The 72,089-nt window shown below is 40.7% G+C and overlaps 1 long non-coding RNA gene across 2 annotated transcripts; it reads right to left on the bottom strand.

Moving 5' to 3' along the window:
* Window positions 1–28,716: 28,716 nt before the first annotated feature.
* On the bottom strand, window positions 28,717–57,862 carry LOC128734913 (uncharacterized). Of its 2 annotated transcripts, XR_008411993.1 has the most exons (5): window positions 57,537–57,862; window positions 30,135–30,513; window positions 29,958–30,054; window positions 29,085–29,863; window positions 28,717–28,861 (listed from the first exon to the last, which is right to left on the bottom strand). It is a non-coding gene; the product is annotated as an uncharacterized LOC128734913 (long non-coding RNA). The 2 variants fall into 2 exon arrangements; XR_008411992.1 differs by having other exon boundaries at window positions 29,085–30,054.
* Window positions 57,863–72,089: the final 14,227 nt, after the last annotated feature.

The following is a 72,089-nucleotide window of genomic DNA, read 5'->3' as shown; positions in this document are numbered from 1 at the left end:
GGTTAGTTGTCACGGAGCGACCAGGAACAAATCCATGCTGATCAGAGGAAATGTAATTCCTCGTCCTACTTAGCATAACAGTGCTCACAATCGTTTCGAACAACTTAGATGCAGCCGATAAACTGGTAATCCCACGGTAGTTTCGTACATTTCGACGGTCACCACTCTTATAAACCGGGAACATATACGAATATTTCCAAACATCAGGGAATTTTCCTTGAGATAACGATTCGTTGAAAATGCAGCAAAGTGGCGCAGCCAGAATTTCCATGCAACGGCTCAAAAGAACAGCCGGAATTCCATCCGGACCAGCAGAATACGAGCACTTCAACTTTTTCGCAGCAGTTATTATCATATCGTTAGTAATTTCAAAAACATCGAGATCGATTAAATCGGCAGGAATGCTTTCTGCGGCACGCAAAACATCCTCTTCAGGAGAAACTTCAGAAGCAAATACCGTGGAGAAAAATTTAGCAAATAGCTCGCATGAACTAGACGCATCGTAATACACATCCGTAATAGTCGAGCGGCATTTACGTTTTGTGTTTACAAAAGTCCAAAACTTTTTTGGATTTCGGCGCAGATCAGTTTGAACTCTCAGAACATACGATTTGTAAAGACCAGCATTTAACCTACGGTAGTCATCGCTTGAACGCTTGAAATTATACTTGGTTTCAGTTGATCTCAACCGGCGAAGGTTGCGCAAACATGTGTTTCGTTTCCGTTTCAATTCCCTCAGACGACGGTTACTCCACGCCGGGGAGAATGGCTGTCTAACAAAAGGCAAATTTTCGTTGAGCCATGAACGGATTATTGTACAAAAATTTTCTGCCATCGCATTTACATCATTACTGTCCAGTAGAACATGCCAATCAACGCACGATAAATACTCGGAAAAAGCGGCATAATCAATTCTGCGATAATTCAGCTCACGCATCGCCGATGTGGCTTCGGAACGAACAGCGCATTGGTTTATATTGGCAGGAATCGAAATCGCTAGCGGGGGATGGTGCAAGTCAACCGGCAGCAAAGGAGCATCACACACATCTATCTTAACTTCACACTCAGCAGAGTGAAATACCAAATCAAGCACGCGTCCGAGATGATTACGATGTAAATTTGCTTGGTTCAAATTTAAAAAATCCATACCATCAACCAGTGCAGCACTAGCAGGTGTGAGATGCGTAGTCCCGTTATGTGTTATAATGCCATCACAATAGTTCCAAGCTATGCGGGGTTGGTTATAATCACCGCAAACTAACACAGTACTATCCGCAGCGCTGCTCTCATAGAAATCTCGGACGGAAGCGACGTGCGAATCAATGATAGATAAGTCACTTCGTTTGTCTGGGGCAATATATATGGCACACAAAAGTAGCTTCATTCCGTTGATTGTCGCCCTCACACATATCTGTTCCAGACAGCTGCCATGTGCAGTCTCAAAGATCGCACTTGGGTGTTGCCGTGCGACGCCAATCAGAACACCACCGAATGAACGTTTGTTGCTGTTTAGTGGACTGCGATCACATCGGAAAACGTTGAAAGCATTGCCGAATAATTGAAGAGATAGAATACTATCGTCGAGCCCAGTTTCAGTGAATATGATGACATCGAAGTTGCAGTCGTTGGTCGCCAAAAAAACATCATCGATCTTGGTTCTTAATCCGCGCACGTTCTGATGGTATATCCAAATATTTGTGGTATCACGAACGGAATGCTGAAAAGATGAGCGGTACAGCAAAGGGAGCGCAAAAACATTATTGCAATACTCGCCTCTGGTGGGAGCCCCAAGGCACCCACCGTCATTGAATGAACACAGTGATAACGATTCTGGAACAGCAGCTGAAGCAGTAAATGGAGAGCTGCTAGACGCTACTAGTTTTTTGGACGGTCGATGAATTCTCTGAATAACAATCCAGCTGGCCAGGAAGCAGGGTCCAATGCAGTGGATTTCATGCCGGGATCCAAACCAATTTTATATGACACGTACGAGAAATTAGAAGTATCAGCTCCTCTTTGAACAAGCCGAATAACAGCAGCGGGCTCGACCAAATCCAGGCAGCGTGAAACGATTTTTTGCACATCGCAATCGGTAATTTTTGGATTTAAACCGGATAAATAAAGCCAGAAGTAATTTACGGGTCTAGCAGAAGCTACCGAAGGCACAGAAAGGTCAGAAAAGTCAACGTTGTTAATGCCACGATCATATGTTATTTCTATCGGCAAACGGTCTGCACGACGGCGCTTAGCATTTCTTACAGGCCACACTGGTGTAGCCGATAAATTTGTAGGGGTACCGGCCACACATTCAACATTCGTTGGCTTATTCGCTATGCCGTCAAACTTTCTACTCAATCCCTCAACTATCTCGGTCAGTTTTTGCACTTGAGCCGGCAAGTTAACAGGCAGTGGCGGATGAGAAGATTCATTCTCTTGCAATTCCTTTACATACGAAGCAATCGATCGGCCGTTCAGTATATCACGGCAGTTGGGACAAATAAAGAGTATTTTGCCCTGCGCAAACAGTTCTTTGCAAACCCGGCTGTTGAATCCACAGCATTGTTGATTTATGTGGAAGCCTGATTTGCAAAAACCACAACGGATCGGTTCAAGATCATTAATCTCGATTTTGCATTCGCCGCATAATTCTTTCGCCATAGTGTTAGCGCCTTTGGGTAGGCAAAGCAAGCGATGTATGTAAAGCGTTGAGTCGATTCACAGACAATATCAAAAATCAGACAATGCAAAGTCCGCACAAAGCACGATCCACTTAGATATCGAGAACGGTCGATTGGAGCAAAATTATTTGGTGAACTTCACTTTCCACGTATACACTACAAACTCAATATCCAGATCGATAATCCAAAATAGTACGAAATTGCCGTTGCACAGTGAATAATTAAAATTAACATACAGGTGAAAACTGATTGTAAACATACACAAGCAGAGTTGCCAGTATTTAATAATACTATTACTAGTTTGTTACAGATGAATCAGTGTACTGAGTCTAAAATGTTAAAGGTTATTTATATCCTTTAACCTTTAGGTTATTTATATCAAATTCTGTGGTTGCGTGGGATATGGAATGCAAATTATGGCCATTTTCATTAGGCGTTTGATATTTCACATTGGGGCAACGCGTTGATGAGAGATTCCCGAAGATACATAATACTGACAATGATTTTTCATGTACTGAGCGAACCGAAAATAAAAATACCGCTTTTAGATGATCATGTACCCAATCTACATTTGAATCAATTTCATCCCTTTCTTTAAAGCACTCAACCGTTTCAAACTTAGTATAATGTGTTTTAAGATATCTTCACAAACAGGCTTGTTATTTCTTCACTCATTGTTCAAGAAGTGCAACTTTTTTTGTTCAACACAATGCTTTCAGAAATGAGAAATAATTCCACACAATGAGAAACAGACGGAACATAATGAGAAAACCCGAATTAATCCACCTAGCGGCGTGACCTAGCCTTTCTACTGCCACAATAATCATTATTTAATTTCTCAGGAACATCTATAATTAACTTGACTGTATTTTTAAATATCCGTTCCGTATTCCTCAAAATCCTTATTTGCCAGTAAAATTCAAAACGTATTGCGTAGAATAATTATATTTTCTTTCCTTGGGTGCGTAAATACTTGTAAGCGTCCTTTATGTTATTTGATGAACACCTTATTTAGTTTTATAATCGGTCGGCCTTAACTTTCGGGTTTCAGAGCCTCAAACGAAACTTGTTTTGAACTGACAATATGAAATATGTGTTCATAGCAGATTTTTTGATATATTTTTTTTTTGAGTGGTTTTAAACCAAAGAGTAGATTTTTTTGATATCTTGATATTAATACCATGCGTTCAAAAGTTAGCATCTTTGAAAAACAAGAGTTCAGAAAAATTATTATTATACTTCGCTTTTGAAGAAAAAGGATATCTACAACAAAATGATTAATCTCAAAATTTTACTATTAGTTTGCTTGGCTTCAATTTTGCAATATATCTAAATTAGAAAAAATAACTCAATAGAGCATTAGATATGAAAAAGAGAAATTGAACTTTTTCTTAGCTGGCGCTCCTTCAGATAATCATTTTTGCATAGAAATCAAAACTTAAGCTTCTTTTGAATGTACTTTCATGAAAAGATAATCATTAGCTTGATCGCATCGTTTTCACAATGTTAGAGGGTTAGGAAAACAAAATGATGTCGAAAAATAGTGCAAAAACTGCGCCATAAATATGCTTGAGAATGAGAAATATGATCGATATCATTTCCAGTGCCTGTCATTTTTGATTTATTTATTAAAACATGATACATGACATAAGATATCTGTCCTTTAAAATGTCACTAACGAAAACAAATCTTACAAAGTTACTACCGTGCAACGTTTACTTCCTATTTTTCATATAACATTTCTAAGCTGTAGTATCTATGGATTGAAAAGAGCATCTATTAATGCGCAAAATTTGTATGAAATTTGTATAAATTTATTTGGAAAAATCAACTCACTAGTATTTCGATCCTATACACCACTATATGTACTTATAGAGTAAAGAGGGGTAAAAGTGCGATGTGGGTAGAAGTGCGATGTGGGTAAAAGTGCGATTCAATGATTTATCGGTGCAGAATCCGAGTAAATTTTCTACATTGGCATGGATGGGTGACTACTTTGACAGCTTGAATCTAACGTAAACTTTGGTTGCTTACGAAGCATAGTTGCTGAGTTATGTGCAAATGTTATTTTAGGGCGATTTTGATGTAATTTTTCGTTATACGGCAAATACGATATCAACAGGAGGATATTACTTGTTGAAAATTTGTAGCAGCGTTTTACATCATTCACTTATCTGTTCTGAAAATACGACGAAAATAATTTACAAAATATATTTCGCTTTTCCGTAATTTAATCTAACCCCGTCAAGCGCCTAGCGGGGTAAAAGTTCGATTCACGAACGGGGCAAAAGTTCGATTCATGGACGAGGCAAAAATATATAGCTAATTATATAAAGCTTTAGACACTATATTACAGATACTAGAAATGAAAGATCTGCAGAAAACTGTGTGCTCTACAGATGTTGGCCGAAGAAAAACAATGTGTTTCCGCTGATGAAACAAAAAACAAACGTTTGGAAAAGTCTCGATCCAACAGAGGCTGCAATACATAATATGGTTTTGTTAGCTACTGTTGGGCTAATTTCATGGATTCTAGCTTCGAACTTTTGCCCCGCGGTTTTCGCACTTTTGCCCCGCTAGTGGGGTAAAAGTGCGAATATGCACATGATCAGAAGAAAGAAGAATTTATTTTGCAAAACACTATTACCGCAGATGATTTATAGTTGAATGTGAAGACATTGAGTTACTGCATCACTATAAAATATATTATGTTGTTGTCCTTCTTTATATCTCACGTAAATTGATGACAACTTCAACTCCGCTTTTTGCTTTTCTTGTACAATTGTGAGTAACAGTAAGTGAAGAAAATGACAATTTAAATCTAAAATCAAAGAAAAGAAAAAACTTTTCGATTGAATCCCACTAGGGTACTTGATCCAATAGTTGTGGTAGTACCAGTAGTTGCGCTACTATTCATTATTAATGCATATTTTCGTTACCGTAGCATTTTAGATAAAACAATTACATTCATTATATAAAACAGGTTTTTAGAAGTATTGGTAGATAGACTACACCATTTAAAATTAAAGCATTATTTGCTAAAACGCCAATTTTCCAAAATCCAACGCGCAGTTGGAGCGCACAACTATAGGCGCTCATCTATAGTTTTGCTACGATGTTTTTTCACTTAGCAACCTAGCAATGTATATGGAATACCACAATTAAAGGAACATCAAACTTAATTAAGGAAACATTAGCGCAACTGTTGGTACAATATAATTGAATCGGAAAATTCATTTTTTCTTTATAAAGCTTCTCTTACAACGAAAGCAATTGTCTTGCCTTGTGACAAATACCTTGTATTTGATAAATTTATATCCCACAAGCATTAATTGAAGCATATACCTCAATAAACAAGCAAAATGCAGTTATATTGTGCTTAGTAGCGCAACTAATGGATCATCTACCCTATTTAATATTTATTTGCGACGTGCAGGCTTCATCAGTGTCTTATTTCAAAGCGTATACCTATCTGTCGCGAATAAATATTAAATAGTGGAATTTAGTCGGTAAAAGTTTTTTTCTTTTCTTTAATTTCAGAGTTCGTATTCCACTAAGAGGCTTCAAAAACTTCAGACTTTTGACATTTTTCTCACTTTTCTTGAATTTCATTGCAAATTGTCATGTCATGTGTACGTGATACATACATACATACATACATACATACATACATACATACATACATACATACATACATACATACATACATACATACATACATACATACATACATACATACATACATACATACATACATACATACATGCATACATACATGCATACATACATACATACATACATACATACATACATACATACATACATACACACATATATCACACACATTGAATACAATCAACATTTGATTGATATGTTTTGATTTTACACGGTTTAATATACGGTGCTTAAGTGTTAAAGTTTGAATAACTTTTGAATGAACCGTCCGATTTTCAATAACTCGGTTTCGTTTGATAGATCTCAGCAGTAATTTTCAAATAATAATAGAATGTGTGATGTTTTTCATTGAATTGATGCTTATATGTTACAAAAATAAGTTTTTAATACTATTTTTTCACATTTCATGTAACTTTCAAACTACAAGTCCAATTGTCATGAAATTTATAAGTTAAGGGTTTGCAAGACTCCTCTTTCATATGCAATCAATTTTGTTCAAATCGGTTAAGGGATCTATAAGATAATGAAATCCCATATTTTCGTATTTTTATACATAACTTTTGAACTAAAAGTCCGATCAGGATGAAATTCAATAGCGACCAATATGACACCTAGACCTTTCATGTGACATTAAGAACATTAAAATCGGTCCAGCCATCTCCGAGAAAAGTGAGTGAGATTGAAAGCGTTACACACACACACACACACACACACACACACACACACACACACACACACACACACACACACACACACACACACACACACACACACACACACACACACACACACACACACACACACACACACACACACACACACACACACACACACACACACACACACACACACACACACACACACACACACACACACACACACACACACACACACACACACACACACACACACACACACACACACACACACACACACACACACACACACACACACACACACACACACACACACACACACACACACACACACACACACACACACACACACACACACACACACACACACACACACACACACACACACACACACACACACACACACACACACAAAGGGGTAGAAGAATGGGACCCTTCATCCCCCGCTTCGGCGCTAACCGGTATAGCCACCCACGTTCTTGGTGAGGACGATACGCAAACATCACCACGGACCCCGAATCCAAGATGTGACGCGACCCGTGTCGAGGGATGCATGGTGAGGGGGGTCAAAATCAAAATTACCTCACCGCGAACGGAGCCTGGCGGACACCGGGGCGCATCCGACCAGTTCGAAGCCCTTACTGCGTTAAGGCAGGGCACTGGCGCAGCGGATTACATATTTCCCTAGCTACTCGTGGGATCCAAAATTAGTTTTCAAGAATTAAATACAAAATCAAATACAGGAGAAGATAGCGATTGCGCGATGGACACGCAGATCAGCGATGCCAACGTGTTCGATAGGAAGGAGAAGCTGTGTAGATCGCCAATATTGAAGGAGGTAGTCGCACAAATGTTTAGCGGCAACACACAGCAGCAGATAACCCCAAAAGGGCAAGGCTCGATGCTAAACTTCACTACGTCCATCCCGAAGTCAAAGGAGGACAGCCAACAGACGAACAAGCTGCGAGCTGCCAAAGAAAAGCTCCTGAAGCTGATTGAGTTCATGAAGGAGAGAAGTAACATTCATGGTGAGATCAAGAAGCAAGCAGCACGGACCTTAACGGCGGTGATAGAGGCAGAAATGGAGCAGGAGGCCTTGATTAAGAAGGTTGTAGTCGCCGAGGAGGCCCTGGCAGAGAAGGAAGTGGTGCATGCGGCGTTAATAAGGAGGGCTGTAATTGCGGAGGAGGCCCTGGCAGCGACGACCCTGGATCAGGCGGTGTCGAGAGCCCCGCGCACAGAAAAGCGGGATCGGGAATCGCCAGGAGATAAGGTAAGCTCAAAAAAGCGGAAGGATGAGCTGAACGGCGAGCACGAAGAGCAAAATGAAAACAGCGCGGAGGAACAGTGCGACACGGAGCAGGGTGAGGCTAGCGGCTGGCGAACCATTCATAAGCAGAAGGAGGAGAGTGAGAACAAGAAAAAAATGAAAGAAGATCGGCAGAAGCAGTTGCAGAGGGACATGCCGGCAGAACGCGAAGAAGCGGAAAAAAGGCGAAGAATAGGGCGAGACCCCAGCCTCGCCGGATCCGGAGCAGAGGCGGAGGCGATGCTCTGATTGTTGGAGTGAAGGGCGAGAAGACGACGTATGCCGATCTCCTCAAGAGAATGAGGGACGACCCGAAGCTGAAAGAGTTAGGGGAAAAGGTCGTGAAAACCCGGAGAACCCAGAGCGGCGAGTTGCTTTTCGAGCTCAAGAGAGACCCGGAGGTGAAGAGCGCGGCTTTCAAGGCGCTAGTCGAGACAGCGCTCGGTAGCGAAGCTCAAGTAAAAGCTTTGTCTCAGGAGACGATCGTTGAAGCGAAAAACCTGGACGAGGTCACAACAGAGAGTGAGGTGAAAGCCGTGCTAACAAGAGCGGAATACCTGGGCGACGTTCCAATGTCTATTCGGCTGCGGAAGGCATACGGCAGTACGCAGACGGCGTCGATTCGTCTATCTATCGAGGCGGCAAACCGGCTTCTGAAGGTGGACAGAGTCAAAATTGGATGGGCGGTGGTTAGCTTTAGAGCCATCCCACGTGAACCCAAAGAAATGGCGAGATGCTTTAAATGCATGGACTTTGGTCACCAGGCGAGGAATTGTCCGGGACCTGACAGATCGAAGCTGTGCCGGAAATGCGGCAATGAGGGACACGTTGCGAAGGACTGCAATAAGCAACCGAGGTGTATGTTGTGCAAGGAAGACAACGACCACGTGACGGGAGGCTTTAAATGCCCGGTGTACCAGAAGGCAAAGGCAGCCCTACAATAATGGAGGTGATTCAAATCAACCTCAATCACTGCGACACTGCATAGCAACTGTTGTGGCAGTCGACAACAGAAACGAAGTGCGACGTTGCAATCATAGCGGAGCCGTATCGAATTTCCTCCGATAACGGTAACTGGATAGCAGACAGAGCAGGAATGGCCGCGATATTGGTGACGGGCAGATATCCCATCCAGGAGGTGGTTACAAACCGATACGAGGGTTTCTTGGTCGCCAAAATTAACGGAGTCTTCGTATGCAGCTGCTATGCTCTCCCAAGGTGGACGCTGGAACAGTTCTGCCGCATGCTGGACGAACTAACTGGTGAGCTCATTGGACGGAGACCGAATGTCATAGGAGGTGACTTCAACGCCTGAGCAACCGAATGGGGAAGTAGATGTACGAACGCCAGAGGAGCCAGCCTACTTGAAACACTGGCAACGCTCGAAGTAGAGCTGAGCAACGTTGGAACCACCAGCACTTTCCGCAGAGATGGCCGAGAATCGATCATCGACGTCACCTTCTGCAGCCCGTCGCTGAGAACCGACATTAACTGGAGAGTGTGCGAAGAGTTCACGTACAGTGATCACCAAGCTATACGGTACACTATTGGCCAACGGAACCCCGTGGCAGCACAAACAGGAAGAATTCGAGAGCGGCAGTGGAAAATGGAGGCATTTGACAAGGACCTCTTTGTTGAGGCACTACGACCACACAGCGAAGCCCAGAATGGTGATGCTGACGAGCTGACCGAGGCGCTAACCAGAGCATGCGACACAACCATGCCAAGGAAGGTGGAGCCTAGAAACCGACGGCGTCCGGTCTACTGGTGGAACGAGTCACTCAATGCATTACGAGCTAACTGCAACAGAGCTAGAAGGTGCTTCCAGAGAGCAAGAAGTACCGAGACTAGAGAGGAAAGAAGAAGTGACCTCCGCGTTGCCAAGGCCGCACTGAAATACGCGATTAAGCAGAGCAAAACAAACGCCTTTAAGGAGCTTTGTAGAGCAGTCGATTCCAACCCTTGGGGCGATGCATACCGAATAGTGATGGCAAGGATCAGGGGCCCAGCAATGCCAGCCGAAGGATGCCCAGATAAGCTAAAAATAATAGTTAAAGGACTCTTCCCGGAACACGAGCCAACGTCCTGGCCCCCTACCCCTTACCGGGTGCTAGAGGATGAGAACGCTGACGAGAGAAGAGTCTCCAATGACGAACTTGTTTCAATCGCGAAAGACCTGCAGATGAAGAAGGCGCCGGGCCCGGATGGGATCGCCAATGCAGCTCTTAAGGAGGCAATCCATGCATTTCCAGACATGTTCCGCACGGTGATGCAAAACTGCCTAAACGAGTGACACTTTCCAGACAAGTGGGAAATTCAGAAGTTGGTACTGTTGCCAAAACCAGGAAAACCGCCGGGAGATCCAGCATCATATCGACCAATTTGCCTGCTGGACACACTGGGAAAGCTGCTAGAAAGGATTATCCTGAACAGGCTATCCATATATACGGAGGGCGACTACGGACTGACACAAAGGCAGTTTAGGTTCCGGAAGGGAAGGTCCACACTAGATGCGATCCGGACTGTCGTCGAGACAGCACAGAAGGCGTTCAAGCAGAAACGTAGAGGAAACCGCTACTGCGCAGTGGTCACTATCGACGTTAAGAATGCATTCAACAGCGCCAGCTGGGAAGCCATCGCAGCAACGCTCCATAGAATGAGAGTCCCCGACTATCTGTGTCGCGTTTTGAAGAGCTACTTCACGAATCGGGTGCTAGTATACCGGACGAACCTCGGAAAGGAAACGACCGTGATCACGGCGGGCGTTCCACAAGGGTCAATACTCGGCCCATCTCTCTGGAACAGTATGTACGACGGCGTGCTAACCCTAGAGCTACCAACGGGAGTGGAAATCGTCGGCTTCGCGGACGAAATCGTGATGATGGTTACATGCGAATCGCTAGAGGAAGTGGAGGCGTTGGCGACTGAGTCAATCTGCAGGGTGGAGAGTTGGGTGCAGAACGCGAAACTGCAAATAGCGCACCATAAAACGGAGATACTACTGGTGAGTAGTCGGAGAGCAGTCCAACACGTGGAGATTACCGTCGGAGAATATACCATAACCTCAAAACGTGAGGTGAAGCACCTGGGTGTGATGATCGACAATCGGCTAAAATTCAACGGTCACGTTGACTACGCATGCGAAAAGGCAGCGAAAGCCATCAGTGCACTGTCTAGGATCATGCCGAATAACTTTGGACCAAGCAGTAGCAAGTGGCGCCTCTTAGCCAGTGTATCATCGTCGATATTGCGGTATGGTGGACCAGCCTGGATTACAGCGCTCCAAACCCAGCGCAACAGAGCGAAGCTGAGAAGTACGGCCCGACTAATGGCTATTCGAGTTGCGAGCGCGTACAGGACTATCTCATCAGAAGCTGCGTGCGTAATCGCTGGGATGATTCCCATCGACATCACCCTGATGGAGGACTACGAGTGCTATAGGCAAAAGGAGGTCAGAGGAATCAGAAAGCTGATGAGAGCAGAATCATTGGCTAAGTGGGAACAGGAGTGGAATACGGCACAGAAAGGTAGATGGACCCACAGGCTCATATCGACTCTCTCGGTTTGGGTGAATAGGAAGCACGGGGAGGTAAACTTTTACCTAACGCAATTCCTGTCTGGTCATGGTTGCTTCAGGCAATACCTTTACCGGTTCGGGCACGCCAGGTCACCCTTATGCCCGGAATGTGGGAACGTGGAAGAAACAGCAGAGCACGTGGTTTTTGACTGCCCCAGATTTGCAGCATGGAGGGATGATCTGTCTTCCGGTCTTAACGTCGAAAATATGGTGGAGGAAATGTGTCGAAACGAGAGCATCTGGAATGCTGTCAATAGCGCAATCGCATGCATCATGTCTGATCTGCAGCGTAAGTGGAGAGCGGAGCAGCGAGCTAGCATCGTCAGTTAAGTTATTTTGGATGAAAGGTGGCCTAGGGAACAAACCTCTCTGAGCCGCATATGACGCCCCAAAGTAACGCGATTCGGGGCGCGGTAAAACCCTAGACTGGATTCATATGTGTGGGGATGGGATTTATCCCGAAATAGTCCCAATACTCAGATCGGTGCTTGTTGAAATAGGCATAGCAAAGAAACCCTGCGAGGGTGGCTGTGACGGAGTGCGCGTCATGTTGGAGGGCACTTTCTAATCGGTACACGTCTCGTCAGGTCAAGAAATCCCGCGAGGGTGGCTGTGACGGGGTGCACGTTATGACTGTCGGCACCTTCTAATCGGTACACGTCTCGATGGGTACTGCGAGCTAGCTGCGCAAATGACCAGCAACGTTAGCCTGCGTTGATAACTGCAAAGTGCATGAGCACGGCATCCCCTTGATATGCCTGTAGGAGAATCGCTAGAAAGCGTGATAATTGGAAAAGTGCAAGAGCACAGCCTCCCCCTGATGTAATACTTCATTGTGGTACCGGGGGGATGTAGGCAGAGGGCAAGGATGAGGTTTTGGTGGGTGAGAGTCCCACACAACGTTCGGGTTGGCTCCGGATAAGAACATTAGTTTTCCGAAACCTTGTAAAAAAAAAAAACACACACACACACACACACACACACACATATACACACACACACACACACACACACACACACACACACACACACACACACACACACACACACACACACACACACACACACACACACATACACATACACACACAGAAAATGCTCAGTTGTCGAAACTGAGTCGAATGGTATATAACATTCGGCCTGCAGGACCTTCTTTCCATTTCCGGTTTTCCGAGTGATTTCTATACCTTTATACTATATATTTATATAGAAGAAAGGCAAAACTGACGCGCAGAAAAACTTCTTAATGCGCTCTTTAAATGAGCAACTTTCGGTTCTGCTCCCGGTCCTCTCAGTAGCTACAGCAGTAAACGTGAAAACAAAACAACCGGTGCGCGTACAGCAACTATAGACTCAGAGGCGTTAAGACAATCAAAAGTCGTTAAATTTTGAATATTAGCGGAGAATTACCTTTGTTTATAATGGGACTTTCCTGTTGGTGCGCGTCAAGAAGCAAATGCATGGGAATTCCAATGTTGTCACATCTAAATAACATTTTGAAGTAGGACTACTTCTTTGATTTCTATATTGGGGTGCACTTTAGAAAAACGAAAAGGGAACATGTAACGAAAAGTGGTTATGGTTTGCACGCTTATAACTCAGTCATCCGTCAACAGATTCTAGAGATATTGGTATCAATCGATTGGAATTTTGACGTTGGACTACGTCTTACGGCAAGTTTTGAGATAGGGTGTCATTCCAAAAAATCGAAAAATGCGAGCGTCACGAAAAATGAAAGATTTTGAGCACTAATAGCTCAGCGGTTTTCTGATCGATTTGCAATATTTTTACACCAATCGATCGGAAAATCTTCTAAGAATTGACCTAAATGAAGAAAAGTATGGATTCTTGATGATGAACTATTGAAAAATTGAAAATAATAAACCTATGTTTTACCAGAATTCTCGCTTCGTGATTGGTTGGAAGATTCTTTGAGATGATCTAAACGTATACCAATTTGATATCTGTGCTTGGGAAGTAAGCCAAAACAAGTGACAAAGTTTCCGCATTTCAACAAGATTTTTTAACACCGCGGTTAAACCTGGACCATTTTGATGTCCTTGCTTGGGAAGTACACCAAAAAGAGTGACAAAGCCCCCTGGCACAGATTTCTTACGAACGCGATTAAACCTAGTCCTATTTGATGTCTGTGTTAGGGAAGTGTGCCAGAAAAAATGACAGAAGTTCGTTGTCCCAACAGATCGCAAATTGTTAACTGCGAGACGATTAACCTAGGCGAATTTGATATCTGTGTTGGAAAAATGTGCTACAGCTGTAGTGTTCGGTTATAATACGGCTCTGTATGAATACGCATGCTTGCCGTTTCATTAGAAGTGTAGTGAAAAGATGTGCTGTTGATAAATAGGATTGAATTGGTAAAATCCCTTCAACGTGGGGAACCAAGGGTAATAAAAACAATCTTTAATTTCAGTAAGGTAGCAGGAAAGCAATAGTTTGTGTTCTTGATTTTGTTAAATTGTTTTCAAATGCACAATCTTTTGAGAATTGAACGTATGCAATGTTACTACTTTGATAACTGTTACATACAACGCATGTAGCATGTATATATGTTGCTACTATCACTACAAAGAGACTTACGTAGTCCTGCGTCACCTATATATGCGGTCGTGTCTTGTACACAACCCCTCTGATTTTTTTCAAAAAATCCATTACAACACAGTAGATTACATGTTTCCCTAACAGACGTTTATTGATTGAGAAAATATGAGTCGAATATTTAATATTTCATTATTTGCATTTTTTTGCTTTCCCACGTCAGTGCTTCCCTAGCACGGATGACAGAAATATATACGTTTAACTCATAGCTTAAACTTCCTTTCCTTACCTTCTTCGGTCCCCGGCTTTCGTTGGCGAAACATCAGCCAGCAGCAGCCAGCTTGCGACGCATCGGACAGTCAGTTTTCGAGATACATCGGTGGCAGATTGGCAATTTTAAAGGTTGTATTTGAAACATTGTTTGCCTTTGCCTCGGTGTGCGTCATCAGTCGGTCGCCGACTTTCGTTGGCGAAACATCAGCCAGCAGCAGCTAGGTTGCGACGCATCGGACAGCTACACATCGGTGGCAATTTTAAAGGTTGTATTTGAAACATTGTTTGCCTTTGCCTCAGTGTGCGTGATCAGTCTGTCGCCGGCTTTCGTTGGCGAAACATCAGCCAGCAGCAGCTAGCTTGCGACGCATCGGACAGCCAGTTTTCGAGACACATCGGTGGCAAATTGGCAATTGTAAAGGTTGTATTTGAAACATTGTTTGCCTTTGCCTCGGTGTGCGTCATCAGTCGGTCGCCGACTTTCGTTGGCGAAACATCAGCCAGCAGCAGCTAGCTTGCGACGTATCGGACAGCTACACATCGGTGGCAATTTTAAAGGTTGTATTTGAAACATTGTTTGCCTTTGCCTCGGTGTGCGTGATCAGTCTGTCGCCGGCTTTCGTTGGCGAAACATCAGCCAGCAGCAGCTATAGCTTGCGACGCATCGGACAGCCAGTTTTCGAGACACATCGGTGGCAAATTGGCAATTTTAAAGGTTGCATTTGAAACTTTGTTTGCCTTTGCCTCTATGTGCGTCATCAGTTGGTTGCCGGCTTTCGTTGGCGAAACACCAATCAGCAGCTAGCTTGCGACGCATCGGACAGCCAGTTTTCGAGACACATCGGTGGCAAATTGGCAATTTTAAAGGTTGTATTTGAAACTTTGAAACTTTGCTAGCTTGCAACGCATCGGACAGCCAGTTTTCGAGACACATCGGTGGCAAATTGGCAATTTTAAAGGTTGTATTTGAAACTTTGTTTGCCTTTGCCTCGGTGTGCGTCATCAGTTGGTCGCCGACTTTCGTTGGCGAAACATCAGCCAGCAGCAGCTAGCCTGCGACGCATCGGACAGCCAGTTTTCGAGACACATCGGTGGCAAATTGGCAATTTTAAAGGTTGTATTTGAAACTTTGTTTGCCTTTGCCTCGGTGTGCGTCATCAGTTGGTTGCCGGCTTTCGTTGGCGAAACACCAATCAGCAGCTAGCTTGCGACGCATCGGACAGCCAGTTTTCGAGACACATCGGTGGCAAATTGGCAATTTTAAAGGTTGTATTTGAAACTTTGTTTGCCTTTGCCTCGGTGTGCGTTATCAGTCAGTCGCCGACTTTCGTTGGCGAAACATCAGCCAGCAGCAGCTAGCCTGCGACGCATCGGACAGCCAGTTTTCGAGACACATCGGTGGCAAATTGGCAATTTTAAAGGTTGTATTTGAAACTTTGTTTGCCTTTGCCTCGGTGTGCGTCATCAGTTGGTTGCCGGCTTTCGTTGGCGAAACACCAATCAGCAGCTAGCTTGCGACGCATCGGACAGCCAGTTTTCGAGACACATCGGTGGCAAATTGGCAATTTTAAAGGTTGTATTTGAAACTTTGTTTGCCTTTGCCTCGGTGGGCGTCATCAATCGGTCGCCGACTTTCGTTGGCGAAACATCAGCCAGCAGCAGCTAGCTTGCGACGCATCGGACAACCAGTTTTTTTCGAGACACATCGGTGGCAATTTTAAAGGTTGTATTTGAAACATTGTTTGCTTTGTCTCGGTGTGCGTGATCAGCCGGTCGCCGGCTTTCGTTGGAGACACGTCGGCAGGCAGCTAGCTTGCGACTCATGCCATCATAAACATAAAAGTCTATCTTGATTACAGATCCTACCAGTAGCGTTAGTCTCATAAACAGTATTCCCACTATTAATCCACACACCAATAACCTATCTGATGGTCGAAAATAGACAATGGACATTACGAGTCAGAAATTTGAGAATTCGAGAATAACAAACGGACCTTTGCAGGTCCACTATTTAAATTAGCTGAAGAGTTGAAATTATGAATTTCTCACATGTAAGAACACAATCCTTTACCTTTCGTTACTCGCGTCAACTCCGTTTTATAGGTATGCTAAAACGTAACAGAATTCTCTCGAATATTAATGCCACTTGGTGAAAAACTTATGGAACTTTTTCCACCATTTGTCTGCGGATCAACCTTACTGAAAACAGTAATTTTATTTATTGCTAGATTCCCGAGATATACCGAGATAAAGTCAACGGTTCACAGGGGTTGTACAAAATACAACAGCGCAAGTAAACCTTCCGTTACTGCGCAACTGGGGAATCTATTATATGAAATTCGTACAAAAATCGCCGGTTTTGGTATTGGGAGACGAATTGCTCTACATTCGTAATCCTACTTCAAGCCTGCGCCCGTGCCACTAGGCATGGACCCTAATACTTTTTCGCACTGTTGCCGTTGTGACATGCCTTAACATATGATGCAGTTGCGTTCACGGGCAGCCAAACTCAACTGAATATACTAAATGTAAGAATTATGATTCAACTGCGGTTGAATTAATGGATTAATATTTTTCTGATGGCAATGACCGCTACTGACAATCGTCGTTTATTCTCAACGCACTACCCATGTTAAAACTACCCGTAGTTGTCATACGTAGCGCATCGCATCAACGTATTCAAAGTGTATTAACATTCTCCTCAATGAGTAGCACAGTGTGCGGTTGCTCATACAACTGCGTTCAGCAAGAAAGAGAAAAGTTGAAATGAAACGGAGCAGAATAAATCGCGTTGAAGACTGAGCACAGTTTGAATTTTTCTCTTCTCTTTTTTTCTTCTAAGGAGGAACCATCCCTGTTCACAAATAATAAATTATAACAATGAACTTGAGCCATTGATACTAAATAATATGTCAAACTAGATAATCTGTCTTATATAATTATTAATAACTGCTTGATAGAAGCTCAGCCAGGTGTATCTGGGACTGGACAATAAAATCTGTGCAGTTCTTTGATATTCGAAAAATATTTTGTATTGGTGAGGATACAAGTAGTTCACTTCCCTACTATTCCCTAGCAATTTAGCAGTAAATAGAGTAAACTGAGCAGAGATAGTTTGAATATTGTTTTACGATACATTATCTAAGTATTCACCAGATTTTCACAACTAATTTAAGTTGAAATTTTAGATTCAATTTTAGATCCACGAATAAACAAACATTTGATGCGATCAGTGCACTGAGTTGTAGTGTATTTTTGTAATTTCGCTACGAAATTTATTATAAACTTCTTTCTAAACTGCTCAAGCTGAGCTCAAATAGCATGCGATAATTTTCTATAAATATGCTTACCTGTCATTTCATGTGACGGAATTATAACGGTATGCGATGGATTTATAGCGGCATGCGATGGATTGATATCTGCGGGCGATGCTTCTTCGTGCGACAAACTTGCAACTTCACCTGCCGAACTAGAAGCTCTCACGCTTTCGTTTGCGTGATAATCTAGTACGCTCTGCTCCTGTTAAGGATACCCTTGGTTCAGTTACTACACCAGCAACTTGTTCACGAATACGTTTACGGTGGTTACGTAAATATAACGCCTGCAACCATTTAGACATAGCGAATTCTTTAATAAATCACTACTGTATAAAAGGAGAGCGAAAAAATTTACGGAGTTCGAACGATTGATTTCGATTTGGCGAAAATGAACATATTGCAGACCTAATTTTACTGGAAGTGCATGAACTTTGGCACAATCTTACCCCTTCTAGGGGGTGTCATTGTGCCAAAAACATAAAGCTAAGCTAAAAAATCAGAGGGGTTGTGTACAAGACACGACCGCATATATAGGTGACGCAGGACTACGTAAGTGTCTTTGTAGTGATAGTAGCATGTATTCATGCTTGTAATCATTCGATTCTCTATGTATACATGCTATATGCAACATATATACATGCTACATGCGTTGTATGTAACATTTATCAAAGTAGTAACATTGCATACGTTCAATTCTCAAAAGATTGTACATTTGAAAACAATTTAACAAAATCAAGAACACAAACTATTGCTTTCCTGCTACCTTACTGAAATTAAAGATTGTTTTTATTACCCATGGTTCCCCACGTTGAAGGGATTTTACCAATTCAATCCTATTTTATCAATAGCATATCTTTTCACTACACTTCTAATGGAACGGCAAGCATGCGTATTCATACAGAGTCGTATTATAACCGAACACTACAGCTGTAGTACATTTTTCCAACACAGATATCAAATTCGCCGAGGTTTAATCGTCTCGCAGTAAAAAATTTGCGATCTGTTGGGACAATGAACTTGTGTCATTTTTTCTGGCACACTTCCCTAACACAGACATCAAATTGGACTAGGTTTAATCGCGTTCGTAAGAAATTTGTTGGTACGAGGGGGCCTTGTCACTCTTTCTGGCATACTTCCCAAGCAAGGACATCAAAACGGTCTAGGTTTAACCGCGGTGTTAAGAAATCTTGTTGAAATGAGGAAACTTTGTCACTTGTTTTGGCTTATTGCGGCGGTTATGAAAAATCCGCATGCAGCGGCGGTGATAACGCGCTCAGGAGATAACCGCGAGATAAACGCAATATTAAAATTTAGGTTTTATGGTTTGCAGTTCTACAAAATAACAGTTTTGTAGCATGGTTTTGATGAAAAACTATTGATTTAGTAAATTTTCATGTATTATAATTGCAGAAATCTGCTCTGCGGTGATCTTTTGATGGTTTGGTTCAACAGTCAAGATAACCGCGATGTGAGGATGTTTCTTGCAATCTGCAATACTTCCCAAGCACAGATATCAAATTTGTATAGGTTTAGATCATCGTAAAGAATCTTCCAACCAATCACAAAGCGAGAATTCTGGTAAAACATAGGTTCATTATTTTCAATTTTTCAATAGTTCAACATCAAGAATCCATGCTTTTCTTCATTTGGGTCAATTCTTAGAAGATTTTCCGATAGATTGGTGTAAGAATGTTGAAAATCGATCGGAAAACCGCTGAGCTATTAGTACTCAAAACCTTTCATTTTTCGTGACGCTCGCATTTTTCGATTTTTTGGAATGACACCCTGTCTCAAAACTTGCCGTAAGACGTAGTCTTACGTCAAAACATGAACAGTGAACATTAGCATGTTTATAAACAATACACATAAATATCAGTATAAAGTAGTTCATATGGGGCCGTCATTGAACTAAGTGGACTATTAGGGGCAGGGGGTCGGCCAAAAACAACGCATCATACAAAAATCAGAGGGGTTGTGCATAAGACACGACCGCATATTCAACGTAGGACTACGCAAAGTTAATGTAAAGGTGCGTTTAGAATGGGCAATTTTGGCTACGTTGGGAATTCGATATGTTGCTAGTTTTTGCTCAATGTTGCTTCTGTCGCCACCTGCACATTTGTGGTACGTCGCCATAGTTACTTGGAAACATTAGCAACCGAATATTTCCACTGGATTGTTTAAAGGGTTCAAGGGAAGAAATCACATTGTCTCTGGTTAAGATAGTGGTGAATTAACACTACAGAGTAACAATTATTAAAAAAATTGATTTGGCTAATCAGAAACTTACTAGCCGTTAAAATCAGGTACATGGTGTGATCTCCTTACCGGTTGGTAAGGAAAAGCTCCTGGCACTAATAGCGATATGGAAATAACTTCATTACTGTCCATCCATGTTTCGCTGAGCGCAAGGATATCTGCCTGTCTGAGAACCGCATCGTTTGAAATATCTGCTGAATGTGCGTGCGTTTAGACTCTGTACATTCAGGCTCAGCACCCAGCTAGCACCAACTCGTATATCAATATACGAAAACTATCGTAAATATCTCCTAACAAACTCGAAATCGTAACTAAAGCTGGATAAAGTGGGATCAAGTTGATTTTTTGTCGCATATAATGATAATGACTGACATACATACGATTTTCAGCACAAAATCGTAGAGTAGTACGGAGCGACTCGCGCTTAATCGGATATTATCGTATATAAATACTTATATAGTCGTAACGCTCAAAATTATTCGTAATCACGTATATTGCCTCCAAACTAGTACGAATATGCCAATTTTGCGCATGATATTTAGCATGTACATCTGTACGTAATGCTGATTTTTACCTTTTTTATACGTATGAAAATGCTAGCTGGGCAGTACAGCAAAATGGCTTACGTTAGATATAAATTCTAGAAGTTCAGTACCTAAGGTAACCAATTTGTGGTTTTCCAGGCGCCTAAGTTCCGTCCGTAATTCCTAGATTCTCGGTGATGCATTGACATTCCCACGTACACCAACTGCTGTTCCTGTCCCTTGCCATACTCGTACGCGATTTCAGAAAATGTGCCGCCTTGACTCTTGTGTACAGTAAGAGCATTCGCACCTTACTTACTTATGTGTCCATGTCCGCCGGTCCGGCAGAACAAAGGGATGAAATCAGAGATCTCCACTGCTGACGGTTACCCGCCATGGCGTTTACCTGTCGCCAGGACAGGTTCTCGTCTACAGCCCGGATGTCGTTGGCTAAGTTCCGTCTCCATGAGCCTCTGGGTCTGCCTCTTCTACGCTGTCCTTGCGGATTCCAGTCGAGTGCTGCTCTGCAAACCTCGTTCGCTCCTTTCCTCAAGGTGTGTCCGATCCACTTCCACCTACGCTCACGAATTTCTGTGGCTATCGGCCGTTGATGACACCGACGATGGATATATCGCAGGCACCGGTTAATGAATACCTGCAGTTTTTGCGTTGTCTCCACTGAGACGCACCACGTTTCGCAGGCATACAGCAGTACGGATTTAACGTTTGAATTAAAGATTCGGGTTTTCGTACGTAGAGTGATCTGGTTTGAGCGCCAAATGTGTCGCAGACCTGCAAAGGCACCCCTGGCCTTCCTGATCCGTGTGGCTATATCAGTCTTGGTACCACCATCGGGCGTTGTTTGGCTACCAAGATATTGAAAGACGGCTACCTGCTCAACTTGTTGTCCCGCTACTGTAAAGTTGGTGGAATTGTCAGTGTTCACTACCATAGACTTAGTTTTCGCTACGTTGACTGTGAGACCTGCTGCCTGGGAGCTCTCGGAGAGGTCGTCTAACTTGCTCTGCATATCGTTTCGGCGTTGTGCGAGCAAGACAATGTCGTCGGCTAGGTCGAGGTCATTTAGCTGCTCCATCGTTAGAGGATTCCAAGGCAATCCTCGATTTGGTCTACTGTCAATTGCTCCAACTAATATCTCATCCATAACGATGAGAAACAGAAGCGGTGATAAAATGCAGCCCTGTCTCACGCCAGCAGTAACCCTTATGGGGTCGGACAAGACGCCGTCGTGCAAAACCTTGCACGAGAACGCCTCGTACTGAGCCTCGATGAGATGGACTAGCTTATCTGGAACTCCTCTACGCCTAAGTGCGCCCCAGATGTTTTCGTGATTGAGTCGGTCGAACGCCTTTTCGAAGTCAACGAACACCAGCAGAAGAGAGTCCTGGAATTCGTTGATCTGCTCCAATATAATGCGGAGCGTTGTGATATAGTCTACACATGATCGGCCAGCACAGAATCCAGCTTGCTGCCGCCGGAGAGTAGCGTCGATCTTCTCCTGGATCCGGTTGAGGATTACCTTACAGAGTACTTTGAGAGTAACACAGAGCAACGTGATGCCACGCCAGTTACCGCATTCCGTTAGGTCTCCTTTCTTAGGGACTTTGACCAATATGCCCTGCATCCAGTCCACCGGAAAAGTTGCGGTTTCCCAAATATTGCTGAAAAGCTGATGCATCATCTGGGCTGACAAAGATGGGTCAGCTTTGAGCATTTCGGCTGAAATACGATCTATCCCTGGCGCTCTATTGGATTTCATACTCTTGATGGTTGCTACAATTTCATCCAGCGATGGCGCCTCCGAGTTCACGCGATTTATTCGACGAACTGTAGGCGTCGTACGCTGCTGGTTTTGTTGGTCTCTGACATTTGAAACTCGGAAGAGTTGTTCAAAATGTTCAGTCCATCGCTTAAGCTGTTCTGTACGGTCAGTCAATAGCTGACCAGCTCTGTCCTTTAGCGGCATCTTTGTATTCATCCTGGCACCACTAAGGCGGCGAGAAATATCGTACAACAACTTGACTTAGGTGGCTTGCCGTCCTAAGACAAAGCCTGTTGAACAAAATTTCTCCATGTAACTCGGTTGAGGGCTACCGCTCTCCAACCTCGGACACCGAGTACTCTCCGCCAGATCTCGCTCCACCTGGTCTAACCATCTTGCTCGCTGCGCTCCTGGTCGTCTTGTTCCTACCGGATTTGAGGCGAACACCATCTTTGCAGGGCAGTTGTCCGGCATTCTTGCAACATGCCCTGCCCATCGCATCCGTCCAGCTTTAGCCACCTTCTGGATACTGGGTTCGCCATAGAGCTGTGCGAGTTCATGGTTCATCCTCCGCCTCCATACTCCGTTCTCCTGTACGCCGCCGAAGATCGTTCTTAGCACTCGTCGTTCGAAAACTCCGAGCACTCGCAGGTCCTCCTCGAGCATTGTCCATGTTTCATGCCCGTAGAGAACAACCGGTCTAATAAGCGTCTTGTACAGGGTGCACTTTGTACGGGGACTTAGTCTGCTCGACCGCAATTGCTTGTGGAGCCCATAGTAAGCACGACTTCCGCTGATAATACGCCTCCGAATCTCACGGCTGGTATCATTGTCCGCCGTTACCAGTGAGCCAAGGTAGACAAATTCATCGACTACCTCAAACTCATCGCCGTCGATCAATATACTACTGCCCAAGCGGTGTCGTTCGGCCTCGGTTCCGCTGGCCAGCATGTACTTTGTTTTAGACGTATTTACCTTTAACCCAATCTTTTCTGCTTCGCGCTTTAGTCTGGTGTACTGTTCAGCCACCGCCACAGATGTTCTGCCGATAATATCCATGTCATCGGCAAAGCAGACGAATTGACTAGATTTGTTGAATATCGTGCCCCGCGTGTTGATATCCGCTCGGTTCATAACACCTTGTAGCGCTATGTTGAACAGCAGGCATGAAAGACCATCACCTTGACGAAGCCCTCTGTGTGATTCGAATGAACTTGACAATCCACCCGAAATCCGAACACAGCACTGCGTACCATCCATCGTAGATTTAATCAGTTTGATGAGCTTCCTGGGGAAGCTGTTCTCGTCCATGATTTTCCATAGCTCTTTCCGGTCGATGGTATCATATGCGGCTTTGAAGTCAACGAATAAATGATGCGTGGGAACTCTGTATTCACGGCCCTTTTGGAGGATTTGCCGCAGTGTAAATATTTGATCCGTTGTAGACCGACCTTCGACGAAGCCGGCTTGATAAGTTCCCACAAATCTATTCGCAATTGGTGATAGACGGCGGAAAATGATTTGGAACAGCACTTTATAAGCGGCATTGTGAACGGTGATCGCTCGATAGTTCTCACAGTCCAACTTGTCGCCCTTTTTGTAGATCGGGCAGATAACCCCATCTTTCCACTCCTCCGGTAGCTGTTCCGTATCCCAAATTCTAACAATTAGTCGGTGTAGACAAACGGCCAGCTTTTCTGGTCCCATTTTAATAAGCTCCGCTCCGATGCCATCTTTTCCAGCTGACTTGTTGTTCTTTAGCTGCATGATGGCCTCCTTAACTTCGCCTATCGTTGGGGCTGGCACCTCTTCCCCGTTTGCTGCACCGTCGAAATCGCTTTCCCCGCCGCCATGGTTTTCCGCCTGGGCGCCATTCAGGTGTTCGTCGAAGTGCTGCTTCCACCTATCCGTCACCTCACGATCGTCCGTCAGAATACTGCCAGTCTTATCCCGACACATTTCGGCTCGCGGCACAAAGCCTTTGCGGGATCCGTTCAGTTTCTGGTAGAACTTCCGCGTTTCCTGAGAACGATGCAGCCGCTCCAACTCCGCATATTCCTGCTCTTCCAGGTTGCGCTTTTTCTCCCGAAAGATTTGGTTTCGCTGCATCTTCTTCTGTTTGTGTCTTTCCACGTTCTGACGTGTGGCATCGTACAACAAACGGATATCACCATTGGCGGCGGCGGTTTCTCCTTGTTCGGCTAGAGAGTTAGTCCAGGCTCTCTTGTCCCGCCTACGAGCACGTTTAACAGCCCTCTCCAGTTCGGCGTATCGTTGACGGGCAGCTGTCTTAGCCGATCTGGTCCGCGCTCGCTCAATGCCGGCTTTCGCCTCTCTCCGCTCGTCGATCTTCCTCCAAGTTTCATCCGAAATCCACTCCCTCCGCCCACTGCGCGCTTTGCCGAGGGTTTCATCACTGGTCGTGATGAAGGCGTTCTTGATGCCGGTCCATTGCTCTTCGACGGTTCCACCAGATGGCAACTCCGAGGCTCGAGATTCAAGTTGTTCAACAAAGGCCCTTTTCACCTCAGGATTCTCCAATCGGCGGACGTCGTAGCGGCACCCAACTTTCTCCTCCCGTCGTTGGACACGTGCGACGCGCAGACGTATATCAGCGATAACAAGATGATGGTCGGATGCAATGTCAGCGCTGCGTTTGTTGCGTACATCAAGAAGGCTTCTTCTCCATTTCCGGCTGATGCAGATGTGGTCGATTTGGTTTTCTGTTCGGCCGTCGCGGGAAACCCACGTGACTTTATGTACTGGTCTATGGGGGAAGAGCGATCCACCAATGACCATGTCGTTATTACCACAGAATTCTGTAAACAGCTCCCCGTTTTCGCTCATCTCTCCTAGGCCATGGCGTCCCATGACGCGTTCAAGGTCCGCGTTGTTTGAGCCAATCTTCGCGTTGAAGTCGCCCATGTGAATTTGGATGTCCCCCTTCGGGACTTTCTCAACCACGCTGTTCAGCTGGCTGTAAAAGCTCTCTTTCTCCTGCAGGTCGGCAGCATCTGTTGGCGCATAGCACTGGATTGCCGTAATGTTCCTAACCCGTGTTCTAAATCTGGCATCGATTATTCGCTCATTTATTGGTTCCCACTTCATCAGGGCCGCATGTGCCCCTGGGCTCAGTAGGAATCCAACTCCTCTTTCACGAGTAGCATTTTCACCTCGTATGCCAGAGTAGAGCAAGACTTGCCCGGATGATGTCCTGTGTTCACCAGTACCCGGCCAGCGGACCTCGCTCAGCCCCAGGATTTCAAGCTTCAGGCGGCTAGCTTCCCTTGCAAGTTGAGCCAGCTTGCCCTGCTGGGCAAGGGTCAGTATATTCCATGTTCCGATTCGTGTCCGTGTTTTCATGCTAAAGGTCGTTGCCAATAATCCGGAGAGATTTCTTCTTTCATTTTCATTAACTTTTTGTGTGTTCTAGTACAGTAGGCTGTTAACCTAAGGTCCTTATCCCGCTGATGGGGCTGCCATCTTAATGTGGGCGGGAGCCACTGTGCCCCCTTTCCTGTTAGTATACGACAACCGAAGTTGCGTACCCCAGCCGGCACCTCGTGGAGGTAGGAATAAGAGTTAATGAACAGAGGTTATGGAATGCACATGTTCACCCTTTGCCAGCATTCGCACCTACTAAAGGAAATTGTATACGTTTGCACTTAATGCTACTACTTAGCTTAATATTTGCAGATCGCTTTCCAATATGTGTCCAATCGGGCTGAAGAACGTCATGCTTAGAGTACACAGGCCTCGATTTGACCAGCAAGTCCTTTCCAATGGAGTCGTTTTCAAATTTGAGCAACGATAATAAAGCACAGGTTGCGAGTATTTCACATATTAATATTTTGAACCTACATTATTTTTTATAATATTCTATCCGGCAAGTTGAAAGCATGGAATGGTATGTCCATAAACAAACCGAAAATGTTTGATGACTGATCCCGTACCCTACATTTTTACATCTTTTCGGCTTCTATAGGACTCACCTGTTACGTTAGGCGATACGCTGGCCTCTACGTGCGCCGGAGCGGTCACCTCACGCAACACTTCAACGTTGGAGGGACCAGCTATTTCGTGCGATGCACCATCTAACGATGTATTGCCCACTTCAGAATACATTGAATTTACAGTGCTCTGCCACCGTCAACGCTGGCTTCTTGCTGGTCCAGTTAATAATGCCTGCTCACGGACTCGCTTGCGGTATTTACGCATATATTTTGCTTGAAGCAATTGAGACATTGTAGAATCAGATGCACAAAATCACTCACTTCCCACTCAAATTGATTGTATGTTATTAATAACAATTTCATATGGTAACTATGGCGACGATTGAACGAATACTGTAGGGAATTTGGAAAAATTGTTCAACTTTACGTGTTAATTCCAGAAGTTACATACAAAATACAATCTTCTTATAAAAACTATACAGAAGGCTGATATTTTGTGATTCGAATGGTATGCAAGCCATAAAAATATATTCAGAATTGGCTGAGCTATAAGCGTTCAAAATCTATCACTTTGTCGTGTCGCGGTCATTTTTGCTTCTCCAACGTGCCACCCTATTAAAGTAAGACGTAGTCCTACGTCAAAAAGTATGAACGAAAATAACCCGGGGAGGTCTAAAATAACTAAAAATTAATTCGTAGTCAATGGACAGCCTTTATATAGCAAGTAGCGTTTCTAGGGTTAACAAGGGGCGATATATGAAGGGGCGTATCTTAAGGGGGCATACCTATTTTTTTTTTTTTGTTTATTTATAGACCCTTTAACTTTTGGTCATTCGGGTCTAGAAAAGAAAATATACAATTTATTTACAATATGGATAAATTACCTAACAGCTAAATAAGATTATATAAATTAATTATTTTAAAAAATTCCAGTACTTTTTCAATTCTTTCCTCACTGTCAGCTAAGGCTTCTCGAAGATTTGGGCTAAGATTTACTCTCCTTCGTTCGTCATCATACCTATTTGATCATTTAACAAAATTAACCATTACGTTCGTTCGAGAACCCGCGGACGCAGAACATGTGACCTATCCCACCCCCTCCCCCTCCTTAAAACTGGAAGTTTATACACGGTATAATATATTCGTCCTATATTAGAGTGTTTATTCAAGCCATCTGAAATTTCCAGAGAAAAAGCAAAAATTAGTTTAAATTATTTAGCAGACCTATGATGCTGTTTGCTCCAAAATGGATGATGTAATCTAATCTGTCAAAATATTGTGCTCAATAGTAAAGAATGTGAGTGAACTGGTGTATACTGACGTATTTTTGTTGTGTATGTACAAAGTACATACATGTCGAAAAGTACAAAGTTTCGAAAAATACTATTTTCCTAATCAAAACTTATCCAATGCGTAATAAACTTTCAATACATTGTACATAATTTGTTTATATACCTTCAAAATAGCTAGTTGATGCGATTTCTTGTTTGGGTTGGTTTATGGGGGATATTTTTTACAAGCGTTATTTCCGAGTATTTTTGATCGCAAACTTTGAAACCCTGTTTAGGCTAAATAGCTTGCTAATATTATCTGTGTTCCATTCTAAGTTATGAATAAACATGTTATTTTCATCATCATTTTGAATTTAGGTCACCAGTTTCTATAGATATAATAAATTTTCACAAATAAACATTTTTGGTTTTTGGCACAATCTCACCCCGGATGGCGGTACTATAGAATGGTGCAATAGAGAATGATCCTTATTATCTATCGAACACCGAACATGTGAAGCAGTACTCGCACCACATGCATTCTATGTGAAATTGTCTCTTAACATTTATGTGTACCACACATAGCTCAAACCTGTCCTTACTATAATTTCTATATTACACCCCCATATCATCTATAATGAAATCATTTACGTTATATTAAACAAGTGTAATTTATATAATGTATTAATAAATATTAAACAAATTAATTTTTTTGAATAAAGTGCATGTTGTTAAATATTAAACTCAATGTATGTGAAAATTGGAAAGCAAGATTAAAATACCTGAGCAATATGGTGTCATAATTTTTGTGATATCTCAGTATATATAATAAAAGAACGCCACAAATTTTACTTAGAATTTATATTTTTTGCCTAAGGACCTGAATTTTTTTTCAATTTTTTTGTTATTAAGGCCGGAGAGGGTAGGTGCTTATTGCTTACCGAAAGTATCGCCGGCTGCGACTTGACATTAATGAAGTTGAGATATTGCATCATGCAGTTATCCGTCACATATTGTGTTTACATCAGGCCTGTGTGGGAAAAAAGCAATTAAAATTATATCATACCTAAGTAGTTTCTTTTAGGAGATATAATTTGTCAACCAACATTAGAAAAGGGCCAATAAGCCAAACGTCAAACAAACCGAGTGAGAGTTATTTTTTGCTGGAGCAGCATAGGCAAATAAACTCTCACTCGTTCTGTTTGACGTCTGGCTTATTGGCCCTTTTCTAATGTTGATGCACATTTACTCACATTGCCTTCCTAGCCGACAAATCGCCAAATGAGTTCAAATTATTGTTGTCCAGTTGATTCCAAAGCTTCGGCTGGCGACAAAGCATAGTAGGACTGCCAGCTGAAGCTGATAGATGAAGATTAACTCCATGTTAGATTTGTATAGTTTGTCCGTTTCTATCGTGTGTAGCGTTTCAAAATTAAACAGAGTTAGGAAGACCATCGCTATAGTACAGATTGCTAACTGTTGACAGCAAACGGTTTGCGACAGGCACTCGGTAGTAGTAAGAACTATCAGTATCGTCAAAATACCAAACAGCGCCGAGAACAGTCTGCCGGACAGTCCCAGAGCATCATAAACCTAAAAAGAATTCAAATGAAATTTTACAACTTACCATCCTGAAGGAGCGGTTCTGCTTTGGAAAGAACTCCCAAACTTTTCTTAAACACTGTCGGAAATGCACTGTTTTTTTTTATCTTCGATGGCATAAACCTCATGAACGGAAGGGTTCCAGTATAAGCATCTGATTGGTTCATTTTCGTCGTGACATCTTGCAGCTCGTAACCGAAGCGACTTTTGATGTATCGCTTCCGAATCTACCCATTGCTTGATCGTATAGGCGATTCGTTGTAATGGCACTTACTGTAATGGCATCGTCTTCGGTCCAAGAATTCGCAAGCACATCCTCTACTAACTGCATTGTATTGGCGCGATCGGTTAACGATAGTTGGCGATCAAGTGGCGTAAGTTCCGGCTAATGATCCGATCGAGTTGCTTCATCCCTATAACAACGGGCAATCTGCAAGGAAATAGCAATCTGTTGCGTCAGCCATCCATCTAATCAAACTGCTGTGAACTTTAGCCAGTGATAGATGACTAACGGTTTCTAATACCGTTTTTGTAGCACCCGTTCTGCTCTTTCTTCATTTCGAACGCTAGGCACAATTGATTAAGCATAAATTGTATATCCTTATAGCGCTCGCGAACAATCTACAAACAAACAAAAATGTGTCATAGGGAACAATTTTCAACTAATCGGTCCCAACCAAATTGATTATTATTGCTCTCACCTTGTCACAATTCGTGTAAATCTTGGCGCAGTAAATCGTGTATTCTTGGGTAACCAGCATCGGTGTGTTAGGCATCCAGCGAACGATGGAAATATTTAAACAAGAGACTTCTCTTTTCAGCCTTTCTAGGGTCACTTCGGCTAATATGGAGATGGAGACCACTACTTTTTCCCGACTTAGTCCCGCTAGACTCTATCGAGCGGCGACACACCAGAAGAATGTGAGGCTTTACACATAGAAATATTATATCCGCCTGCTACAAAATTGCAACAGTGTCCGTGGTGAATCTGGTCCACAACCAAAATATTGCAAAGCTTTCGGAGGTTCTCTAGCGATGTGGTGGAAAGAATTATGTGTAACTTGTTAGGTCTGATGACTCCTGCGAAAAATGTAGATAAATACAATTGTTTTAAATCATAAGCTAATAATATTAATTATTGAACCTTTTGAAAATCAACCAGCAACAATAGTACAGGCACAGAACAGAAGTGGAAGTTCGAACAATCGTTCGAGCAAAACCTGGCATCTACGGTCTGGTCTAAAACTCTACCAATAAGTAAGAACTTTGACGACTTCTTGTTTTGAGTGTACTTGTCATTCAAAATCTCGTCTAAACGAAATTCCTCAACTCGTCTAAATATTTCAGCTTTACTTCGCACATAGGAGTATTTGATGCAAAATGTTGGCCATAAGTCCAAAATGGAAAATGCATGATTTTATCTAAATATCGTTTCTATTATCACAATAGAGCACAAGTCACGTGAGTTGTGCTCTTGCCGGATTGATTGATATTTTGATTGACTGTTATTTTGGATAGCAGTTTTCAAGACGCATCCTATCGTTGGGTATATAAACCTGAAAATCTGAATGAAATATTATTTGTTTAACATAAGTGAGCATTTTCTTCGTAAAGAAGAATATTTTTCAATAATTTTATCCAGCTTTTTACGAGTCGTAATGGCGAACCGTATTATCTGTGTTAGTGTGTTCGTAATATTGGGATAGCGTTTTTGACATTTCGTAATTACATCGCACGTTTTCTTTCCGCACGTTCACGTTAAAACTAAAGGAACGTGCGGAAAGAAAACGTGCGATGTATTTAGAAAATGTCAAAAATGCTATCTAAATATTACGAACGCCGTCCGCCATTATAGCATGTAAAAAGCTGGATATGCATTTATGTATCCAGCTTCTTCGAGCCATAATGGCGACTGTCATTCGACTCAGTTCGACAAGAACAAAATATATTTGTCATTATGTTTACGTATATATGTATACACGCATGTACATATGCATATACAGGCATAGGCGTCACACACACAAACCAATTTTATGTCACATACACAAACCAGTTAGCACCGCCTAGTTAGCTTCGCGGTACGATGCTGGTCTAACAAGCCATCTCGGCTTGGCGGGGATTGCTAGTTAGAGTCAGTAGGATCGTTGCACTGGCCCCGTAATTTTCCTGTATTCTAACAGCCGGCTGCGAAGTCTGTCGATAAAGAAGGGTCAAGTTCTCAAGACGAAGTTTATACCCATGGCTTTGCTTTGCTTTGTGCTGAATCATCCCGTTTTACGGTTCATTATAAATTAAATACCTTATGTACCCTTAAATCATCAATGGGCCACTAAATCCGGGTCCCGCGACTGACACTGGAGTGGTTATTTGACACCATTGTACTTCCATCAATTTCATTTTATCAAAGCGATGTGATTCGATGTTCCGCATGAAGCTTGAGCCTAACAGAAGGCACAAAAAATTATCCGCCGAACCAGGTACCGGATATTCCCAGAACCGATGCTTATGTGACCATTTGCCTTCAAAATGTCTTTATTATACTTTCAATAGTCTTATGGTATCAAGGTGATGTGATTTGATGTTCCGCAAGATGAATCATCCTAAAATTCAAAATTGCCCCCAAGTACCGGGTAGTTCCATTAGTGTTATTTTGCCAAGCCGATGTGATTTGATGTGCTGCAAAATGAATTTTCTCAAAATACAAAAATGTCCCCGGAGACAAGTGGTAGATGTTCCGCAGCCGACGCTGAAGCGGCCATTAGTCAACAAAATACTCCGAAATTTACCTTGGGTATCAGTCTTGGGTCATAACTTTCAAGCGAGGCAAAGAAAATGAAGTTCGGATTGAAAATGGATGAAAAAGAGCAAGCTCAAAATTTGGGTTGTTTTTGATGATGCTTTCGTTTAGATGGACCGATAATACAAATTAATTGGGGAATCAAATGACATGCATTGTACAACGGGAGCAAATCATTTGAATTTATAAGAAGCAATAAATTGAAATAGCTTACAGCAGACAACTATACAAAAACTTTTTAAATTAGGAATATCGTAAAAAAAAAAATTCATAACTACATATTTCATCACTTTACCCACTGTCCAGGCAAATTAGACAAGACACAGGGGGATTAAAATACCCAACTTTTGTTTTTGTTTTGGTTTGACTGAGCGAACTGACAGATTCAGTTGGTTCGACTAGTTGAATTTCATAACGGAGACAACAGCTAATAATAGTAAAATTGTAATAAAAATACAGTGTTTAATTGCTTCCTGTTTAATACTTCCAACCAGCAAGTGGGAGCAAAACCAAAACTGATAAATGCTATACGGACCATATGTAGAATCTGACAGCCTCACCAATCCCTAGTGGCGAGACTGGAGCATTTAGACGAGTTGGCAAGAATGCCAGAAAGAAATGTGTTATGAATTTTCAAAATGTATCATCGAGACAAGAATCAAAATCAACATGCGGCTTGTGATCTTAAACAAATTTTATGTAAGAATTGTTGATGTGCGACTGTATTGGTGGTTTTTATGCATCGGGAAACACTTTGCAACGAAAAAAAAACTCCAGATGCAAACAAATCGCGTATACGTATACGCGGCGATGTGTGCGTAATATTCTTGTCAGCAATCTCTATGCTAAACTTCCAACGATATGCGTAACTGGTGTAACGTATAAAACAGGAGTAAAATCAAAAGTCGCGTTGGTATAGATTTTGATTTTTATTATTGATCACCTGCGGCTAGCGGCAACTACATTAGCATGTTTGAGAGATGAAAAAACACCTAATTTTGATCACACGGTGGCAACTTTGACGTTTTCGAAAAAAATAGGTGAAGTCAACACATCTGGATCACTTTTTTTTTTAAATTTTTTTAATTCTATATTAGAGAGGTTTTCAGCCTGCGGCTGGTTCGCCTCTTGGATCACTTTTATGCTAGTGTGCGGCTAGTGTGCTTGTAAAAGAATGATTAATACGATATTTCCGTAGCAGCAAACTTAACTTTTGTAGCGGCATCATCTGTTTCTCGCCCGAAAAGTGAAGTTTTATGTTAGACGAATGTAAATTATTGTTACCAATGCACTGTTTTTGAGATTCCTAGAAAATTCTTCACTTCTATATAACTAAATTGATACATGCATGATTGAGTTTTTGTTGGTTTGGTCGCGTGAGCATAAAGATTATTAACACCTTTTTGCCATTTCCGTACAAGAATTTCATAGAATAGTTCTGGCAACTTTGCTTTGGGTCAGCTAGTCTAAAGTTGGAAAACTGTGTAGTAAATTTTCCGTGTAAAAAGCCACTTTCCACCGCCAGGTTCGCTAGTATCTGTAAAAGGTTGGAGTTACGAGTTTTGATTTTAACTTCCACTTCTGTTCTGTGCTATTAAGATAAGTTCTATAGCGGGAATAATTCTCGCGTCACTTTTGATTTCGTCCAATGTAACAATTCCACCATATTGAGAAAAACGAGATCGAAGTTCTTCGAATAGAACTTTAAATTGTTTCAAAATGAAATAATTTTCAGTCATTCACTCAACGTGGTTGATGAATAATAACATTCAATATTTAACGGAGATTTTAAAAATCTAATTAAAACTAAGCAGTTTTGGTTTATTATGGAAAAAGTTACATTGGACTGTTTACCATCTCATGCTATACTTTGGACGTTTTTATTTTTCCAGGCTATTGCGCATAAATTAAGCGAGATCACCGTAAAATACGTGCGTTGCCGTGCTACGCTGTTTTCGAGGCTATTTTTCAATATTAGGCCGCTTGTTTCATTTAAAATGCATAAATAATGCGAAAAAAAACTTTCACTTGCTAAACGTCCAATGTACAGATTGGGTTTGTTTTGATTTTTTTTGCACTTTGGACATCAGAGGAGAACGACCGAAGTAACAGTCAGTCATCCGTAATTCGAATGTGCACATTGGACATTTTGATAATGCTAATTTTTTAACCTCAAAATAATTCTATTTGGGCAGGTGTTTTTGTATAACATAGAGTTTAAAAAGAGCAATAATTTGTTGTGATAAACCGGATTTGTTTACATTTGTTACATTGGACGAAATGAAAAGTGACGCGAGAATTAAAAGCTATGAGTTTGTAGCTATGAAATGCATGTATGTTTTATTTACGTTTAAATAAAAAATGGTATAAGATTTTAAAACGTCTGTAAATAAATTGTACTATATTGGGATGTATAATAAAAACGTTCCATGCATTATAGGTTTCAAGAAAAATAATAATAATTTATTTGTTATGGGAATCATGATTCAAAAGTATAAGAGAGATGCTTAAAGTTTATATGTAGTAGGATTACAGATTAAGTAATGTGTCGGTATAAAACATCCCAAATCTTTCACATGAAATAGATTACACGTTGTAGCATGAACAAAACGTTTCGAATTTTTTGAGTGTATAACATTTGACACCTTTTTCAAGTGTTCGTCTTTCCCACATCAAGTGTCCGGCCATGCACAAAAGTTCTAATTCATATAATAATAATTATAACAATAATAGTATCAAATAAAATGTAAATTTTGATAGAAATTTGATGGCACACGATATAGCTATATCGTATAGAGACTTGAAGGTTCAGTTTGTATGAAAATTACGATCAATACCGTTTCATTTGGGCAGATATTGAGTCTTAACCTTAAGTAGTGCGTCTTTACCACCCTTCCTCTACTCTTTTGCTTTTATCTAACATGATTTTTATTATTTTTCAAATTCAAGTAAAATCTGCTTACACTCATTTTTGAACAGAAAACAACAGTACCTACTAACCAATTAGATTATAGTAGACTGCACACGGGAAACCACAGCAACAAAAATCGTAACCACTGTTACTAGACGACAGTTTTTATTTATTGGCGCACAACAAGAAGAAATAAAAATTGGTGGCAAAAACTAGTTCTATCTTTGACATTGAATAAATATATTGAAGGAAAGTGTGAAGAAATCTTTTATACAAAAAAAATTAAATCGAAAGCAGGCACTAACAAAGAAGAACTCAAAACCTGACAATATCAATTAAGCATGGCGCCATATTTTGTGGTATGGCCAAAACTAGAATACCAGTTTGTTAAAGCTAAAGCAAAAGTAAGTATCATGTGTATAATCGGTGCAAATTGTTTTTCAGCGTTCAACTTAATTACTAGCGTACTAGTATACATATTTATATAACATACCTACTAGCACCTATTGTAGCAGAATAGCATTTCATACCAATACTGCCGGTACCCGCATATCAGTCCCATAACGAAAATCACTGTGTTAAGAAAAAGACGATTGAAATAATTACAATTGATTGTTGTTTATTTCGTGCTACGCGTAATTATACTTACCACATTTGTACCAAGTATTTTGCTTTCTGTCATGACTCAATAATTGCAACTAAAATTAAAAGTTAGTCTTAATATTTTGTTGCAGAAAACAACGATTGAAACAGGTGGGACTCATATGCGGGTACTTTTAACATAAATTTGAAATGTACTCGCATAGCAGTCCCATGACTTGGGTATTGATATTGTCATAATTTTGACAATTATGAACCAATTTTTACGAAACCGGTGACATTTGATTCACGTTTTTTCTAGTTTTGATCCATCATACTACTTGGTCATTAAACAAAATACGGTCCCAGAATTCCGGAACTCACAATTCCGCAGGAATATCTGGTATGCATAGAGAACTAGTAGTATTGCAATTCGCAAAAAATATCACTCATTCGGGTATTATCGCTTTTGAAATTTATAGAGAAGACTTCTTTCGTATAAAGAGATGAAGTGGTTTGGCCACTCTGGAGTAGATTCCTGTGGGGCCAAGGATGAGCATTCTAGCATTAATATGAAATCTCGCAATATGGATATCAAAGCTCTTGGAATAGGTTCAACGGTCCCATCTTTTGACGTTTCAAAATAATTTGAATTTTCCTACAGGATCAGAGGTGGTAGTATAGAATACAAAATAAAGCTTAATAATTAGATCATTCGTTATATCGCAGAAACCAGTTCCGAAATAATCAGTCGGAACTAAACTGTTCATAAGTAATGCAATGTCTAGGTGCTACATTCCATTTTCGAAACTTGACCTTCTGTTTTTATTCGACAGACTTCGAATAATTGGCTAATCTCAAGTTTTTAGTCTTGACCTTGAAATGCGAACCATCGTTTCAAAAAATATTCGAATAATTGTTGATTGCGGGGCTAGCGTTACGATCTTATTGACTCTAAAAGCCACTGCCAGCTAAGATTCTAACATACGACGACTGGCTTATTTGAACCTCGGTACCATCCGGGAGGTCTACCCAAAACTGATATTATCGGTTCGAAATGATAAAAACGATTCACTAAATAAATTCACTAAACAAGAAAAGATTAGAAAAAGAAATGTCAATGTTATCGTTTAGTTCTACTACCTCATTAGATTCACTAAACCAATGTTAATATGGCCTAAGGTTCAGCACGGGTCATCCATTGACCTACGAGTGCCGATTCCGAAATGGTAAATTCGATTTAGAATGGCTGATTTTCTTTGACATATGAAAAAGGGCCAACATTTCCAATTTCAAGACCTTTGGTAACCACATGGCTAAAATCTTTTCTACACGAGCGGTTCCTCGCCTTATACCGGTCACTATTCCGTAATTCTCAATTACCGTGAACTCTTGTCGTTTTGTGGCCAAGTATTTTAGTATATCAGAGCTGGTTAAAAGTACGCGTCAAATGCCTCCGGTGCCGTTCAAATTGGATATAAATCGGCGGAGTTATGGTAATATCAAATTATGGGAACGTTAGGCGGGTACTTTTAATGTGGGACCACATGACTGGTATTTTTTCATACTTTGTAGAAATGAACAGGTCAATTTAAATATGTTTTTAAAAAGTACACTAAAAATAAATACTAATTATTCACTTAACTCAAAAGCAATGAAAATCTGTATGGGACCATATGCGAGTATAGGCAGAATAGGTCTATCACAGAGAAAAGACATCCAAGCGAAAAGTCCCCACTTGGATAAAACTTATGTCAAATTAGTTGGGAAACTATAGTGATAGTGTCGCTAAAGGCGCATGAAATTCTATAGTCCATATATAATAGCGCCAGAGGAGCCAAAGGTTGTCAGTGTGCAAATCAAATGAATCATTTAGTTGGGAAACTATAGTGGTGGTGTCGCTAGCATATTAGGTGATTTTAATTTAAAATTTTATCCAAGAATTCCCGAAAAATTTGTTCCTGAATGGATGTCTGTTCTCTGTGGGTCTATCACAACGAAAATAATTTTACATTCTTTACGATTGATTATAGTATCCACTGCCGCTACTCGCATAACAGTCCAATTTTCTATGGAGTTTCTTATATAAATGGGACTTCAATGCGAGTAGCGACAGTCCAGCTCTTGCACGAGAAGTCAAATTGAAAGAGAATTGCTGGTCGGAAAGTAACATCACTCAAGCATACCGGGGGTGTTTGAGATTGTAAATTTCAAGATTTAGTTATCCCAATTTTTAAAAGCCCGAATTAATGCACCTTGCGGTGTGACCTAGCCTTTCTACTGCAACAATAGTTTAATTTCTTAGTAACATCTATAATTAAGCTGATTATATTTTTAACCGTTATGTGTTAGACAAAAAACACCTTTAAGTGCTCGACAAGGGTACCCGGGTACCCACAAATTGAAACGCTTGTAACTTGTAACGCAATATTTGACCGATTTGGACCATCTTACCACCAAAAGATTCAGGAACTTATCCACTTCTAGTAGGTTTACAACAGAACCGGAAGTGGTTCATCTGGTTTCCGGAAATCCGGTATTCCGAGGATGTGTTCCGGAATTAAAGCACTTTTTAAGATTTTGGATGTGATCATAGTAATATGGGTATCCAAAATTCCTCAAATTACTACGAAAGGTCATTTTTAATTGTTTTAAAACAGTATAATGATTTATCCTCGGAATGGCCATTCTGGAACAAGTTCTCGTGGGACCTCCTGTGGCCACAGAACAGTTTGGATTGCAACACTGGCAATATGAGTATCTAAATTCATGAAATTACTCCGGGAGGTCGTTTTTCATTGTTTTAACTCTATGTGATGATTTTGCGTCGGCATGGTCATTCCGGAACATATTCCCGTGGGGCTTCACAGTGGTTCAAAACCAAATAAATGTGCGCATTACAGTTTTGAGTGGGGAAACTTGATTTTAGGTTTATGAAGGCTTTGGAAGAGTTTCTTGAAATTAAAAGTTCAAACGTTTGGTGAAATTAAAATTTTGGTTAATCCCCCTAAAAGTGAAATAAAAAAATTACTTTTCTTCAGTTTCAATATAACACATTGACGTGTTCTGTAAAGTTTTAGACCATAGTATTACAAGAAATTTTGCAGAAGACAGTAACCTTCTATCTCTTTAGCGAAGATAGAAAAATCCTATTCCTTATTTGTGAATCATTGAAATCAGTTTTTCTATATTAGCTCTTTTTGTAATAGTTGTATGGCTTTTTCATGTTTTATAAAGTTGTACAAATAGCAAAAATACGCAACTTTGTCGAATGTAGCATACCTCGTCTTTGCTTCTTTAGGAACTGTAGAACTTTTAATATAAAAAATCCTCTAATTTCAACCCCGGATTACTCGACTACGCGCAAATGGATACAAAAGAATTTTTTCGGATTTGGTGATATTTTTATCTAGTTCTTGATTCAATTAATATAATTTGTATCCGTCTGCGCATAGTTGAGTAATTTGAGGTCAAAATTAGGGTATTTTTTATATTAAAAGTTCTACAGTTTCTAAACAAGCAAAGATGGAGATATACTACATTCGGCAAAGTTGAGTATTTTTACTATTTGTACAACTTTATAAAACATGAAAACGTCATACAACTACTATAAAAAAAAAGCTAAAATAGAAAAACTGATTTTATCGATTCAGATGTAAGAAATAGCATTTTTCTATCTTCGTTGAAGAGATACAAGATTATTGCCTTCCGCAAAATTTCTTATAATAATATGCTCTAAAACCTTGCAGAACACACCAATGTGTTATATTGAAATTGGAGAAAAATAAATTTTTTATTGCATTTTTAGGGAGATTAATCAAAATTTTAATAGACTAATCTCAAGATTTTAGTCTTGACCTCGGAATGAGGTCATACATATATTTAATATTTTTTTGAAACGATGGTTCTACAATTGATGAAGGGACGGTAGGGGAAAGAAATGAAAATTTTTGGTGAAGGAGGGGGAAGAGCGGAAAGGAAGGGGGGGGGGGGTATTGGTAGCTATGCTTGACAAGTAGTCATTTTGACTCCTACCTTTTGTCCAATACTGGAAGGTGCATGAGTCGAACCAAGTTATAATCTCAGATTACAGCTTGGTTCGACTCATGCACCTTCCAGTATTGGACAAAAGGTAGGAGTCAAAATGACTACTTGTCAAGCATAGCTACCAATACCCCCCCCCCCTTCCTTTCCGCTCTTCCCCCTCCTTCACCAAAAATTTTCATTTCTTTCCCTTACCGTCCCTTCATCAATTGTAGAACCATCGTTTCAAAAAAATATCAAAATTTTAATTTCACCAAACGTTTGATCTTTTATATCAAGAAACACTTCCAAAGGTTCAATAAACCTAAAATCAAGTTTTCCCACTCAAAACTCTAATGCGCACGTGAAACTATGAAAAATGACCTTTTAGAGTAATTTGAGGAATTTTGGATGGAAAAGAAGGACGTATATATAAATAGAAAAAATAGATCTTAAATTTTACGTTTAAAATTTAAGTAAAAATGCTTGAACTCATATTTTTTTGGTCGATTTTAGTTAGTTTAGTTAGCCCTCTTTTAGTTACCCAACAGCGGAACGACAAAAACATTTTAAAATATTTGTAATGGCCACATGTAATTTGTACAAAAATATATGTAAACACAAAAGATAATTTTTGCAGACTTGAATGAACGTACGTAGGAAGGTAGAAATTAACGCTCTAACGGGTAAGGCCGTATATATAGACGGCCGTATATAGACGACCGTCGCTTTTAGAGCTTCAGAGCCACATGCAAAGTTTGTTTTGAGCTGACAATTTGAAAAATGTGTTCAGAATACATTTCTTGATATGTTGAATTAAATATTTGTTTATTTGTTTGTTTTACACTTCATCTGACTTATTAGTCTAAATGAACTTACTCTAACAATCTATGATAAATTTATTCTCACCAATCGCTCAAATTTACTCAGTGATTCACCAAATTGGAAATGCTCCTCAACACAGCTAAAAACTCTGACACACGATGTAACTGGTTCGTTGCGGCCAAATTCGGTACGGTGAAACAGGTTAGTCAGCAATGATGACGGCCTCAAAGTTCTTTCAGATGCATGGAAATTCAAAACCAACAGTAATTTCGGTGAGTCAATTTCACCATTTAACAGTTTGGCCACGAACAAAGTCTGTTGAACCTTACGTCGACATTCTAATATATCTAATCCAAGCAAACGGCAGCGGTCAGAATACGGAGGCAAATTGTTTAGGTCACTCCAAGGCAGATTACGTAGAGCCAGTCGTATAAACTTTCTCTGAACTCGTTCAATTCGAAGGGTCCAATAGAGCTGGTGTGGAGACCAAACTATACATGCATTTTCGAGGATCGGTCGGACTAATGCACAATAAAGTGCTTTGAGACAATGCGGATCACTGAAATTTCGGCCAATTTTGGCTATAAATCTAAGCTGGCGCGTTGCTTTTGAGATTATCTGTGCACGATGACGATCAAACGCCATTTTCGAGTCTAGTGCGACACCAAGGTCGTTAACGCAATCGACCCTTCTCAGTACCTGTCCGTTAATTCTGTAGTCATATACGATCGGCGATTTGATACGGTGGAATGTCATAATCTCACATTTAGTAATGCTGATGATCATATGGTTCGATTTACACCAGTTCACAAATGTGTCCAACAGTAACTGAAGACGATGACAATCCTCGAAAGAACGAATCGTCAAGTAAATTTTAAGATCGTCAGCATATACCAGTCTGCAACCAGTTCCTAGAGCAGAGGCAGCATCGTTGAAGAATAAAATAAACAAAAGTGGACCCAAGTTACTGCCTTGAGGTACACCAGATTTATCTGTGAACGGCAACGATAACTTGGACCCAAGTTACACTTGCAGAACCCTATCGCACAAATACGAGCGAAGCCATGCGACAAATTGTTGCGAGGCACCCAGTCGGAAGATTTTGTCCAGCAGTATGCGGTGATTTATGCGGTCGAAGGCGGCTTTTAAATCGGTATATATCACATCCACTTGTAGCTTACGTTCCATTTCGGCAATGCAATTAGAGGTGAAGTCTAGGAGATTTGTTGTCACGGAGCGGCCAGCCAAGAAACCGTGTTGGTCCAAAGAAATGTAGTGTCTAGTATGTTGAATTAAGGCGCCACTCCCAATTATTTCGAACAATTTGGAGGCAGCGGGCAAATTTGTAATGCCACGGTAATTTCTGACACTTCGGCGGTCCCCATTCCTAAAGACCGGAAACATAAAGGAATGCTTCCAAATCTTAAATATTGAATCCGTTCACGAGTTATCATCTTTCAAAAATAAGAATTCTGAAAAATTACGAAAAAAATATTGCACGAAAATTCCGTTTTTCACTTTAAAAAGGAAGAAAAAGGCTATCTGGAACAAAATGGTTGATTTAAAACACTTTTTAAATATTTGTAATAGCCTTATTTTTTCATTTCAGATATATGTATTACAAAATTAAAGTCAAGTATGTAAATTACTCATTGAAATGTAATTTACATACTTGACTTTAATTTTGTAATATGTCTGAAATGAAAAAATAAGGCTATTACAAATATTTAAAAAGTTTTTGTCCTTCCGGTGTTGGCCAACTGAAGGGGGGGGGGCGAAAAAAACAAAGATTTTTTAAATCGAGCAAAAAGAAGTATTTTTACTTAAAGTTTAAACGTGAAAACTGAATCTATTCTTGCTTTGTATACATTCGTTATCATTTTCCAAGCAAAAAATACGAAAAGAAAGACAAAATCGAATGAAAATTTTTTTTGCCGATTTTCGGAAATTCCGTTGTTTGAAATTTCCATTTCTGTTCCGTGTTAGAAGCGTTAATATTCGTTTGTCGAGTTTTTTTTAGGTTGTAGAGCCAACAGGCAATTGATTTTATAAAAAATATTTGACTTATATACGTCAAATTATTTTTTTTTGCCCCCCGATTTTTCATGCCAATTTCAAAGGGGGAGGGGAGGGTGGTGAAAAAACTTGGCCTAACTGGGTAGAACGTTAGATAGTTTTGAGAAAATCAACTCATTACAGCAGTTCCAATCCTATACACAGAGGTGGGCACAATTCCGCTAATCCGCTAACAGCTAATTAGCTCAGCTAACATTTTGGTTAGCGGTTAGCGTTTTCGCTAATTTTTATAACCGTTAGCGTTTTTGTTAGCTTCCGCTAAATTTATGTACCGCTAAATAAACCGCTAACTTTTTTTTGGCAGAAGGAAAATTTGTGAGAAATATCACACAGGCTTCGGTTGAAGGGTTCCAAATTCCAAACTTTTGTACGTACTTTACCAGCCAAGAGCCGGGGTGGCTCTTACCGTATCAAGAATTCCTCTCCATTGTACTTCTGGGGTGACATTGCGATTCTCGTTTCGAGTGATTTTGGTTCGTTTCGCCCATTCGTTTAACGTGGTCGAAACGAACCAAAATCACTCGAAACGAGAATCGCAATGTCACCCATGGGTCCTGGGCTACTCGTTTCCAAATCGTTACGCGTCTCGGCACATGCAAGTCGGCTTCAACCTGGTCAAGCCATCTAACTCGTTTGGCCCCTCTATTCCTGGCGCCAGTGGGGCTCTTGTAGAAAACAGATTTTACTGCACAATCGTTCGGTATCCTTGCGATGTGACCGGCCCACAGTAGTCTCCCAACTTTTTCCAAATAGTGACTACAACTCATGGTGCATACGCCTATGCCACTCTCCGCTATCCGTTTGTACTCCGCCAAAAATAGTTCGCAATACCTTTCGTTCAAATACGGCAAGTGCACTTCCGTAAACAAAGTTGCTGCCTCAAGTCCGTAGAGGACTACTTTTGTACGCGGGCTCAAATAAATCGATATTTAAAAAAAATCGAGGCCTCCTACATTCACTGAAAACATCAAGGGAGATTTTTCAATTTTCTCGAACATCACTAGTTTAATAAATTCATAAGTGTTGGGCCAAGTATCAACGCAATAAAGTTTTCACAACAACCAAGGACAATTATTATCAACAAAATATGTTTTTACAAATTTTCTACCTGCTAATTCCCTTTATTCTGATTTCATTGGATTTTTACTAAAAACTTGAAATTTTATTACTACCTTTGAAACAAAAATGATCTTTTATTGCCGAAATCAGCGCTTTTCGCTGAAGTAATGTTGATTCTACAGTGCTTACAAATTTAGCTGTTAGCGGTTAGCGTTAGCTTCCGCTAAATTGTTGATTGATTTAGCGGTTAGCGGTTATCGAAGCTAACGTTTTGATTTAGCGAATTAGCTGTTAGCGAAGCTAAAATTTCGGTTAGCGGTGCCCACCTCTGCCTATACATCACTGTACCTATATGCTTAAATCAACTGCTATTCTTCGCTTTTCTTGTCCGATTGCGAATAGTACAAGTGAAGAAAATGACACTTACACCACACATACATTCAACCAAAAAAGTATTCGGACAGCAGCGCATAAATTTTTCTTTTAGTAATTTTGCGCAGTATTTTTGCAAAGAATGGTAACACATATTTTTTAAAACAATGTTTAACTAAAGCATATTTAGATGCACAACAAAAATTCGGGGGAAACCTTTCTGTTTTGAAGATAGAGTGCATGTAATTTGAATTGCCTAAACATGCAGCCAAAAAAGTATTCGGACAGTTAACTATTAGTTGAAACAAATGTCCTTTCTCGCTCAACAACTACCTTGTAGAACCATTTACATTCTTGATGACCTGTTTTAATCTGTTTGGGATAAAATTAACAATTTTTCAAATATCCCTCTGTGAATTGCTGACCATTTTTTGCAAGAGCTCGGTTTAAGTCATTTTGATAAGAAATCGAATGATTTCTCATTATAGAAACGAAATTATCTAAAAAGACGTTCAAAAGGGTTCAAATCTAGACTAAATGCTGATGTTTCGATAGCGCTAGGACAATTGTATGGTGCCTAGCGCTTACAATTATCGACAGTGTGTTTAAATTCAACATCCCGGTACGATATGTAGGGTACAGGAGGGTATTCCCATCACGCTACTAAATTCGCTACTAATTTACACTTTCCCAAATAAAAACTTTGCCGCTATATAACAATACTGAAACGAATGTAGCACTCATAGGCTTTAATGTGTTATAACTATTTTCATAAAAATGTAAATAGTTTGCTTAATTTTATTCAATAAACATCAAAACCACTTTTCTTCCACTAGCACGTAACAAGGCTGAAAAAACTAGCAGCAATTGCTTACGCGTATCCGCTCTTGATTATGGTTTGGAAAACACACAATTGTGATCACGTTTGCTTATCCTAGAAACTAAACAGCTGTGAATATGCTATCACAGAACAATTCTACTTCTTTTTATCACGGAAGAACACAAAAATTCCCCTCTGATATGAAAATATAAATCAATTTTAATTTACTAGCCATTAGCAACATTTTGTTTTTAATTCCAGTATATGGTGCGTTATTTACTATCAATATATGTGCTGACATATCTGGTATTTGAGTGACAACTGGCCCTAGTGTATATGAACGATTCAGTGATACACTAGCGCCAGCAGCAAGTTGTTGTCACTGCAAAACTAATTATCTTCAATGAGCCCGGAATGTAGGCAATAGCGGGAAGTTATCCATCGGTCTCTCTTTTCTTGTCTCTTTTGATCTGTTTTTGAAAAGCATTTAATCGCTGTGCTAGCTATTTCGGCCTGTCGGATTTAAAAAACACAGACACCACTATAGAAAATGGGCTCAATTTAGCCGCAGCGACTTCATTATTTCTCGCGACTTTAACTCAAATTCAGTAGCGTTTTATTAAGAGCAAAATACACGCCGATATTCAGTAAATATTATTCTATCAACTGGTATAAAAATCTTGTCTCGAATAAATATAGTTTTAACGTAGTTTCTGAATATTGTTCAGGCTGACGCTTAATGGGCTGGAAATACTCACCTGTACCCTATGTTCCACACAATTACAATTTTGCTTTAATTTCACCTAAAATTGTTCAGATAATTGAGTTTTCACTTAGTTCTATCCAAAAATATATATCTTTGCTACCTCGGAGCTTTCCATGCATCCCAACAAGGTATGACACTAACCGCATTGCTTGTTTACTTGCTGACGAGTGATTTTCCTCTTGTAATCCTTCTCTTTTAGTTATTCTTGCATAAGGGTTGTTGGTGTCATACCATGTTGGGGTGCATGGAAAGCTCCGAGGTAGCAAAGATATATATTTTTGGATAGAACTAAGTGTAAACTCAATTATCTGAACAATTTTAGGTGAAATTAAAGCAAAATTGTAATTGTGTGGTACGGTGGGATTTCGAATTTGGCATGGTTCGATTTTGGCATGCCTCGATTTTAGCAACAAAAGTATCCATTTTTGGCAACATAAAATATTTTACTTCCAAAAATATGCTTAAATATCAGTCAGTTTCTGCATACATACTTTAAATGACGAAAAAATATTGCCCTAAGGGGCCGTGCACTAATTACGTATGGTATAATGTGGGTGGGGGGAGGGGGGTGGTGTTACGCAAAATCTTACAAAATCTTATTTGGGGGGAGGGGGGCTTAATCATTTCTTACGTACGCTTAAAATTTTCATACGCGAAAAAATTATGATAAATTCAAATTTTTTAATAGCAACTCATGTTACTTGTTACAATTTTTTTTAATTGATGAGTTAAGTTGTGAAGTGTCAAAATCCTTCATGCTACAAGGCAATGCGTAGCAACCAGCTGAGTACTTTGGCCTTGCCCACTCAGGGAAACAGCAGTCAGCCTACTTGTTCCAGAGCCATCTGATGTTATCGGTTTATGCTATTATTCCAACATATTTGGTTGCAATTGCCTATCCCAATCCCGCAAGGCAGCCGTAAAATCCCTTATGGTATCACTAGAAACATTTTTGTTTAAAAGTAGCTAATGTATAGCTCTATCAATGAAACAAGCGCTTGATAAGTTACTATACAACAAAAATGTTTCCAAAGATCTTGCCTGCCGCGTGTGACCAGATTCAGTATTTTGCTTAAAAGCAAACCATGGAATTTTGTGAATGCTAGTGAGTTTCTGAGCATATACCAACATCTACTGACAACCTCAATGCTGAAATACGTTCGGTTCGTGAATGGGCTATGAAGGGATTTACAACAGATAATTGATTTTGTTTGTTTTTTATGAATTTGTTTGAAATTTGGTTTTTATGAACCTGTTTGAACTTTGTTGACTGTTTCAATATTCTTTCAATGTCTAACTTTTTAAATAAAACTTGCATTTCGATGTTTCAAAAAATCTTACTAAGATTTTTTACGGGGGGGAGGGGGGATTGGGCAGAATCTTACAAAATCTTATATCGGGGGAGGAGGGGTTCAAAAATGAGGAAAAAGCCCTTACGTAATTATTGCACGGCCCCGTAGTACTTTTTACACCACATTTTTGCCTTATTTCAAATATTTTTTTCTCGATAACGCGAAAAGCGAATCGTTTTGGGTTTTTTGGCGAATAAGGTAAATGATCATTTTGATTTTGTAAGAACAATAAGTGATAGTGTCCAGTATATACATTACATTATTAGTTCAATAGTTCTTACGTTGCACGAAGATACGAAAGTGAAAGTGAATTATGATTATAGTCAAAAAGTGCTTCCGCCTTTATGGGCAATTGATTTTGAAAAAGGGGGTTCTGCAGCGACATATCCGGTTTCTTACTCGCTGTAAGAGAAAGGGGCTATACCTAAGTTCATTCAAATTAAGTCATCCACTACTAGCGAAGCTAGTGGAAAAGCTATAAATAGTGCGAAAAAAGTGTGGCTATGTGAAGAAATCAAGTTTAAGCATAAGCAAATCTCAAAAGTGGAAGAGCAGCTATATCCATTACACTTTCAATTGTTACAACAATTCGAATACCACGACGCTGCTGAGTGTATCGTGCGGAGATGTGTACAAGAAAAGAGAATTTGTTAGCAGGAAGAGCTGTGCAAGGTTTACTCAAACCTGTCGAAACGCGTACGTGAAATTAAACAAAAACATAATAAAAATCAGAGGGGTTGTGTACAAGACACGACCGCATATATAGGTGACGCAGGACTACTTAAGGGGCTTTGTAGTGATAGTAGCATGTATTCATGCTTGTAATCATTCGATTCTTCATGTATACATGCTATATGCAACATATATACATACATGCTACATGCGTTGTATGTAACATTTATCAAAGTAGTAACATTGCATACGTTCAATTCTCAAAAGATTGTGCATTTGAAAACAATTTAACAAAATCAAGAACACAAACTATTGCTTACCTGCTACCTTACTGAAATTAAAGATTGTTTTATTATCCATGGTTTCCCACGTTGAAGGGATTTTGCCAATTTAATCCTATTTTATCAACAGCACATCTTTTCACTACACTTCTAATGAAACGGCAAGCATGCGTATTCATACAGAGTCATATTATAACCGAACAGTACAACTGTAGCACATTTTTCCAACACAGATATCAAGTTCGCCGAGGTTTAATCGTCTCGCAGTAAAGAATTTGCGATCTGTTGGAACAACGAACTTGTGTCATTTTTTCTGGCACACTTCCCTAACACAGACATCAAATTGGACTAGGTTTAATCGCGTTCGTAAGAAATTTGTTGGTACGAGGGGGCTTTGTCACTCTTTCTGGCGTACTTCCCAAGCAAGGACATCAAAATGGTTTAGGTTTAACCGCGGTGTTAAGAAATCTTGTTGAAATGAGGAAACTTTGTCACTTGTTTTGGCTTATTTCCCAAGCACAGATATCAAATTGGTATAGGTTTAGATCATCGTAAAGAATCTTCCAACCAATTACAAAGCGAGAATTCTGGTAAAACATAGGTTCACTATTCTCAATTTTTCAATAGTTTAACATCAAGAATCCATACTTTTCTTCATTTGGGTCAATTCTTAGAAGATTTTCCGATCGATTGGTGTAAGAATATTGAAAATCGATCGGAAAACCGCTGAGCTATTAGCGCTCAAAACCTTTCATTTTTCGTGACGCTCGCATTTTTCGATTTTTTGGAATGACACCCTATCTCAAAACTTGTCGTAAGACGTAGTCAAAAACTGCTTTCTCTCACTCGTGCACAAAAACCGACTAAAGCTAAAAATTCTCCCCAGCTTGTCGATAATTTTGTGATAAATCTATCATCCACACAATTTACACAAGCAGAGTTAGATCTGCTTAACAAAGGGCTAAATTACGCTGTTTCTCCCCGGTGCGCGCCGTTACCTGAGATAGTGAACAACATCGAAAATCATATCCAGTATAAAGATGTATCACTAAAAGTGGCGGTGCGTCATTATGTGAAAAAATCAGAGAGGTTGTGTACAAGACACGACCGCATATATAGGTGACGCAGGACTACGTAAATCTCTTTGCAGTGATAGTAGCATGTACAGTCAACCAAAAAAGTATTCGGACAGCAGCGCATAAATTTTTCTTTTAGTAATTTTTGCGCAGTATTTTTTGGCTGCATTTTTAAGCAATTTAGACATCAGATTGGACTAGGTTTAATCGCGTTCGTAAGAAATCTGTTGGCACGAGGGGGCTTTGTCACTCTCTCTGGCGTACTTCCCAAACAAGGACATCAAAATGGTCTAGGTTGAACCGCGGTGTTAAGAAATCTTGTTGAAATGAGGAAACTTTGTTACTTGTTTTGGCTTACTTCCCAAGCACAGATATCAAATTGGTATAGGTTTAGATCATCGAGAAGAATCTTCCAACCAATCATGAAGCGAGAATTCTAGTAAAACATAGGTTCATTATTTTCAATTTTTCAATAGTTCAGCATCAAGAATCCATACTTTTTTTCATTTGGGTCAATTCTTAGAAGATTTTCCGATCGATTGGTGTGAGAATATTGAAAATCGATCGGAAAACCGCTGAGCTATTAGCGCTCAAAACCTTTCATTTTTCGTGACGCTCGCATTTTTTGGAATTACACCCTATCTCAAAACTTGACGTAAGACGTAGTCCTACGTCAAAAATGTCTCCTACACACTGCTAACAAAAGAAGCAATCAAAAAGAAGCAGCGTTCGATGAGTGGTGTGCGATTCGGCAATTGAAAACGCACGACGTTGCATACGTTCGGGCAGACAAAGGTAATGCTGTGGTAGTCATGGATAAGGAATAATACGATTTACAAGTCCGTGAAATGATGAACTCAAGCCCGTATGCAGAATGCACTTATAAAAACGGAAATCCTAAAGACCCTCTCAATGCGGTGATTAATGGGGCAAATAGTACCCGTCAAAAAGTTGCTCACTTAATGGGAGAAGTAAAATTGGAAAACGGTTACTTATATCAAACCCAAAAGTTGCATCGCTATATTGCCTTCCCAAGATACATAAAATCCCTTTGGCAATGAGACCAATCTCGTCCAATGTTTCCACCCCTACAGAAAAAATGGCTGCATGGTAGGTAGAAAAAATGAAAAATTATCCTGTTACGCATGGGGCAAACGTGAAAAATTCTATAGAATTAGCCGAGCAGCTCAAAAATACAGTGATACGGAGGGGAGAAATTATGGTTTCGTTCGATGTCGTTGTTTTATTTCCGACCGTGCCAGTCCCAGAAGCTGTACGAAGCCTTCGTGACCACTTGGAAAGAAGTCGAGCTCCACCGTTCCACATTGAAGCGTATATATCAATAGTAGAACAGTATGAGTCAAAATTTTGAGGAAAAAATTTTACAAACAGACATATGGTCTCAGTATGGGTAGTAAAATCTCACCACTCCTGGCAGTGGTCTTCATGAGTGACTTCGAAGGTGCACTACAAAAAGAAAAATATTTTTCCAGAGTATGGAAACGCTATGTGGACGATGTTTTTGCCATTGTAAAAGAAAGACACCTCTCACAAACACTCGAGCTATTAAACTCTAGACATCCCACTATAAAGTTCACTGTCGAACGTGAAGTGGATGGAAAAATACCCTTCTTAGACTTGATGATTTCTAAGAAAGATGATAATACCGTTAAATTTGGTATCTACCGTAAACCAACATCCACTGATCGCTATATTACATCGGACTCTAATCATTACGGTGCTCAGAAACAAGCAGCGTTCCATTCAATGGTACATCGTCTTGTCTCTATACCTATGGAATGGAAAGAGAAGAATTCTTAGAGGAGAGGGAAAAAATCTATGAATCTGCCCAAATCAATGGATATGACAAAAAGTTCGTTGACAAAATAGTTAGTATCCATAAGCGTAAAAAACATAGGGAGAATATTACCACTCTACAACCCCAGAAAGACGACATTGAAAGGATCAGTATGCCATTCTATCCTAAAGCCACAAACCCGATAAAGAAATGCCTTAGGAAACACGGATATCACGTTGTCTTTTAAAAGCTGCGCTGCGTGATATGCTCTGTAATGTAAAAGACAGGATTCCAACCGAAGATAAGTCGGGAATCTATCAAATCGATTGTAATGATTGCCCGGCAATTTACATCGGACAAACCCGCCGCAAATTTAAACAACGTGTGAAAGAGCATAAGAATGCAACTGAGAACGAACGAGTGAACGAATCTAGTGTCGCGATGCATGCTACCAATCATCAGCATAAAATAAACTGGAGCAGTGCTAAACTAATAAAACCAGTGAGGAAGTCATCGTATTTGAACGCTTGGGAGTCGCTGCATATCACCACAGCTGAGCAATGTTTGATGAATGAAGACGATGCTCCGATAGTATCGCCGCTCTTTCATCTAACAAAGCTTAAGCTGTAACTACTCTTATCAAAATCAGTTGGACCTAGCCCCGATGATGGGTAACATCTACCTGAAACCGGCTGGCGAATAAGGTAAATGATCATTTTTATTTTGTAAGAACAATAAGTGATAGTGTCCAGTATATACATTACATTATTAGTTTAATAGTTCTTACGTTGCACGAAGATACGAAAGTGAAAGTAAATTATCATTGTTTTCAGTCAACTGTTTTCAGCCCTGATTACAATACAATGCGATTTAACAAAGTGCATAGTTATTATACCTGTACAAAATAAGGAAGCCTCGACTATAGCGAAGGCACTAGTAGAAAATTATATATTAGTTTATGGAAATTTCCTTGAATTAAAATCAGATCAAGGAACAGAATATAATAATGACGCACTAAAACAAATTTCAGAAATGCTGAAATTCAAACAAACATTCGGAACAGCTTATCATCCACAGACGTTGGAAAGGAATCATAGATGTCTTAATGAATACCTGCAATCATTTTCTAACGAACACCATGACGACTGGGATGACTGGATAAAATTTTAGGGGTATTAGGGGCATAATGAGCACCCTAACTTGTTGGCTGATTTATGCATCCAAAATGACTGAATTTTTAAAGTGTCGTCATTACAAAACATACATTCACTATCGATAATTAAAGGCATACTGTTAACAAATTGAAAAATTATTCACATGATAATGAAAATTGCAATTTGAATTCATGCTTCAAAAACTAAAAATTAGTCAGTGTGCTTATATCTTTATATCCTTATTTGCTTATATCCTTATACAAGTGATTGGCCATTTGCCGCTACACGTTCCCAGTCAGGTATGATATGGTTTATGAAACTAATAACCTTCCTGGGATTAGCAGACCAAAGCTCACCGGGAAATAAACAACCCTTGTCGAGAAATTTAAATCTACTCGTATATAACGCACCACAACTACATAACAGATGTTCCGAAGTTTCACTTTCAAGATTGCAAAAGCGACAGATATCATTACCAACCCGACCAATGTTTTTAAAATGATATCTACTCGGACAGTGTCCAGTTACTAGGCCAGTGTATGTACAAAGAGCTCTATGAGCTTTTTGGTGGTTTTTGCATTTGGAGTTATGAATCTTTTGGACTGGTTACATCTTCTGACTGCCATCCAATTGGCTGTCACGTTTTGTTGCTAAGTCGTCTGCTATTTCATTGCCTTCAATGCCGCAGTGTCCTGGAACCCAATACAGATTGACTGAGTTCATTTGACATAGACGTCGCAAAGAAAGAATGCAATCCCAAACTATTTTAGAAGTACATTTACAAGCACTCAGTGCCTTCAGTGCTGCTTGACTATCAGAGAAGATGCAAATATTTGCATGTTTATATTTCCTCCTCAAGCAAACATTTACACATTCAATTATAGCAAAAATCTCCACCTGAAACACAGTTGGCCATATTCCCATTGCCACTGATATTTTTGTTCCAGGGTCATAGATCCCAGCACCAGTTTTTGTTTTTGAGCCATCAGTGAAAAATATCGTTGGACCTTGACGAACCATAGGAACTCCAATCTCCCAATCGTGGCGCGATGTTTCGCACACTTTGTAGGGAGTGTCATAGTTATCCTCCGGTTTCATCCAATCTCCATTCATACTTAACATAGGCTCTATTTTAAAGTAATTCAGAATGCTCATGTGACCAGAATGTTCCGATGAAACATTTTTAAATTTATTAAGCCTCAGAGCACATCTCTCTGCTTCCAATTGCACAAATTCATGCAAAGGAAGCAGATTGAGAATTGCATCTAATGCTTTCGATGGAGTACTACGCATTGCTCCGGTTATTGCAATGCACGCAAGTCGTTGAAGTTTTGCAAGCTTTGATTCAGCAGTAGCCTCCTTTGTTTTTGGCCACCAGACTAACGAAGCATACGTAACTTTCGGTTTTATAATAGATGTGTAGATCCACATTATCATTTTTGGCTTTAAGCCCCATTTCCTGTCGATGGTTTTTGAACATAGCCACAATGCACTGACTGCCTTGTTTATCGCTACGTCGAGATGTGCATTCCAGTTTAGCTTTGCGTCCAGAATTAAACCTAAGAATTTTACCTGTTCACTAGTTTTTATTTGCTTTCCTTCAAGCTTGAGAAGCTTTAAGTTGAATTTTCTCCTTTTAGTGAAAGGGACAATTACGATTTTTGTCGGATTAATGCTTAAGCCCTCCTTCTTACACCAATATTGGGTAAACCTTAGAGCCTGTTGCATTCTTTCCAAAACTATGTTATCAAATTTTCCTCTCACCATGATGACAAGGTCATCTGCAAAGCCGACAACTTTGAAACCTTCAGCTTCTAGACTCCTAAGTAGATCATCTACAACTAAAGACCACAAAAGTGGCGAAAGAACTCCTCCTTGTGGACATCCCTTCATTGCCTTTATTGTCATAGAGGACCCTCCAAGCTCAGAAGTGATTTCTCTTTTTGCCAGCATGGTATGAATCCAGTCTATTATGTGCGTATTATATTTTCTTCGTTTCATAGCATCTTTCATAGATGAATAGGAAGTATTGTCGAAAGCTCCTTCAATATCCAGGAAAGAACAAAGCGCAATTTCCTTTACTGAAAGAGATTTCTCAATTTTACCTACAAGCGTATGAAGTGCTGTTACTGTCGAACTACCAGATTGATATGCAAACTGATATTCAGATAATGGATATGATTGCATATATGTTGAATCGACATAATCATTCAGAACTTTTTCCATTGTCTTCAGTAGAACCGAAGGTAGACTGATAGGTCTGAAGGATTTGGGATTCCTCCTGTCTCTCTTACCAGCTTTCGGTATGAAAATGACCTTAACTGATCTCCATTTCGATGGAATGTAGGGGAACTGTGGGTAAAATGAACAGGGGGGTAAAAAGAACAGGCAACCAAATTCCCAGTAAACCGATTAAAATCTGTTCCAGATCAATAGGTATCTTCTCCTAGAAGTATTTCAAGCTGTTTGAGACAATATGTGGTGATCATAAGCTTTCCAATGTGAAAAAAATGGAAAAAGTAAAAAATATTTGCAGAAATCTGAAGCCGATGGTAATTTCCACTATTAGTAAATAAGCTACTTTGGCGAAACAAATTAAATTTCGACTATTGGTATCATTCAGTGTTGTTTGCTTATCACTATCCTACGGATCTGTCGAAAATTCCAAATATTTTTATCAACTGTTTGTTTATAATAAACACTTGAAAACTTGAATGAACACCTCACTATGAGGGCACAATGAACACTGTGTATCATGATATTTCACTTTCCATTTATCAACAGCTACGAAATAATTACAATTCAAGCCACAAAAATGATCGAGTCTCTCGAAAAATGACGGAAAATGACCGAGTGCTGGAAAATCCTGCGAGCTAAAAGTCAAGCATTCTATGAACGTGGCGAAGATACATTATGTTAACTTTGTGGAGTCCCATTTTAATTCCAACAGCCCTGTTGAATACCTACGGCTTATGTAGAACAATGATAATGTAAAAAAATGTTTAATTTATCCAAACTGCATGTTAACTTTAGTTTTCTATGACATGTTCATTTTGCCCTCACTGCATGTTCATTTTACCCACATGAAAAAAATCAGGCTCAGTGACGAATGTGACGCTTTCGAAAAAAAGGAATTTTTCATGACAAATAGTCCTTTTTTAAACATCTTTATATATTGCTACGTGGAATATGAACCAGCTTTCAATTCGTATAGTGCGATCAGCATTTGATTAGTTCCTGGGGGAGAAAATGGCGAAACTGCTAAGGGTGTTCATTTTCCCCCCAGTTTCCTTATTTAAATCTTAAACTTGCCCTAAAAATCTGCATGAGCGCCGATACCAGGACTACTTCACCTTTTTGAAGCAGTGCTGGAAATACTCCGTCAACACCTGCAGATTTAAATGGCTGAAACGATCTTACAGCATTTGCCCCTCTCGCTGTTGTAAAGATTTCGTCAGATACATCTGGTGCTATACCGTCTGCTCTACTAGATTCTGAGAAAATCTCTGTAGAACAAATTTCTACACCTATACCTTCCGAAACCACACACACAGTTGAGCCCGGAAAATGTGTTTCCATCATCAAGTTTAAAGTGTCACCTGGATTTTTAGTACAATCTCCGTCTTGATACTTAAGATTGCCTAGTTCGGTTGTGTGATTTTTTGCAAGGGTTTTCTGTAGTCTTGCAACTGTTGGTGTATTATTCATGGTTTCGCATGTTAGTATCCAAAATTTCCTCTTAGATTTCCTTATTTCTTTATTATACTCAGTTAGAGCTTTCCTATATTCAGTCCAATTTGACGTACGTTTGGCAAAATTGAACATTTTTCGAGTACTTTTCCTAAGACGTTCGAACTTCAGATTCCACCACGGTACATCCCTGTTAAAGGACGAATGTTTGATAGGACAACTATTGTTGTAAGCATTAAGAATCACTTCATTTAATTTTTGAGAAAATGATTCAAATTGTTGACTCGAATCAATATTATACGTTGTAAATGTGTTTGAGTTTAAGTGATGAGCATACTGATCCCAGTTTGTTTTCCTTGGATCAAATGTCACAGGCGTAGTGTCGCCTCCACCCCATTCAAACATGATGTGTTTATGATCAGATAGTGAAGTTTCACCTGAGACATGCCAATTCCGAATTTTCTCAGAAATTGCAGAGTTGCAAAGTGTCAAGTCCAGTACTTCTTCTCTGATTATATTTGAAAATGTGGGTTTATTACCCAAATTGCATATATCTATATTGTTTGATGACAGGTATTCAAGAAGATTTTCACCTCTTGCATTTATGTCGGTACTGCCCCACACTGTGTGGTGAGCGTTTGCGTAACATGCAATGATAAACGACTTATTAACTTTGCGGCAGTATTTAACAAACGATGCGATTTCAGGAGGAGGCACCACAGAAACATCACCAGGAAAGTATGCGGAAGCGACTACGACTTCAGTTTTCCCTTTGATGGTTGGTAGCTCCACCATGACCGCAACGATATCACGTTTGATGAATTCCGTAATAGGATAGCATTTCAACGTATTATTGACGAGAACTGCTGTTCTGGGCGAGTTTTGATTCTCGTCATAGAACAACTTACATCTTTCAATTTGAATTCCGTGTATTTTTCCTTTGTTGGACCATGGCTCTTGTAGCAATGCCATGTCCAACCCCTCTTTATTAAACCTCCTACTTAGGACCGCCGAAGCGCCTCTAGCGTGATGGAGGTTAGCCTGCAAAAACTTAATTGGCTTCATTTTTCTTGGATATTCGCTCCTCATTCTTTTTAGGCGGAGCCGTACGCCAAATATGCAAGTTCAGTTTAGCAAGTGACCGAATTACATCCTTTAGCCATAGCGCAGTTGCTCGATGTTTATATAAAACCGGGTAACTATTTTTACGGCTGCATTTTGCAAACTTCGGGCTTACTAATGCGTGTCTTTGTTCTTCAGTTTTTTGTAGAACATTCTGCTTGGCCGTACTGCGGTCAATACCGTACCGTAGTCAATTGCTTGCTAAGATAGTTCCTTAGCATTATTCCAACTTCCACCGTGCTATCCACATCCCTGGAGGAGAGTCCATTGGAGTTAGCTATCAAACTTGTAGGTCACTTTTGGGCGCCTCCGGTTCTTTTAGCTTCCTTTTCATTCCGATCACTCTCCGTTCTGGACGTATTAGCTTGGTTAGAAGGTAGACCAGTACGTTGCCTAAGACAAATGTGAGGTCTAATCTTTTTAACGTTGGAATTTCCTCCATTACTATCTTGCTCTCCATTACTGGAACATTTTGCAGTTTTGCTCATTTTAGAGTTTTCCAAAATAAGTAAACTGGAAATACCACATCTGTAAAGTTATTTATAATATTGTCTGAGTAAATAAAAAAAAGAATGTTAAGTAACTACATATTACAATCACAAGGAAAAGAAAAAAAATAGCAACAATATTTACACATACATTAGAAAAATATTAAGAGAAAAAAATACTAAAAAAAATAGTTCTATTTTAATATTGAGTTTCAAAGGTTGCGTTTCTGAGAATACCTTACCCAAAAAATTAGATACTTTGAATATCATGTTAATTAGTTCTTTTACGGTGAATTTAGCAACACTGGTTTTTATATTCACGCAGCGTACATCAAATTTGTTTGCAGCGGCACGCACTTTAGCATACCGATTGCTGTCGACTTTTTTGTTTACCTCCTGAGAACAATTCACTATTTGAGGAGGCAAACTTTCACTTTTTTTACACTTTTCTTCACTTGTCACCTACCTGCCCTTATTCACTAAGATGCAGTAGGAGTAAAAATATCTTTTACACTAGCACTTATCACTCACGACCGTAATTTTCGCAATAAAAATGCGATATTTGTCGCGCCGAAGAGACTTCGTTGTGCACAGGTACCAGTGTTCACAGTTCAAACTGATACCCATACATACACAAACATAAAACGTGTCAAAACATGTCAAAACGTCAAAAAAAACTATCGACCGCTAGTCGCTTAAAACCAGGGGCGGACTGGCCCACCGGGCAACCGGGCAAATGCCCGGTGGGCCCCAGTAAAATTTTTGTAGTTACACAAAATGAGATATTCCAGAATTTTTATTTCAGTTAAAGTCTTTCAGCGACTCACGAATGTTCGATTGCTGGGGCCCCATGATTTATGAAATCAACCGATTTGATGATTAAAAATTCAGCTTCAAATGGGACTGTTGGGGCCTCGAACTTTAAACCAAAATTTCTATTTCAATTAAACTTTTTCTATGACTCACGAATGTTCGATTGCTGGGACCCCATGATTCATAAAATCAACCGATTTGATGACTGAAAATTCAGCTTCAAATGGGACTGTTGGGGCCCCGAACTTTAAACCAAAATTTCTCTTTCAATTAAACTTTTTCTATGACTCACGAATGTTCGATTGCTGGGGCCCCATGATTCATGAAATCAACCGATTTGATGATTGAAAATTCAGCTTCAAATGAGACTGTTGGGGCCCCGAACTTTAAACAAAACTTTCTCTTTCAATTGAACTTTTTCTACGACTCACGAATGTTCAATTGCTGGGGCACGGTGATTCATGAAATCATTTAAGTTGAGCTGTTGCTCCAAGCTCCGAAAATATTACCAGCTTCAATTCTGAGTATTTAAAAGTAAAATTAGTATTTCATCTGCAGTTATTTGACTACTTATAAATTTCGAACTGTCGGCTTAAGCTCCATACTTAGTTTACTTCAGTGGCGGCGGGCCGTTATCGATCCTGCTCCGAATGAATTATGGTCCTCCAGTACTCAATCCTGGGCTACCTTGCTTCAAACCCCTCGAATACCAGCTGAACGTGCATCATCCTCGATAGCGCACATCTATCAGTGCGATGTCTACTCCGAAGTCTAGGGCCTCTTCTTGATTCTCTGCTTAAAATAATTTTGGCTACTCTTTCGTCGGGCATTCTAGACACGTTACCAGTCCAGCGCAGACTGCCACACTGTACTATCTTATTATAACAGCATATTTACATTCTTAATATAGCTCGTGGTTCATGCGTCTGCGCTACACGCCATTTTGGATTTTGCAAAATTTTACGCTAAAACCCTAAGCATTCGTCGATCAGCTTCTTTTAGCGTCCATTCCATGATTCATGTCCGTGAAGGGCCACCGAGAGAATTAGTGTTCTCTAGAGCGTCAGTTTATGGGAATTTGCAAGCTACGGGACTTCAGCTACAAAACGTAATGCCTGCGTAAAGGCCAATTCGCAGCTACAATTGGTCGGTGTTAGATCAGACCGGACCAAGTCGCAAAATTTTAAAAAATGAGTTAATGAATGCAAACGATCAAGAAATTTCAAAGCAACATTTTACTCCAATCAGACTACATAAATATTGCACACAGACATAGTTATGAGATGATATCTAACGATTGGTAGCATATAAACCATACAGAGCTGCACACTTTGAACGCGTTTTTCTCGAAAACAGAGTTTTGTCACTTGGTTCGGTCTGACTTAATACCGACCAATTAGTCGTTTTATTTTGCGATTTACATCGTTGTCACATGTCACAAGCATACCAAAATATATTCAGTTCCTCTTCGACACCAACACCATTTGGATTTCCACGCCATGTACTTTGTTTTGGCGGTGTTAATGGTAAGTCCCAATTTCTCAATAAATGACCTAAAGGCCTCTTTCACTGCTCTACTTTTGATTTCGGTGATATCCACGTCATCCGCAAAATCAAGAAGCACGTGAGGTCTCATCTGCTATTCTGACTCATAATTTTTACTCATCCAGCGTCACACGAGTCAACGTAACTAGTTCTGTAAGAAAACCATGTCCTAGCATTAACTGTCACAGCTAATTTCGTTTGACTGAATCATATGCCGCCTTGAAATCCATAAAAATATGATGAGTCTGCAAGTTGCACTCCCGGAACTCGCCAGTTACTAGACGCAGGGTAAATATTTGATCCATCGCGAAGCGACCCTTATGAAAACCAGCTTGATACTCGCCGACGAAGAACTCAGCTAATGGACTCAGTCTTAAAAACACGATAGGGAGAGCACCTTATAGGCAAAATTGAGCAACGTAATGCCTCGATAGTTTTCTCAAGTCGATGTCCGTTTTTAAAATTTTGGGAAATGAGGCCAATCAACCACTCCTCCGATATTTATTTTCCTCCCATATTCTGATCCTGACAATGAGGTAGCGAATTGTTTCGTACAGCAGCTCGCTCCTCGCTTTTAGAAGTTCAGCCAGGATGCCATCCTTTACAGCAACCTTACCGTTTTTCAGCTCACTGATTGCTCTTTTGACCTCCTCCTGTGTTGATGGCTCCACAGTTTGGCCGTCGCTCAAAATTCTTACCCTGTACCTGCTGATCTTCGTGTTTACTTCTCTATTCAACAGCGTCTGGAAATACTCTTCAACCTGGCTGCTACCGTCATTTTGTCAGTAAGTAGGTTGCCAGCACTATCATTGCACATCACAGGCATGGCAAAATTCTTGCACCTGACCGTTTTGTAGAAACTTCGTGTGTCGTTGCTGGCGAACCGCTCCTCTGGACTGGCGAGCACGTGCTCTTCGTACTGACGTTTTTAGACGGTGGGTTCTTTTTTCCGCAGCTCTACCAAGACGAACCAAAAAGATTCGCGCAGAGTCTCGGGCATTCCTCACATTGGAATCGTGTGAGGAAATTCTACAGAGGATTCGCACAGAATACCTTGCTTATAGAAGCATGATTCTTATAGGAGAATGCAAAAGTTTAATCTCAGGGATAGCTATAACTCGGCACGGGAATCGCCTGCACTATGAACAGTTCTGTTCTGACGTGTAGACGCAGTAATCTACTCATATATATTGAACTAATGACATCCTATCATTTATCACGCAAATCAAATCAAATATTCACGCTGTGGCAGATTCTCCAAAAAGTCCACGAATACAGAATTCAACGCACAATTATTGCATTGATTTCAAAATTGCGTATGATACCATCGACCGTAAAATGAGTGGCCATTCTAACCTCGCAGGGGACTTTATCAACGTGATGGTCCCTCATGTGGGCTGTTCAACATGCCGTTACAGGATGTTATGAAAGGAGCAACACACAAGCACAATCTTCAGCAAATCTAGTTAGTTCGTCTGCTTTCCCAATGAAATGGATATTGTCGATAGAACATCATCTGTAGTGGTGGCTGAACAAACTAAAACTCAAAGTAGCGAAGATTGGGTTGAAGAAAAATGCGACCAAACTAAAGTACCGTGAACCGCTAATATGACACACACGTTAAAAGCTAGTAACTCGATCCTAATAACGACTGAGTTTATTTGTTTCGAGCATCTAGCCGCTATGCTGCTCGTTCTCCTGATACACGACACTCGACCGTGCCTGAGTCGAGTCGAGTTGCACGACATGACTTACAAAATAGAGCCCATATTCATTCGATTTACTGACCTTGTAACGCTGATGTCTTTTGAGTAGATGTCGTTTTTTGTGTTAATTTACTATCATGAGAACATTGCAAACTGGGGCCCCTAATCTCAAAGGCCCGGTGGGCCCTTTGGCTCCCAGTCCGCCCCTGCTTAAAACCAATTGAGCCGATAAGGTTGCCTCTGGGGCACACAAAGAATATTTCGGATGCCACTTAGGCTAGCTGTGTTTTGGTGTTGAAGGCATAAGCTTTTCCGTTTCTCTCTGCCAGCTGGTATGCGAGGCTGCTGATTTCACGGGTAGTAATACCGTAGCATCGAACCTCCATATCCAAAATATGATCCATCAGCTCTTGTTCTGCAGCGGGAGCGAAAACAGGTTTGAAGGAATCAATTGGGTCCACCTCCTGTCCCGAGATTGCCGTTCGTATCGCCTCACATACCGAGCTAACGTCTCCCGCAGAATGCCGTGGTACTTGGCGACTTGTTTTGTGGATATTCCGTCTCGCCTTATAGTGATCAAGGCCGCTTACAAGGCCGCTTACAAGGCCTTTTTTGACCAATTAAATCTTCCGGATACCCTTGGCATATTCATACCATATTCATGTAAACATGCAGTGACGCGATAAACAAAGTAATTGACAAGTTAGTTAATGCAACATAGTGCTCGTTTCACCCCACCTAAGGGTGCCCATTTCGCCCCCAGTCAAGGTGTTAAAGTAAAAATGGGTTTTTACACTAATCTATACCTATAAAGAAGGATTTCTATCTGTCTGTCTGTCTGTCTGTCTGTCCGTATGTTCCTTATAGAATCGAAAACTACTGAACCAATCGGCATGAAAATATGCATGTAGAGGTTTTTTGGGGCCAGGAAAGGTTTTAGTGATGGTTAGAAACCCCTCCCCCACTAAGAGGGGGGGGCTCCCATACAAATGAAACACAAATTTCTGCATAACTCGACAACTAATCAAGCAAATAGAACAAAATTTGGCATGTGAGTGTTTCCGGTGACAAGAATTTATTCTATGGTAAATTGAGACCCCTCCCCTCTTTATAAGGGGAATTATAACTCCTCTCCTCTTTAAAAGGGGGGGCTTCCATTCAAATTTCTTCATAACTCGAGAACTAATCAAGCAAATGGAACAAAATTTGGCACGTGGGTGTTTTTGGAGACAAAATTTTTTTCTATGATGAATTAGGACTCCTCCCCACTTTACGAAGGGGGACTCCTATACAAATGAAATGCAAATTTCCTCATAACTCGAGAACTAATCAAGCAAATGGAACCAAATTTGACACGTGGTGTTTTTGGAGACAAAAATTTTTTCTATGATAAACTGGGACCCCTCCTCACTTTAGGAGGGGGGCTCCTATACAAATGAAATACAAATTTCCTCATAACTCGAGAGCTAATCAAGCAAATGAAACCAAATTTGGCATGTGAAAGTTTTCGAGGGCAAGAATATTTTCTGTGGTGAATTAGGACCCCTCCCAACTTTAAGAGGGGGGGCTCCTATACAAACGAAATACAAATTTCCTCATAACTCGAGAACTAGTCAAGCAAATGGAACAAAATTTGGCACGTGGGTGTTTTTGGAGACAAAATTTTTTTCTATGATGAATTGGGACCCCTACCCACTTTAGGAGGGGGGGCTCCTATACAAATGAAATTCAAATTTTCTCATAACTCGAGAACTAATCAAGCAAATAGAACCAAATTTGGCATGTGGAGGTTTCTGGAAGCAAAAATATTTTCTATGGTGAATTAGGACCCCTCCCAACTTTAAGAGGGGGTGCTTCTACACAATTAAAATACAAATTTCCTCATAATTCGAGAACTAATCAAGCAAATGGAACCATATTTGGCATGTGGGTGTTTCTGGAAGCAACCATTTTTTCTTTGATGAATTAGAACCCCTTACCTTTTTAAGAGGGGGGGCTCTCATACAAACGAAATACAAATTTCCTCATAACTCTAGAACTAATCAAGCAAATGGAACCAAATTTGACATGTAAGTGGTTTTGGACGCAAGATTTTTTTCTATGGTGAATTGAGACCCCTCTCTTCTTTAGAAAGTGAGTTATGGCCCATCTCCCCTTTAAGAGGGTGGTCTTCCATACAAATGAAATGCAAATTTCCTCTTATCTCGAGAACTAATCAATCAAATGGAACCAAATTTGGCATGTGGGAGTTTTAGATGGCAGAAATTTTTTCTATGGTGAATTACGACCCCTTCCCCTTTTAAGAGGGGAGCTCCAATATAAATGAAATTCAAATTTCCTTATAACTTGAGAACTAATCAAGCAAATGGAACCAAATTTGGCATGTGGGAGATTTTGGAGTCTTGAATTCATTTTACGATAGTTAGAGACCTCTCACCCCTGTGGTAGGGGGATATGGACTCTCATACAAATAAAACAGAAATTTTTGCGAAACTCAAAAACTAATCGAACTCGAGAAATTCGAGACTCTTCCATAAAACATTAGTCAATACAAGATCACAAAAACTATCTATAGTAACACTAGATCATTCAGGACGAGACGGTCGCGAGTGTTGCCGGTGACCCGCCGTCGGAAGCGCCGCCCACTGGGGAGTTTGCAAAACTCGAGATTGTGCAAAGATCATCCAAGATTCATGATTTATGTACAACACAGGTTAATTTGTGGCAATACGAAGTTTGTCGGGTCAGCTAGTTACAGTATAAAATCAAAACTTTGCTGAAGGCGAAATTTGAGATACAATGTATACATCATGTTGTAGTGTGCCCTTGATAGTTTAAGATATTTAAATGATCGTAAAAGCTTATTTGGTAGTGCAGCTTATAATTTTTTCAGCGTCTGAGAACCAAGTTGAGTTTTTTTTATATAACTCCGTGTTTTAAAAGGAGAGATCACTCATTTTTTGATAAATAGATACTGTAGTACTTACAGCAGTGTTTCGCATGCCATACGATATTACAAAATGCGTACTTTCGTAGAAAAGATGGGTGCCCATTTCGCCCCGTGTGCTCATTATCCCCCTACTCTTTTATTTACAACACATCCACCCATACCGATACCGATTTCACACCATACGAATTAGTCTATGGAAGAAAGGCAAATTTACCACAAGACATGTTCAAGAGCGAGGTAGAACCAGTATATAACATTGACCAGTACTACAATGAGTTAGATTGTATTTAGATTACAAAAATCCAGCATTATAGCAAGAGATAATCTACTAAAGGAAAAACAAAACCGAGTACAACAATGTAATAAGAATACAAATCCAATTAAGTTAGAAGTAAATGATCTAGTATACATAACTAATGAAAATAGGAAAAAATTAGACGCTCATTACATAGGACCGTTTATAGAAATCCAAGAGCAAAATTGTACAATAGAGGACCTAGCCTCAAAGAAAACCATTACAGTGCATAAAAATAGGTTAATTAAAATGTGAATAATAACAAATACCTTTATATAGTGATATCACAGACAAACAGACGAGACACTCGCGTTAATTCCATCGTCCAATCAAAAACCACTCATTTTTCAAAAAAGTATGTTTCGCAACATGGCCACACCGCGGCGCGCAAGTGTTGCTTCGAGTTTTCAGTATAAAACCATACAAATGTAAAAACCCTATAGCATAAAACCCTGCAAATGCAAGCTACTCCGCAACACGCGTAACAGAGGGTGCTAGCGTGCAAGCAAAATATGTAGGACGATGATTTTTGAAGAATTTTCTTTTATGTGTCATGTCAATTCGTCAGTGGTGATATCATACTTAATTACATTTTTTTAGTGAAATGATTTTTTAGTGAAAATACCATATAATATTTTTTTTATATCATCAATTATAATTATCTCATAGTGACAATCAAAACATATTATAAAAACAAAAAAAGAAGGAAAAAAGACATTTAAATCATTACATATTTGTAAAGGCATCTGTTCTCTTTTATGAATAACTACGCTTCGCTTCATTATTCAAAAAAAGGGGGGAGGTGTACTATCCGTACTCTACCCTAGCCATACAAATCATCATGTAAACAAATATTATGCAACAGGTCAAAACAAAACAGACACAACTCCGACCGTATTGAGACACACGGCGGGCACCGAACGCAAGCACCAGCATCATGCATAGGGGTATGTCGTCGTGGTTGGGCCACGTTTTGGAATTCGCCCATAACTTTCGTTTCAAAAAGAATTTTGGAAATCTAAATACATCGTTGCAAAGGTCTAAGAATATGGTATATTTCCGGAAAGTTTTGAACTGATTGCTTGCAAAATAAAAAAGTTATAGGCATTTACGTGAAGACAAAAAATGTTTTCATTGTCGGGCCATGTTGTACAGCTTGGGCCACCGCAGAAAATTTAAGACATACGTATTGAAATTCTGTATAGAGACATGAAATGAATGAATTCCGTGAACAACGGCTCATATAGGTACAAATACCCTATTTTAATTGCATTTTTGCGAAATTTTGGCGATCTTGTAAAATCAATATTGCTACAACCGCCTTTTCCGAAGTGTACAACTACAATGAAAAAAACAACAAAAATCTAGGTTTTTATCGTATTAATTTTGCTTTATTTCGTCACATTTTACGTGAATGACATTCTCTAGCGATTATTGCGCTTCTGCGCTTAAAATTATGGTGGCCCAACCATGACTACTCAAGTGGCCTGACCTCTGTGCAAATAGCGCTTTTCTAGTATTTCACCTTAGCCTTCCCAAACAACTTACTGGAGGAGATTTTTCTATATAGTCTTCGTGTGCAGCACAACACACTTCATGCGTTTTCTAAATTTATCTCGATAATTGCATTTCAAGATTCATTTCTTGAAAAAATCAGAGGGGTTGTGTACAAGACACGCCCGCATTTATAGGTGACGCAGGACTACGTAAGTCTCTTTGTAGTGATAGTAGCATGTATCCATACTTGTAATCATTCGTTTCTTCATGTATACATGCTATTTGCAACATATATACATGCTACATGCGTTGTATGTAACATTTATCAAAGTAGTAACATTGCATACGTTCAATCCTCAAAAGATTTCAGAGTTATTTCAATGTGCATATGGAAACAATTTAACAAAATCAAGAACACAAACTATTGCTTTCCTGCTACCTTACTGAAATTAAAGATTGTTTTTATTACCCATGGTTACCCACGTTGATCGGATTTTATCAATTCAATCCTATTTTATCAACAGCACATCTTTTATCTACACTTCTAATGAAACGGCAAGCATGCGTATTCATACAGAGTCATATTATAACCGAACACTACAACTGTAGCACATTTTTCCAACACAGATATCAAATTCGCCGAGGTTTATTCGTCTCGCAGTATAGGGATGGGAATCGAAAGCCAAAGTATCGATATTTGGTATCGCAATATATCGGACCGATCCGATACTGAGTAATGAGTATATCGCAACCAAAATATCGATACTTCGATATTCACCGATATCGGAATCCGAAATATTCAGAAAGTTTTCAGATCCGATCCGGCACGGGCTTGCGATGCGGCCACCTGCCTCGTTTATGTTACCGGCATCTCCGCACCTCCAAGATACCGTATACGTTCCACTCGACAGTGTTCACATCAGGCGTGACAGTGCGCACCTCGTTTCGAGTGATTTTGGTTCGTTTCGACCATGTTAAACAAATGAGCGTCTCGAACCAAAATCACTCGAAACGAGATGCGCAATGTCACCCCAGATTTATCGGTCAGGCGGGCGCTTTTTAACTGGAAGCAGCAGGACTAAAACTAAACAGTTTCAAACAATTTTTTGTTCAATAGATTGGTCTAAAATGCAACAAAATATCCTGGCAAGACTTTGTTGAAAAACCCGGGGATTGCTGCATAGTTTGTTATATTTCAACAGAAGCAGCATAAATGCTTACATTAACTCCTATAATCAGAAAAGTGTTAGATGTAATTTAGATTCGCATAAGTTAACCTTCTCACATTATTTATTCACATTGTGGTATTCTAGGGGGGAAAATATTAAGATAATCTACATCTCAAGAAATAAAATTCAAAATTAGAATCAGGCATTGGCAAAACACCGAACTTAGCGTATACGGTCGTTACCATTTCCTAAAACGACGCAACAAAGCTCATCTCTTTTTCAAACAAACACGAATTGTGGCTAGCAATTTATCGGTGGTGTTGAATTTGTAATACTTCTAGCATCAGTTTTCAATGCACCCGGTTAACACATTTCCGGAAACATCTAATAAACTGATGTTAAGAAAAAAGTTTTACGATTTTTTGAAATATTTTGAGTGACAAGGTATGGCTGGATTTATGAGATACACATTTTTATGGAGAGAATAAATAATTGATCAGGAGCAGGATCGGTTGGTTGGTAAACGGCTGGATAATGCGGAATATAGACCCCATAGTGGTCGTTAGACTCTTATCCAGCCACTCCGATCCCGACCTCTTCGTGGTACCAGCCGGAATACGAGCAACCTTAGCGGAGATCGGGTAACCGACCCCGGTGGAAACTAAGGTCGTATACTAACCGAGAAGGAGGTATAGTGCGTCTCGGCACTATAAAATGGCAGCCCCATCACGAGACTCGGTAGTGTTGCCCCAGTACGGCTACACACCTAAACAACACAAACTAACAACATTCAAGCATATACGGAGCGGAATATTCGGCATCGACCTAGGCGACGGAATAAGGACGACGAATGGAGACTCGGGACTTGGAACTGCAGATCGCTAAATTTCGCAGGTTGCGAGCGGGTGCTGATTGAACAGGAACAGGAAACTCGGCATCGTAGCTCTGCAGGAAATCTGTCGCAAAGGAGAGAAGGTATGGAAGATCCGTGGCGGAAAGGCCCAGTTTTACCAGAGCGGTGGCGCTACCAACGAACTGGGGACGAGCTTTGTAGTGCTGGGCGGAATGCAGGATCGCGTGATTGATTGGAAGGCGATCAACGAGAGAATGTGTGTATTGAGGATAAAGGGCCGTTTCTTCAATTATAGCATCATTAACGTGCACTGCCCGCACGAAGGTAGACCCGACGATGAGAAAAAAGCGTTCTACGAGAGGCTGGAGGCAACGTACGACAGCTGCTCGTCACGGGACATCAAGATCGTCATCGGGGATATGAACGCCCAGGTCGGTAGGGAAGAAATGTATAGACCGGTGGTAGGACCCCATAGCCTGCACTCCGACACAAACGATAACGGCCAACGATGTATAAACTTCGCAGCTTCCCGAGGCCTGGTGATCCGAAGCACCTTTTTCCCGCGCAAGGATATCCATAAAGCCACCTGGAGATCACCTGACCAACGTACAATGAACCAAATTGACCACGTTCTCATAGAGGGCCGGTTCTTCTCTAACATCACGAACGTACGCTCCCGTCGGGGTGCGGATATTGATTCTGACCATTACCTAGTAGCAGTACATGTGCGCTCAAAGCTGTCCACCGTATACCGGACACGTCAAAGCCACCCTCCTCGGCTGAACATCAGGCAGCTAGACAACCCACAGCCGAGAACTACGCGCAAGTACTGAATGAGGCACTGCCTTCTTCCGAGGAGTTAGGTGCTTCAAACCTCGAAGACGGTTGGGGCAGAATACGCTCGGCCATCGGAGAGGCCGCTACCGCGGCACTAGGTATTGAGCCTCGGAGTACACAAAATGATTGGTTTGATGGGGAATGCCAACAAGCGGTGGAAGAGAAAAAAAATGCTTGGTGAAATTATCTAAGTATTGCCACTAGAAAGAACCTGGCCAAGTACCGACGAGCTAGGAACCAGTTGACCACGATCCTGAGGAGAAAAAAGCGCCAAAAGGAGGACAGAGATCGTGAAGAATTAGAGCAACTATTCCGAGCTAATGACACGCGCAAGTTTTATGAGAAGGTGAACCAAACTCGAAAGGGCTACACACCGAAACCTGACATGTGTAGGGACGAGGGAGGGAATCTAATTACAAACGAGCGCGAGGTGGTCGACAGGTGGAAGCAGTTCTTCGATGAACACCTCAATGGCCAAGTCGCAGAAGGAGGCGGAACGGAAATTAACCTAGGAGTGCCCATGGAAGATAGTGATGTCCTAGCACCTGATCTCCAAGAAGTCAAACGAGAAATCAGGCTGCTGAAGACCAATAAAGCCGCTGGGAAGGACCGCTTACCGGCAGAGCTTTATAAACATGGCGGAGAAACGCTAGCAAAGGCTCTACACTGGGTTATTTCTAGGATTTGGGAGGAGGAGAAGCTACCGGAGGAATGGATGGAAGGAGTGGTTTGTCCCATCTACAAAAAGGGTGATCGGCTAGACTGCTGCAACTATCGTGGTATAACGCTGGTAAACGCCGCCTACAAGGTACTCTCCCAGATCCTGTTACGCCGGCTGTCACCGATAGCACAAGGTTTCGTAGGGAATTATCAGGCGGGTTTCATGGGGGCTCGCGCAACTACGGACCAAATTTTTACTATCCGACAGATCTTGCAGAAATGTCGGGAATACAACGTGCCCACGCATCACATCTTTATTGATTTCAAAGCAGCATACGATACAGTCGATCGAGACAAGCTATGGCAGATAATGCACGAATACGGTTTTCCGGACAAACTGACGCGACTGATCAGAGCTACATTGGATCGAGTGATGTGTTTCGTACGCATCTCTGGGACACTCTCGAGTCCCTTCGAGACGCGACGAGGGTTGAGACAAGGTGACGGTCTATCCTGCATGCTGTTCAACATCGCTCTTGAGGGGGTGATCCAACGAGCGGGCATCGAAACGAGAGGCACGATTTTTACCAAGAGTAGCCAACTTCTAGGCTTTGCAGATGACTTCGATATCATTGCCAGGAACTTTGCGACGGTGGAGGCAATCTACGCCAGACTGAAAGTGGAGTCTAGGAGAATTGGGCTAAAAATAAATGCGTCGAAGACCAAATACATGAAAGGAAGAGGCTCAAAGGAAACAAATGCGTGCCTCCCACGGACGGTAACCGTTGACGGCGACGAACTAGAAGTGGTAGAGGAGTTCGTGTATTTGGGATCGCTGGTGACCGCGGACAACAACACTAGTAAGGAGATCAAGCGGCGCATCCAAGCGGGAAATCGGGCCTACTTTGCCCTTCGTAAAACGCTACGATCAGGAAGCATGCGCCGCCGCACGAAGCTAACAATGTACAAAACCATTATTAGACCGGTAGTTCTTTATGGACTTGAAGCCGTGACGCTGCTTACGGAGCACATACGCGCCCTTGTCGTGTTTGAGCGGAAAGTGCTGCGGACGATATTTGGCGGAGTACAAACTGAAAGCGAAGAGTGGCGGAGGCGTATGAATCACGAGCTACAGGCACTGCTTAGGGAGACTCCTATCGTGCATCTAGCAAAAATTAGCTGGCTACGGTGGGCCGGACACGTCGTAAGGATGCCGGACGACAGTGCGACGAAAATAGTTCTCTTCAACAACCCCACCGGCACCAGGAACAGGGGGGCCCAATGTGCACGATGGCTCGACCAGGTCGAAAGCGATTTGCGACCTCTGAGACGACTAGGAAATTGGCGACGAGTGGCCAAAGACCGAGTTGAATGGAGACGAGTGCTTGAAACAGCACGAGCCACCCCGGCTCTATGCTGCTGAAGAAGAAGAAGAAGAAGAAGAAGAAGAAGGATCGGTTTAAAGCAAGCTATCATACGTAGCTCGCTTCACAGTTCACAGTATGAATGGTTCTTGCAAATCAATCAGCGCTTGCAGCGATACGATGTTCGGTGGTGGCTTCAAGAAACAATTAACCCAACAGTCCGTTGATATCAGCATCCACCGTAGAAGAGTATTCTCAAGTTTGCAAAAACACACCTGGAGGCGCTTCATATTCATTTCAGTTGGCCGTGTGAGTGAATGAAATAGATAAGGGAATACGAAAACCTAACGCTAGCAAAGAGACACACATCCAGCATAGGGTACTGGAGGGTATTTTCAGCAGGTTTCTAAATTCACCATATTTACCTTTTCTTTCGCCAATAAAAATACTTTGCCGACATGCAATTTCAATATGTTTTAACTATCTTCTCAAGACTGTAAGTAATCCACTATTTTTTATTCAAAGAACGTCAAAACCACCTGTTCTTGCACTGTAACTAGGCCATAGACCGAAAAAATAGACGCCATCGCTTAATGGGCTGAAAATACCCTCCTGTGCCCTATATCCGAGGATCTTTTACGAAGTTAGCACACGCAATCCTGAGTGTTACCGAAGTGTTAAAAATCGACGTCTGAAAGACAACACCGAAACGGGTTGCGGATGCTTTTTTGAGCGTGCAGTTCATTTCATCAGGCACGGCAGCAGCGTATCGACTCAAATAAACTTTGTAGAATTTTTTAAATGCGGCATGCAGTATGGTTCAGCTTTTAGACATGCCTGTTTGGAATGCTTGAGAACCACCCCAACGACATCTCTATAACAAGCTGTAGTGAACGTCAGCGACAGCATGTCCTGGGCTCAAAATTTGACAGCGGGCCCTAATCAGACTGCTGGCAGTTGAGTGAAACGCAGTGCTGACATGCTATCTCATTTTCGCACACACGAGATATTGGCGGTGAAAACATGGTTGCCTGCCGATGGGGTGTTGAGAACTGAAAAACGTGAGTTCGATGATTTGGCAAAAAGCGACCCCCAGGCACGTCGCC

This window comes from Sabethes cyaneus, chromosome 2 (genome assembly GCF_943734655.1).
Source record: "Sabethes cyaneus chromosome 2, idSabCyanKW18_F2, whole genome shotgun sequence".
In the NCBI taxonomy this organism is placed as follows: domain Eukaryota; kingdom Metazoa; phylum Arthropoda; class Insecta; order Diptera; family Culicidae; genus Sabethes; species Sabethes cyaneus.
Note: the sequence above shows the minus strand (reverse complement) of the source record. Positions and strands in the feature narration are given on the sequence as shown.